Source organism: Triticum urartu, chromosome 7, assembly GCF_003073215.2.
Source record: "Triticum urartu cultivar G1812 chromosome 7, Tu2.1, whole genome shotgun sequence".
In the NCBI taxonomy this organism is placed as follows: Eukaryota; Viridiplantae; Streptophyta; class Magnoliopsida; order Poales; family Poaceae; genus Triticum; species Triticum urartu.
Genome location: NC_053028.1, coordinates 497,548,636 through 497,620,724, shown reverse-complemented (window position 1 = coordinate 497,620,724; position 72,089 = coordinate 497,548,636). Strand labels below are relative to the sequence as shown.

Below are 72,089 nucleotides of genomic sequence, written 5' to 3'. Positions count from 1 at the left end.
AAAGGTGCACTACAGGTATTTCCGAAAGTGTCTGTTGGGTTGACACGGATCGAGACTGGGATTTGTCACTCCATATAACGGAGAGGTATCACTGGGCCCACTCGGTAATGCATCATCATTATGAGCTCAAAGTGACCAAGTGGTTGATCACGGGATCAGGCATTACGGTACGAGTAAAGTGACTTGTTGGTAACGAGACTGAACAAGGTATTGGGATACCCGACGATCGAGTCTCGGGCAAGTAACATACCGATTGACAAAGGGAATTGTATACGGGGTTGTTTAATCCTCGACATCGTGGTTCATCCGATGAGATCATTGTGGAGGATGTGGGAGCCAACATGGGTATCCAGATCCCGCTGTTGGTTATTGACCGGAGAGTCGTCTCGGTCATGTCTGCTTGTCTCCCGAACCCGTAGGGTCTACACACTTAAGGTTCGGTGACGCTAGGGTTGTGAAGATATGTATATGCAGTAACCCGAATGTTGTTCGGAGTCCCGGATGAGATCCCGGACGTCACGAGGAGTTCCGGAATGGTCCGGAGGTAAAGAATTATATATAGGAAGTGCTGTTTCGGCCATCGGGACGAGTTTCGGGGTTACCGGTATTGTACCGGGACCACCGGAGGGGTCCCGGGGGCCCACCGGGTGGGGCCACCTGTCTCGGGGGGCCACATGGGCTGTAGGGGGTGCGCCTTGGCCTGCATGGGCCAAGGGCACCAGCCCCAAAAGCCCATGCGCCTAGGTTTCCACAAAAGGGAAGAGTCCCAATGGTGGAAGGCACCTCTAGGTGCCTTGGGGGGGGGGGGGGGGAAACCCCCCCTTGGCCGCCGGCCCTAGGAGATTGGATCTCCTAGGCTGGCGCACCCCCCCCCCTTGGCCCTCCTATATATAGTTGAGGAGAGGGAGGACTTCATACCTCAGCCTTTGGTGCTTCCCTCTCCCCTGTTACATCTCTCCCTCGTAGTACACGACGAAGCCCTGCTACTGTGACGCCCTGCATCCACCACCACGCCGTCGTGCTGCTGGATCTTCATCAACCCCTCCTCCCCCCTTGCTGGATCAAGAAAGGAGGAGACGTCATCCGTTCCGTACGTGTGTTGAACGCGGAGGTGCCGTCCGTTCGGCGCTTGGTCATCGGTGATTTGGATCACGTCGTGTTCGACTACATCAACCCCGTTCTTTGAACGCTTCCGCTCGCGATCTACAAAGGTATGTAGATGCATCCAATCACTCGCTGCTAGATGAACTCATAGGTGGATCTTGGTGAAACCGTAGGAAAATTTTTGTTTTCTGCTACGTTCCCCAACAGTGGTATCAGAGCTAGGTCTATGTGTAGTTCTCTTGCGCGAGTAGAACACAATTTGTTGTGGGCGTCGATGTTGTCAACTTTCTTGCCGCTACTAGTCTTATCTTGCTTCAACGGTATTGTGGGATGAAGCGGCCCGGACCAACCGTACACGTATGCTTACGTGAGACCGGTTCCACCGACTAACATGCACAAGTTGCATAAGGTGGCTGGCGGGTGTCTGTTTCTCCTACTTTAGTTGGAGCAGATTCGATGAACAGGGTCCTTATGAAGGGTAAATAGAAGTTGACAAATCACGTTGTGGCTTTCACGTAGGTAAGAAAACGTTCTTGTTAGAACCCTACTTCAGCCACGTAAAACCTGCAACAACAATTAGAGGACGTCTAACTTGTTTTTGCAGCAAGTGCTTTGTGATATGATATGGCCAAAGTTGTGATGAATGATGAATGATCTATATGTGATGTATGAGATGTTCATGCTATTGTACAAGGAATCACAACTTACATGTCGATGAGTATGACGGTGACAGGATGATCATGGAGCCCCAAGATGGAGATCAAAGGAGCTATGTGATATTGGCCATATCATGTCACTATTATTATTTGATTGCATGTGATGTTTATCATGTTTTGCATCTTGTTTACTTAGAACGACGGTAGTAAATAAGATGATCCCTTACAACAATTTCAAGAAGTGTTCTCCCCTAACTGTGCACCGTTGCTACAGTTCGTCGTTTCGAAGCACCACGTGTTAATCGGTTGTGATAGATCCTTACGTTCACATACAACGGGTGTAAGACAATTTTACACATGCAAAAACACTTAGGGTTAACTTGACGAGCCTAGCATGTACAGACATGGCCTCGGAACACAGAGACCGAAAGGTCGAACACGAGTCGTATGGAAGATACGATCAACATGAAGATGTTCACCGGCGATGACTAGTCCGTCTCACGTGTTAATCGGACACGGCCTAGTCGACTCGGATCGTGTAACACTTAGATGACTAGAGGTATGTCTAATCTGAGTGGGAGTTCATTAATAATTTGATTAGATGAACTTAATTATCATGAACTTAGTCTAAAATCTTTACAATATGTCTTGTAGATCAAATGGCCAACGTTGTATTCAATTTCAACGCGTTCCTAGAGAAAACCAAGCTGAAAGACGATGGCAGCAACTATACGGACTGGGTCCGAAACCTGAGGATCATCCTCATAGCTGCCAAGAAAGATTATGTCCTACAAGCACCGCTAGGTGATCCACCCGTCCCACAGAACCAAGACGCTATGAACGCTTGGCAGACACGTACTGATGACTACTCCCTCGTTCAGTGCGGCATGCTTTACAGCTTAGAGCCGGGGCTCCAAAAGCGTTTTGAGAGACATGGAGCATATGAGATGTTCGAAGAGCTAAAAATGGTTTTTCAAGCTCATGCCCGGATCGAGAGATATGAAGTCTCCGATAAGTTCTTCAGCTGTAAGATGGAGGAAAATAGTTCTGTCAGTGAGCACATACTCACTATGTCTGGGTTACATAACCGCTTGTCTCAGCTGGGAGTTAATCTCCCGGATGATGCGGTCATTGACAGAATCCTCCAGTCGCTTCCACCAAGCTACAAGAGCTTTGTGATGAACTTCAACATGCAGGGGATGCAAAAGACCATTCCTGAGTTGTTCTCAATGCTGAAATCAGCGGAGGTAGAAGTCAAGAAGGAACATCAAGTGTTGATGGTCAATAAAGCCACTAAGTTCAAGAAAGGCAAGGGTAAAAAGAACTTCAAGAAGGACGGCAAGGAGGTTGCTGCACCCGGCAAGCAAGCTGCCGGGAAGAAGCCAAAGAATGGACCCAAGCCCGAGACTGAGTGCTTTTATTGCAAGGGAAGCGGTCACTGGAAGCGGAACTGCCCTAAATACTTAGCAGACAAGAAGGCCGGCAAAACAAAAGGTATATGTGATATACATGTAATTGATGTGTACCTTACCAGTGCTCGCAGTAACTCCTGGGTATTTGATACCGGTGCCGTTGCTCATATTTGTAACTCACAGCAGGAGCTGCGGAATAAACGGAGACTGGTGAAGGACGAGGTGACGATGCGCGTTGGGAATGGTTCCAAGGTCGATGTGATCGCCGTCGGCATGCTACCTCTACATTTACCTACAGGATTAGTTATAAACCTCAATAATTGTTATTTAGTGCCATGTTTGAGCATGAACATTGTATCAAGATCTCGTTTAATACGAGATGGCTACTCATTTAAATCCGAGAATAATGGTTGTTCTATTTATATGAGAGATATGTTTTATGGTCATGCTTCGATAGTCAATGGTTTATTCTTAATGAATCTTGAGCGTATTACTACACATATTCATAGTGTGAGAACCAAAAGATGTAAGGTTGATAATGATAGTCCCACATACTTGTGGCACTGCCGCCTTGGTCACATAGGTGTCAAACGCATGAAGAAGCTCCATGCAGATGGACTTTTAGAGTCTCTTGATTATAAATCATTTGACACGTGCGAACCATGCCTCATGGAAAAAATGACCAAGACTCCGTTCTCAGGAACAATGGAGCGAGCAACCAACTTATTGGAAATCATACATACTGATGTGTGCGGTCCAATGAGTGTTGAGGCTCGCGGTGGCTATCGTTATGTTCTCACCCTCACTGATGACTTGAGTAGATATGGGTATGACTACTTAATGAAACACAAGTCTGAAACCTTTGAAAAGTTCAAGGAATTTCAGAGTGAGGTTGAGAATCAACGTGACAAGAAAATCAAGTTTCTACGATCAGATCGTGGAGGAGAATACTTGAGTCACGAATTTGGCACACACTTAAGAAAATGTGGAATAGTTTCACAACTCACGCCGCCTGGAACACCTCAGCGTAATGGTGTGTCCGAACGTCGTAATCGCACTCTATTAGATATGGTACGATCTATGATGTCTCTTACCAATTTACCGCTATCTTTTTGGGGCTATGCTTTAGAGACTGCCGCATTCACTTTAAATAGGGCTCCGTCGAAATCCGTTGAAACGACACCGTATGAATTATGGTTTGGGAAGAAACCTAAACTGTCGTTTCTAAAAGTTTGGGGATGCGATGCTTATGTCAAGAAACTTCAACCTAAAAAGCTCGAACCCAAGTCGGAAAAATGCGTCTTCATAGGATACCCTAAAGAAACTGCTGGGTATACCTTCTACCTCAGATCCGAAGGCAAGATCTTTATTGCCAGGAATGGATCCTTTCTAGAGAAAGAGTTTCTCTCGAAAGAAGTAAGTGGGAGGAAAGTAGAGCTTGATGAAGTATTACCTCTTGAACCGGAAAATGGCACAACTCAAGAAAATGTTCCTGAGGTGCCTGCACTGACTAGAGAGGAAGTTAATGATAATGATCAAGATACTTCTGATCAAGCTCCTACTGAAATTCGAAGGTCCACAAGAACACGTTCCGCACCAGAGTGATACGGCAACCTTGTCTTGGAAATCATGTTGTTAGACAACGGTGAACCTTCGAACTATGAAGAAGCAATGGCGGGACCGGATTCCGACAAATGGCTAGAAGCCATAAAATCCGAGATAGGATCCATGTATGAAAATGAAGTATGGACTTTGACTGACTTGCCCGTTGAACGGCGAGCCATAGAAAATAAATGGATCTTTAAGAAGAAGACAGACACGGATGGTAATGTGACCATCTATAAAGCTTGACTTGTCGCTAAGGGTTATCGACAAGTTCAAGGGGTTGACTACGATGATACTTTCTCACCGGTAGCGAAGCTAAAGTCCGTCCGAATCATGTTAGCAATTGCCGCATTCTACGATTATGAAATATGGCAAATGGACGTCAAAACGGCATTCCTTAATGGTTTCCTTAAGGAAGAATTGTATATGATGCAGCCAGAAGGTTTTGTCGATCCTAAGAATGCTGACAAGGTGTGCAAGCTCCAACGCTCGATTTATGGGCTGGTGCAAGCATCTCGGAGTTGGAACATTCGCTTTGATGAGATGATCAAAGCGTTTGGGTTTACGCAGACTTATGGAGAAGCCTGCGTTTACAAGAAAGTGAGTGGGAGCTCTGTAGCATTTCTCATATTATATGTAGATGACATACTTTTGATGGGAAATGATATAGAACTCTTGGACAGCATCAAGGCCTACTTGAATAAGAGTTTTTCAATGAAGGACCTTGGAGAAGCTGCTTATATATTAGGCATCAAAATCTATAGAGATAGATCGAGACGCCTCATAGGTCTTTCACAAAGCACATACCTTGATAAGATATTGAAGAAGTTCAATATGGATCAATCCAAGAAAGGGTTCTTGCCTGTTTTGCAAGGTGTGAGATTGAGCTCGGCTCAATGCCCGACCACGGCAGAAGAGATAGAAGAAATGAGTGTCATCCCCTATGCCTCAGCCATAGGTTCTATTATGTATGACATGCTATGTACCAGACCTGATGTAATCCTTGCCGTAAGTTTGGTAGGAAGGTACCAAAGTAATCCCGGCAAGGAACACTGGACAGCGGTCAAGAATCTCCTGAAGTACCTGAAAAGGACTAAGGAAATGTTTCTCATTTATGGAGGTGACGAAGAGCTCGTTGTAAAGGGTTACGTCGACGCTAGCTTCGACACAGATCTGGATGACTCTAAGTCACAAACCGGATACGTGTATATATTGAATGGTGGAGTAGTGACCTGGTGCAGCTGCAAGCAGAGCGTCGTGGCGGGATCTACATGTGAAGCGGAGTACATGGCAGCCTCGGAGGCAGCACATGAAGCAATATGGGTGAAGGAGTTCATCACCGACCTAGGAGTCATACCCAATGCGTCGGGGCCAATCAAACTCTTCTGTGATAACACTGGAGCTATTGCACTTGCCAAGGAGCCCAGGTTTCACAAGAAGACAAGGCACATCAAGCGTCGCTTCAACTCCATTCGTGAAAATGTTCAAGATGGAGACATGGAGATTTGTAAAGTACATACGGACCTGAATATAGCAGATCCGTTGACTAAACCTCTCCCTAGGGCAAAACATGATCAACACCAGAATTCCATGGGTGTTCGATTCATCACAATGTAACTAGATTATTGACTCTAGTGCAAGTGGGAGACTGTTGGAAATATGCCCTAGAGGCAATAATAAAAGTATTATTATTATATTTCTTTGTTCATGATAATTGTCTTTATTCATGCTATAACTGTATTATCCGGAAATCGTAATACACGTGTGAATACATAGACCATAATATGTCCCTAGTAAGCCTCTAGTTGACTAGCTCGTTGATCAACAGATAGTCATGGTTTCCTGGCTATGGACATTGGATGTCATTGATAACGGGATCACATCATTAGGAGAATGATGTGATGGACAAGACCTAATCCTAAGCATAGCACAAGATCGTGTAGTTCGTTTGCTAGAGCTTTTCCAATGTCAAGTATCTTTTCCTTTGACCATGAGATCGTGTAACTCCCGGATACCGTAAGAATGCTTTGGGTGTATCAAACGTCATAACGTAACTGGGTGACTATAAAGGTGCACTACAGGTATTTCCGAAAGTGTCTGTTGGGTTGACACGGATCGAGACTGGGATTTGTCACTCCATATAACGGAGAGGTATCACTGGGCCCACTCGGTAATGCATCATCATTATGAGCTCAAGGTGACCAAGTGGTTGATCACGGGATCATGCATTACGGTACGAGTAAAGTGACTTGCGGGTAACGAGACTGAACAAGGTATTGGGATACCGACGATCGAGTCTCGGGCAAGTAACATACCGATTGACAAAGGGAATTGTATACGGGGTTGTTTAATCCTCGACATCGTGGTTCATCCGATGAGATCATCGTGGAGCATGTGGGAGCCAACATGGGTATCCAGATCCCGTTTTTGGTTATTGACCGGAGAGTCGTCTCGGTCATGTCTGCTTGTCTCCCGAACCCGTAGGGTCTACACACTTAAGGTTCGGTGACGCTAGGGTTGTGAAGATATGTATATGCAGTAACCCGAATGTTGTTCGGAGTCCCGGATGAGATCCCGGACGTCACGAGGAGTTCCGGAATGGTCCGGAGGTAAAGAATTATATATAGGAAGTGCTGTTTCGGCCATCGGGACGAGTTTCGGGGTTATCGGTATTGTACCGGGACCACCGGAGGGGTCCCGGGGGCCCACCGGGTGGGGCCACCTGTCCCGGGGAGGCACATGGGCTGTAGGGGGTGCACCTTGGCCTGCATGGGCCAAGGGAACCAGCCCCAAAAGCCCATGCACCTAGGTTTCCACAAAAGGGAAGAGTCCCAATGGTGGAAGGCACCTCTAGGTGCCTTGGGGGGGAGGGAAACCTCCCCTTGGCCGCCGGCCCTAGGAGATTGGATCTCCTAGGCTGGCACACCCCCCCCCACTTGGCCCTCCTATATATAGTTGAGGAGAGGGAGGACTTCATACCTCAGCCTTTGGTGCTTCCCTCTCCCTTGTTACATCTCTCCCTCGTAGTACACGACGAAGCCCTGCTATTGTGACGCCCTGCATCCACCACCACGCCGTCGTGCTGCTGGATCTTCATCAACCTCTCCTCCCCCCTTGCTGGATCAACAAAGGAGGAGACGTCATCCGTTCCGTACGTGTGTTGAACGCGGAGGTGCCATCCGTTCGGCGCTTGGTCATCGGTGATTTGGATCACATCGTGTTCGACTACATCAACCCCGTTCTTTGAACGCTTCCGCTCGCGATCTACAAAGGTATGTAGATGCATCCAATCACTCGCTGCTAGATGAACTCATAGATCTTGGTGAAACCTTAGGAAAATTTTTGTTTTCTGCTACGTTCCCCAACACCTTATTCCATAGTCCATCGAATCCTTACCCAAAACTTGAAAACTTCACAACACAAAACTTAACAGAAAACTCGTAAGCTCCGTTAGTATAAGAAAGCAAAACACCACTTCAAGGTACTGTAATGAACTCATTCTTTATTTATATTGGTGTTAAACCTACTGTATTTCAACTTCTCTATGGTTTATAAACTATTTTGCTAGCCATAGATTCATCAAAATAAGTAAACAACACATGAAAAAAAGAATCTGTCAAAAACAGAACAGTCTGTAGTAATATGGATCAAACGTATACTTATGGAACTCATAAAATTCTAAAATACATTTCTGGACCTGAGGAATTTATCTATTAATCATCTGCAAAAATAATTAACTAAATATCACTCCCAAATAAAAATGGCAGCCATTCTCGTGAGCGCTAAAGTTTCTGTTTTTGACAGCATGATCAACAAGACTTTCCCCAAGTCTTCCCAAAGGTTCTACTTGGCACAAACACTAATTAAACATATAAAACCACATCTAAACAGAGTCTAGATGGATTATTTATTATTAAACAGGAAGAAAAATCAAGGAACTAAAATAAAATTGGGTTGCCTCCCAACAAGCGCTATCGTTTAACGCCCCTAGCTAGGCATGATGATTTCAATGATGCTCACATGAAGGATAAGAATTGTAACATAAAGAGAGCATAATGAAGAATATTGCTAGCACATTTAAGTCTAACAAGATTCCTATGCATAGGGATTTTGTGAGCAAACAATTTATGGGAACAATAATCAACTAGCACAGGAGAGCAAAACAAGCATAATTTCAAAATTTTAAGCACATAGAGAGGAAACTTAATATTATTGCAATTCCTACAAGCATATGTTCCTCCCTCATAATAATTTTCAGTAGCATCATGAATGAATTCAACAATATAACCAGCACCTAAAGCATTCTTTTCATGATCTACAAGCATAGAAATTTTATTACTCTCCATATAAGCAAAATTCTTCTCATTCGGGATAGTGGAAGTATCATAAGAGACTTGGATACTATAAATTGTTTCCACATTAAAAGAGTAATGTTCAGAGAAGGGGTAATCATAATCATAACAAGTTTTATAAATATAATCACTACTTTTTATAGCATATGTATCATCACAATAATTATCATAAGTAGGAGGCATGCTAACATCATTATAAATTTGCATATCAAAACTTGGGAGATTAAAAATATCATCTTCATTAATCATAGCTTCCCAAAGCTTGGGACAAACATTAATTGCAGCAAATATATTCTCAAAAACATCATCTTCATCAAACATAGCATCCCCAAGCTTGGGCCTTTTCATATTATAAGCATAATCACTCTCATCATTAATAGTATGGATAGCACCAATAGTATAGAAATTATCATATTCTTCCAAGCAAGTGCCAAAAAGATTTTCAAGATCATAACAAGTATCATTATCTTCCCAATCATAATCATCACAACAAGAAATAGGCATAACAAGACCATCATCAAGTGTATCATCTTCATTTTCATGAGGCACAACAATAATAGGAGCAACTTTATTTGGGAGAGATACATTTTTACCTCTCTTCCTTTTTATTTTCTTCTTTTTCACCACATCATGTGTGGATTCAATCCTATTTTTGGAGCTCCTTATTAATGAGATTGGTTGAATAGGAGGCTCCTCCTCATTACCTGATTCATCATAAGAAATAATAGGAGGGTATTGGGAAGTCTCTTCCCTTTCATTAGTATTCTCTTCATCTTCTATTTGTTTTCTTTTCTTTATGTAATTGGCAATATAAGGATTTTCAATGCAATTCACCGCACAATACATATAAATCTTCTCTAGATCAAAATGAAGAACTTTATCAAGATTAAACTTTGGAATACCCTCAGTTATACGTTTCATTTCTTCATAACCCAAAAGAAGGCTAAGCTCTTTATGATGCTCAAGGGTAATCAAATTATCACAATGTTTGAACACGACTTGATCATGAAACAAATAGCATTGGAGCTTTAAATGACCATGTTCATTGCAAAGTTCACAAGGGGCACGAAAAATATTGAATTTTTCAGCACATTCATCTAGCTCTTCTTGCAACAATTTGGTTTCTAAGTACTTATGCCTCTTGCAATATCTATCTTCCCTATTTGGTGTGTACTTGCAAACCCAGTCTACTCCACAAAAATTGACATGTTTATAGGAGGCATTTTCATCATAACTAGTGCAATCAACATTAGCATCATGGATATTCAAAGAATTCGTACTAACAACATTGCAATCATGCTCATCATTCAAATATTTAGTGCCAAACATTTTATAGATTTCTTCTTCTAGCACTTGAGCACAATTATCCTTTCCATCATACTTACGAAAGATATTAAAAAGGTGAAGCGTATGAGACAAACTTAATTCCGTTTTTTATAGTTTTCTTTTATAAACTAAACTAGTGATAAAACAAGAAACTAAAAGACTCGATTGCAAGATCTAAAGATATACCTTCAAGCGCTAACCTCCCCGGCAACGGCTCTAGAAAATAGCTGATGTCTACTACACAACCTTCTTCTTGTAGACGTTGTTGGGCCTCCAAGTGCAAAGATTTGTAGGACAGTAGCAAATTTCCCTCAAGTGGATGACCTAAGGTTTATCAATCCGTAGGAGGCGTAGGATGAAGATGGTCTCTCTCAAGCAACCCTGCAACCAAATAACAAAGAGTCTCTTGTGTCCCCAACACACCCAATACAATGATAAATTGTATAGGTGCACTAGTTCGGCGAAGAGATGGTGATACAAGTGCAATATGGATAGTAGATAATAGTTTTTGTAATCTGAAATAATAAAAACAGCAAGGTAGCAAGTGATAAAAGTGAGCGTAAACGGTATTGCAATGATAGTAAACAAGGCCTAGGGTTCATACTTTCACTAGTGCAAGTTACCTTAACAATACTAACATAATTGGATCACATAACTATCCCTCAACATGCAACAAAGAGTCACTCCAAAGTCACTAATAGCGGAGAACAAACGAAGATATTATGGTAGGGTACGAAACCACCTCAAAGTTATCTTTCCAATCAATCCGTTGGGCTATTCCTATAAGTGTCACAAACAGCCCTAGAGTTCGTACTAGAATAACACCTTAAGACACAAATCAACCAAAACCCTAATGTCACCTAGATACTCCAATGTCACATCAAGTATCCGTGGGTATGATTATACGATATGCATCACACAATCTCAGATTCATCTATTCAACCAACACAAAGGACCTCAAAGAGTGCCCCAAAGTTCCTACCGAAGAATCACGACGAAAACGTGTGCCAACCCCTATGCATAGGTTCATGGGCGGAACCCGCAAGTTGGTCTCCAAAACATACATCAAGTGGCACGTGGTATCCCATTGTCACCACATATATCCACGGCAAGACATACATCAAGTGTTCTCAAATCTTTAAAGACTCAATCCGATAAGATTACTTCAAAGGGGAAACTCAATTCATTACAAGAGAGTAGAGGGGGGAAGAAACATCATAGGATCCAAATATAATAGCAAAGCTCGCGATACATCAAGATTGTATCACCTCAAGAACACGAGAGAGAGATCAAACACATAGCTACTGGTACATACCCTCAGCCCTGAGGGAGAACTACTCCCTCCTCGTCATGGAGAGCGCCGGGATGATGAAGATGTCCACCGGAGAAGGATTGCCCCATCCGGCAGGGTGGTGGAACGGATCTAGATTGGTTTTTGGTGGCTACGGAGGCTTCTGGCGGCGGAACTCCTGATCTATTGTGCGTTCGGGAAGTTTTAGGTCATGTAGGTATATATGGGTGCAGGAGGTACGTCAGGGGAGCCACGAGGGCCCCACGAGACAGGGGGCGCGCCCTAGGGGGGCGCCCCCCACCCTCGTGAGCACCTCGTTCCTTCCTTGACGTAGGGTCCAAGTCCATCGGGTGTGTTTCCTTCCAAAAATAACTTCTCCAGTTGATTTCGTTCCGTTTCGACTCTGTCTAATATTCCTTTTCTTCAAAACACTGAAATAGGCATAAAACAACAAATTTGGGCTGGGCCTCCGGTTAATAGGTTAGTCCCAAAAGTAATATAAAAGTGGATAATAAAGCCCAATGTTGCCCAAAACAGTAGATAATATAGCATGGAGCAATCAAAAATTATAGATATGTTGGAGACGTAACAAAATGTACCCAACAAGACTTACATCAGAACTAGCTACATATGCATCGGTATCAACAAAGGGGGTGGTGGAGTTTAACTGCAGCAAGCCAACTTTGACTCAGTGGCTAACCTGAACTACTACTGCAAATAACTCTTTGAGGTGGCGCACACGAGTCCACATATTCACCATATCAATACACCACTATGGATCCGCTCCCGTCTCCCTACGAGAACGCCATCCATAGCACTCACGTTTATCTTGTGCATTTTAGAGTATCCACTTTCACTTGTCTATGAACGATGCAAGGGGTCCAAGTTTCCATATCCGAGGAATCCGGCTATTCGAATAGATAATGATAACCCTGCAGGGGTGTACTTATTCACACACGCTGTCGCCACTTACCACCATGTACACGTCGTGTACCTCGGCAACCTTCTAGCGGAAGCCTGGCGAGGGAGTCGGCCACGACCTGACTAACCACACAAGTCTCTCGTCCAGGTTTATCGCCTATTCGGGTTCCATCCGCAAGGAGATCCGGCCGGGGTGTCGCTCACGGCCCCAAACGATGTGTGAAGGGTTCCCAAGCCCACCATCCGGGTGCCACTTGGTACACCGTGCCACTGTGCCTAGTCTGTCCCAAGCCCACCTGTACTGGGTGCCACTTGGTAGACTACTAACACTACCTACAAACACCAGAAACTAGTTGCAACTCCTGGACAGAGATCGAGTTGATTAATAAGCCGAGAGGGGCCGAGTTACCGGAACCCAATGTGTGGTAGTAACTGTTCATGGATAACAAACACAGAACTCAGTTCCTGAGAACGACTGCAATGAGACAACCCACCATGTACTCCTACATGGCCTCTCACCACTGCCTTTACCAAATCATGTTCACACACTTAGCTCTCAACGGTAGGACATGTTCACCACGTTCCAATTCATTCCCGATGAATCAGACTTGACTCAACTCTAAGCAGTAGCAGGCATGACAACAAGCATGAATGAGTAGGCACATCAGGGCTCAAACAATTCCTACTCATGTTAGTGGGTTTCATCTATTTACTGTGGCAATGACACGTCATGCAGAGGAAAGGGGTTCAACTACCCTAGCATGTAATAGTTGAATCGTTGTTGTCCTAATGCAGTAAAAGAGAGCAGGAGCGGGAGAGTGGGATTGTAGTGGAATGGACAAGGGGGTTTTGCTTGCCTGGCACTTTTGAAGATAGCATTCGGTCTTCATCAGTGTCAACGATCACAGCGTCGGAACAACGTCTACCGAGGGGGAACAACACCGGCAAACAGAGAATAAACACAATCAATGCAATGCACAATATGATGCATGAACATGGCATGTATATGTGATGTTGTTTGTGCTAATGCAAACGGCAACAAGTTCAATGGAGCTCATTTGAATCAAGGATTCAAATGCAATTCCAAACTTTAAATGCCCTTTATGTGTTTTCATCTATACAGCAGGTTTAGGTTGGTTTGTCATGCATGAAACTAGTACAGATGGATAGATTGAATTTTTCTGAATATTTTTCATATATAACTTATTTCATTCTGAGTTACGGTTTAATTACTATGAAATTTCAAAGTTTTGGATATTTTCTGAATTAAACAAATCATTTAAGATTTATTTAAATTCCAGAGAAGGATTACTGCGTCAGCCTGACATCATCATGATGTCAGCAGGTCAATGGGGCACGGTCCAGGTCAAACCTGACCAGTGGGACCCACTTGTCAGTGACCCTGTGACATTTAGTGTCACAAACAGGTGGGTCCGGTCAACAGCCACGTCAGCAAGGTCAACGCCGACGCGTGGGGCCACTATGTTTAGATTAAACTTAAACTATTTTTGTTAGCTGGTTAGTTAGGTAGCGGGGCCCGCATGTCAGTGAGCCAGGGGGTTAGTTAGTGGGTCATTAGCCACTAATGACGATGCCACGTCAGCACGCCGGAGTTGAACGCCGGCGAGCACCCAACCGCGGAAGTGACGCTCGGGAACGCGCTACGGGCGACAGCTGGACGCGCGAAGACCACCAGAGGGTAGCCCGCGCTCTTCCGCATCCAGAGGAGCAGGTGGCTGGCTGCAGGGGCGTCGGAGCTCGCCTGAACGGAGCTCGCGGCGGTGGCCGGAGCATGGTTCCGTGCGGGTTCGCATTGTGGTGCACGGCAGGACGTGGGGGTGGTTGTGTTCGTCTCCTGTGGACGTGTTGAGCGCGTTGGCGGGCTCGGACGCGAGCGGCAGCAGCTGTGGCGGCGGTAGTGAGCTTTCGGCTCCGGTGAAACGACGGCTAGAGGTCGAATTAGAGCACGGGAGTAGGGGAAACAGAACAAGGGCTCACGGCGATCTCGAGGGCATGGTCGGAGTGCTCGGGGGAGGTCTGGTGCAGTCGGGACAACGACGGCGATCTCAGGTGGCCGACGATGAAGACGGCAGCGAGGACGACAATACGGGGCTTCCGGCATCGCGCGCGTCGACGTAGAGGACGAGGGCGTCAAGGCGGAGCCCATGGGCACGTCAGAGGGGCGAGGGAGAGGCGGTGTCTGCTACCTCTTGAGCACTGCGTTGGATTTCCCCGAAGACGAGAGGATGATGCAGCAAAGTAGCGTAAGTATTTCCCTCAGTTTTTTAGAACCAAGGTATCAATCCAGTAGGAGGCCACGCACAAGTCCCTTGTACCTACACCAAAACAATAGCTCAACACAACCAACGCGCTTAGGGGTTGTCAATCCCTTCACAGTCACTTACGAAAGTGAGATCTGATAGAGATGATAACTAATATTTTTGGTATTTTTGGTATAGAGATGCAAAGTAAAAAAGTAAAAGCAAAGTAACAGCAAAGCAATAATAAAGTGATGGAGATTGATATGATGAGAAAGAGACCCGGGGGCCATAGGTTTCACTAGTGGCTTCTCTCAAGAGCATAAATATTCTACGATGGGTGAACAAATTACTGTTGAGCAATTGACAGAATTGAGCATAGTTATGAGAATATCTTGGTATGATCATGTATATAGGCATCACGTCCGACACAAGTAGACCGAAACGATTCTGCATCTACTACTATTACTCCACTCATCGATCGCTATGCAGCATGCATCTAGAGTATTATGTTAAAAAACAGAGTAACGCCTTAAGCAAGATGACATGATGTAGAGGGATAGTTTCATGCAATATGATAAAAACCCCATCTTGTTATCCTCGATGGCAACGATACAATACGTGCCTTGCTGCCCCTTCTGTCACTGGGAAATGACACCGCAAGATCGAACCAAAAGCTAAGCACTTCTCCCATGGAAAGCACAACCAATCTAGTAGGCCAAACCAAACTGATAATTTGAAGAGACTTGCAAAGATAACCAGTCATACATAAAAGAATTCAAAGAAGATTCAAATATTATTCATAGATAGACTTGATCATAAACCCACAATTCATCAGTCTCAACAAACACACCGCAAAAAGAAGATTACATCGAATAGATCTCCATGAGAGAGGGGGAGAACATTGTATTGAGATCCAAAAAGAGAGAAAAGCCATCTAGCTACTAGCTATGGACCCGTAGGTCTGAAGTAAACTACTCACACTTCATCGGAGGGGCTTGGATGATGATGTAGAAGCCCTCCGTGATCGATGCCCCCTCCGGCGGAGCTCCGGAACAGGCCCCAAGATGGGATCTCGTGGATACAGAAAGTTGCGGCGGTGGAATTAGGTTTTAGGCTCCGTATCTGATCGTTTGGGGGTACGTGGATATATATAAGAGGATGAAGTACGTCGGTGGAGCTTCGAGGGGCCCACGAGGCAGGGGGCGCGCCCTAGGGGGGCGCCCTCCACCCTCGTGACTGCCTCGTGGCTTTCCGAAGGTTTCATTCCGTTTGGACTTCGTTTGATATTCCTTTTCTTCGAAACCCTAAAACAGGCAAAAAAACAGCAATTCTGGGCTGGGCCTCCGGTTAATAGTTTAGTCCCAAAAATAATATAAAAGTGAATAATAAAGCCCAATAATGTCCAAAACAGTAGATAATATAGTATGGAGAAATAAAAAAATTTAGATACGTTGGAGACGTATCAAGCACCCCCAAGCTTAATTCCTGCTCATCCTCGAGTAGGTAAATGATAAAAACAGAATTTTTGATGCGGAGTGCTACTTGGCATAATTTTAATGTAAATCTTCTTAATTGTGGTATGAATATTCAGATTCAAAAGATTCAAGACAAAAGTTCATGTTGACATAAAAATTATAATACTTCAAGCATACTAACAAAGCAATTATGTCTTCTCAAAATAACATGGCCAAAGAAAGCTATCCCTACAAAATCATATAGTCTGGCTATGCTCTATCTTCATCACACAAAGTATTTAAATCATGCACAACCCCGATGACAAGCCAAGCAATTGTTTCATACTTTTGGCATTTTCAAAACTTTTTCGATCTTCACGCAATACATGAGAGTGAGCCATGGATATAGCACTATATGAGGAATAGAATGGTGGTTGTGGAGAAGACAAAAAGGGAGAAGATAGTCTCACATCAACTAGGCCTTATCAACGGGCTATGGAGATGCCCATCAATAGATATCAATGTGAGTGAGTAGGGATTGCCATGCAATGGATGCACTAGAGCTATAAGTATATGAAAGCTCAACAAAAGAAACTTAGTGGGTGTGCATCCAAATCGCTTGCTCACGAAGACCTAGGGCATTTTGAGGAAGCCCATCATTGGAATATACAAGCCAAGTTCTATAATGAAAAATTCCCACTAGTATATGAAAGTGACATAATGAGAGACTCTCTATCATGAAGATCATGGTGCTACTTTGAAGCACAAGTGTGGTAAAAGGATAGTAACATTGTCTCTTCTCTCTTTTTCTCTCATTTTTTTGTTTGGGCCTTCTCCTTTTTTTATGGCCTCTTTTTTTTCGTCCGGAGTCTCATCCCGACTTGTGGGGGAATCATTGTCTCCATCATCCTTTCCTCACTTGGGACAATGCTCTAAAAATGATGATCATCACACTTTTATTTTTCTTACAACTCAACAATTACAACTCGATACTTAGAACAAAATATGACTCTATATGAATGCCTCCGGCGGTGTACCGGGATATGCAATGAATAAAGAGTGACATGTATGAAAGAATTTTGAATGATGGATTTGCCACAAATACGATGTCAACTACATGATCATGCTAGAAATATGACAATGATGGAGCGTGTCATAATGAACGGAATGGTGGAAAGTTGCATGGCAATATATCTCGGAATGGCTATGGAAATGCCATGATAGGTAGGTATGGTGGCTGTTTTGAGGAAGGTATTTGGTGGTTGTATGATACCGGCGAAAAGTGCGCGGTATTAGAGAGGCTAGCAAAGGTGGAAGGGTGAGAGTGCGTATAATCCATGGACTCAACATTAGTCATAAAGAAATCATATACTTATTGCAAAAATCTAGAAGTTATCAAAGCAAAGTATTACGCGCATGCTCCTAGGGGGATAGATTGGTAGGAAAAGACCATCGCTCGTCCCCGACCGCCACTCATAAGGAAGACAATCAATAAATAAATCATGCTCCGACTTCATCACATAACGGTTCACCATACATGCATGCTACGGGAATCACAAACTTCAACACAAGTATTTCTCAAATTCACAACTACTCAACTAGCATGACTCTAATATCACCATCCTCATATCTCAAAACGATTATCAAGCATCAATTTTTTCTTAGTATTCAACGCACTCAAAAGAAAGTTTTACAAATCCTGAATACCAAGCATATTATTATTAAGCAAATTACCATGCTATTAAGACTCTCAAAATAATCTAAGTGAAGCATGAGAGATCAATAGTTTCTATAAAACAAATCCACCACCGTGCTCTAAAAGATATAAGTGAAGCACTAGAGCAAAATTATATAACTCAAAAGATATAAGTGAAGCATATATAGTATTCTATCAAGTTCCAAATTATGTATGGCTCTCTCAAAAGATGTGTACAGAAAGGATGGTTGTGGTAAACTAATAAGCAAAGACTCAAATCATAAAAGACGCTCCAAGCAAAACACATACCATGTGGTAAATAAAAATATAGCTCCAAGTAAAGTTACCGATAGAAGTAGAAGAAAGAGGGGATGCCTTCCGGGACATCCCCAAACTTTGGATTTTAGGTGTCCTTAGACTATCTTGGGGGTTCCATGGGCATCCCCAAGCTTAGGCTCTTGCCACTCCTTGTTCCATAGTCCATCAAATCTTTACCCAAAATTTGAAAACTTCACAACACAAAACTTAAAGTAGAAAACTCGTGAGCTCCGTTAGCGAAAGAAAACAAAAGACCACTTAAAGGTACTGTAATGAACTCATTTTTTACTTATATGGGTGTTATACATAATGTATTCCAACTTATCTATGGATTATAAACTATTTTACTGGCCATAGATTCATCAAAATAAGCAAACAACACACGAAAAACAGAAACTGTCAAAAACAGAACAGTCTGTAGTAATCTGTAGCTAGCGCAAGATCTGGAACCCCAAAAATTCTAAAATAAATTTTTGGAAGTGAGGAATTTATCTATTAATCATATTCAAATAGAATTAACTAAATATCACTCTCTAAATAAAAATGACAGCATTTCTCGTGAGTGCTAAAGTTTCTGTTTTTTACAGCAAGTTCAACAAGACTTTCCCCAAGTCTTCCCAACGGTTCTACTTGGCACAAACACTAATTAAACAAAAAACACAACCAAAACATAGGCTAAATAATTTATTTATTACTAAATAGGAGCAAAAAGCAAGGAATAAAAATAAAATTGGGTTGCCTCCCAACAAGCGCTATCGTTTAACGCCCCTAGCTAGGCATAACAAGCAAGAATAGATCTAGGTATTGCCATCTTTGGTAGGCAATCCATAAGTGGATCTCATAATAGATTCCTAAGGTAATATAATTTTATTTCTAGGAAAGTGTTCAATGCCCTTTTTTAATGGAAATTGGAATCTAATATTCCCTTCCTTCATATCAATAATTGCACCAACCGTTCTAAGGAAAGGTCTACCGAGAATAATAGGGAAGAAGGATTGCAATCTATATTAAGAACGATAAAATCTATGGGCACATAATTCCTATTTATAACAATAAGAACATCATTAATTCTTCCCATAGGTTTCTTAATAGTGGAATCTGCAAGATGCAAGTTTAGAGAGCAATCTTCAAAATCACGGAAATCTAGTAAATCACACAAAGTTTTGGGAATAGTAGAGACACTAGCACCCAAATCACACAAAGCATAAAACTTAGAATTTTTAATTTTAATTTTAATAGTAGGTTCCCACTCATCATAAAGTTTTCTAGGGATAGAAACTTTCAATTCAAGTTTTTCTTCATAAGATTGCATCAAGGCATCAACGATATGTTTAGTAAACGCTTTATTTTGACTATAAGAGTGAGGAGATTTTAGCACGGATTGCAACAAGGAAATACAATCAATTAAAGAGAAATTTTCATAATTAAATTCCTTGAAATCCATAATAGTGGGTTTAGCAACATCTAGGGTTTTAATTTCTTCAATCCCACTTTTATCAAATTTAGCATCAAGATCAAAAGATTCAGAATTATTGGAACGCCTTCTAGGTAAAGGTGGATCATATTCAGTCCCATCATTATCAAGATTCATATCACAAAACAAAGATTTAATAGGGGACACATCAATAACTTTTAGATCTTCATCATTATTTTCATAGGAACTAGAAGAACACGCTTTTATAAAGGCATTTTTCTTAGCACGCATCCTAGCGGTTCTTTCTTTGCACTCGTCAATGGACATTCTCATGGCTTTGAGAGACTCATTGATATCATGCTTAGGTGGAATAGATCTAAGTTTCAAAGAATCAACATCTAGAGCAATTCTATCAACGTTCCTAGCCAAATCATCAATCTTAAGCAATTTTTCTTCAATCATAGCATTAAAATTCTTTTGCGCAGAAATAAATTCTTTAATATTAGATTCAAAATCAAAGGGCATATTATTATAATTTCCATAAGAATTGTTGTAGGAATTACCATAATTATTGGAGGGATTACTAGGATAAGGCCTAGGATTAAAATGTCCTCTATACGCATTGTTACCAAAATTGTTCCTACCAACTAAATTCACATCAATAGATTCATTATTATTCTCAATCAAAGTAGACAAGGGCACATCATTAGGATCAGAAGAAACACTCTTATTAGCAAATAATTTCACAAGTTCATCCATCTTTCCACTCAAAACATTAATTTCTTCTATCGCATGAACCTTTTTAGTAGATCTTTCAGTGTGCCATTGAGAATAATTAACCATAATATTATCTAGGAGTTTAGTAGCTTCTCCTAAAGTGATTTCCATAAAAGTGCCTCCCGCGTTCGAATCTAAAAGATTTCGAGAAGCAAAATTCAATCCGGCATAAATTTTTTGTATAATCATCCACAAGTTCAAACCATGAGTAGGGCAATTACGTATCATTAATTTAATTCTCTCACAAGCTTGTGCAACATGTTCATGATCAAGTTGCTTAAAATTCATAATATCGTTTCTAAGAGAGATGATCTTAGCGGGAGGAAAATACTTAGAGATAAAAGCATCTTTGCACTTGTTCCATGAATCAATACTATTTTTAGGCAAAGATGAAAACCAAGCTTTAGCACGATCTCTATGCGAAAAAGGAAATAGCTTCAATTTAACAATAACATTATCGACACCTTTATTCTTTGTATGTCACACAAATCAACGAAACTATTAAGATGGGTAACGGCATCTTCACTAGGAAGGCCGGAGAACGGATCTTTCATGACAAGATTCAGCAAAGCAGTATTAATTTCACAAGATTCAGCATCAGTAAGAGGAGCAATCGGAGTGCTAAGGAAATCATTGTTGTTGGTATTGGTGAAGTCACACAATTTAGTATTATCTTGAGCCATCGCGAGAAGCAAGCAAACTAACACACAAGCAAAAGAGGCAAATAGAGAAAGAGAGGGGAGATAGAGAGAGAGGGCGCATAAAACGGCAAGGGTGAATTGGGGGGAGAGGAAAACGAGAGGCAAATGGAAAATAATGTAATGCGGGAGATAGGGATTGTGATGGGTACTTGGTATGTTGACTTTTGCATAGACCTCCCCGGCAACGGCGCCAGAAATTCTTCTTGCTACCTCTTGAGCACTGCGTTGGATTTCCCCGAAGAGGAGAGGATGATGAAGCAAAGTAGCGTAAGTATTTCCCTCAGTTTTTGAGTACCAAGGTATCAACCCAGTAGGGGCCACGCACAAGTCCCTTGTACCTACACAAAAACAATAGCTCAACGCAACCAACGCGCTTAGGGGTTGTCAATCCCTTCACGGTCACTTACGAAAGTGAGATCTGATAGAGATGATAAATAATATTTTGGTATTTTTGGTATAGAGATGCAAAGTAAAAAGTAAAAGCAAAGTAAACGCAAAGCAATAATAAAGTGATGGAGATTGATATGATGAGAAAGAGACTCGGGGGCCATAGGTTTCACTAGTGGCTTCTCTCAACAGCATAAATATTCTACGGTGGGTGAACAAATTACTGTTGAGCAATTGACAGAATTGAGCATAGTTATGAGAATATCTTGGTATGATCATGTATATAGGCATCACGTCCGAGACAAGTAGACCGAAACGATTCTGCATCTACTACTATTACTCCACTCATTGACCGCTATCAAGCATGCATATAGAGTATTAAATTAAAAACAGAGTAACGCCTTAAGCAAGATGACATGATGTAGAGGGATAGTTTCATGCAATATGATAAAAAAAACCATCTTGTTATCCTCGATGGGAACGATACAATATGTGCCTTGCTGCCCCTTCTGTCACTGGGAAAGGACACCGCCAGATCGAACCCAAAGCTAAGCACTTCTCCCATGGCAAGAACAACCAATCTAGTAGGCCAAACCAAACTGATAATTCGAAGAGACTTGCAAAGATAACCAATCATACATAAAAGAATTCAGAGAAGATTCAAATATTATTCATAGATAGACTTGATCATAAACCCACAATTCATCGGTCTCAACAAACACACCGCAAAAAGAAGATTACATCGAATAGATCTCCACGAGAGAGGGGAGAACATTGTATTGAGATCCAAAAAGAGAGAAAAGCCATCTAGCTACTAGCTATGGACCCATAGGTATGAAGTAAACTACTCACACTTCATCGGAGGGGCTTGGATGATGATGTAGAAGCCCTCCGTGATCGATGCCCCCTCCGGCGGAGCTCCGGAACAGGCCCCAAGATGGGATCTCGTGGATACAGAAAGTTGCGGCGGTGGAATTAGGTTTTTTGCTCCGTATCTGATCGTTTGGGGGTACATGGATATATATAGGAGGAAGAAGTACGTCGGTGGAGCTTCGAGGGGCCCACGAGGCAGGGGGCGCGCCCTAGGGGGGCGCCCTCCACCCTCGTGACCGCCTCATGGCGTTCTTGACGGAGGATCCAAGTCTCCTGGATCTTTCTGATGAGAAAATCACGTTTCCGAAGGTTTCATTCCATTTGGACTCCGTTTGATATTCCTTTTCTTTGAAACCCTAAAACAGGCAAAAAAAACAGCAATTCTGGGCTGGGCCTCCGGTTAATAGGTTAGTCCCAAAAATAATATAAAAGTGAATAATAAAGCCCAATAATGTCCAAAACAGTAGATAATATAGCATGGAGCAATCAAAAATTATAGATATGTTGGAGACGTATTAGTGTCGGCGGTGGTGCTCGTCGGCGGCGGTGGGTGTGTTCGGTGGTGCCTTGTGGAGAGGACAGAGGGAGGGGGAAGGGGTCCAGAGAGAGGGGAGAGGTACAGGGGGCGAGGGGGAGTGCGTGGCACTCGGGGCTGGCTCTAGAAGCGGCGGAAGCAGGAGGTGGCTCGGGCGCGTGCCAGCGCGCGGTGGCCACACGCCTCGTGTCCTTCTGGCGCGAGGTTGGAGACGGTGGCGGCGCTGGTAGGCTGGGCCGCCTGGGCTGGACAGGTAAGTGGGCTGGCATGTACAGTGCCCTCTCTCTGCCTTTTGTATTTCTGCTTTGTTTTATTTCTGTAATTTGTTTTGATTTGATTAAAATATCAAATCATTTCTTAAAACTTCTGGAAATTTATATGTGGACTGAGTGGACTTGTCCAAAGCCACATACTAATTTTCAAAATTGTTGGGTATATATTTATATTATTTAACAGTATAAACCCAAACCAAATAGTTATCAGTTTAATTCAAAGGCCCAAAATAAATATTTTTAAGCCTCCAAAAATATTGGTTTGAATTTTATTCCTGCCAATATTTTTCAAGGTTTAGCAGGAACATTTTCTGGGGCTCCTTTGATGAGATTTAAATGTTGGTTATTTTTAGAGGTCTTCTGAGGCTTTTGAAAATTCCTCAATTCAAATTTCATTTGAAGTTAAACATGATGCTCACATGAAGGGCTAGCCTAGTGCATACCAGAACTAGGTATGTGACAGCATATGTCCCGGTTCGTGAGCCCAGGGGCCGGCCAGGGCCTCGTGGGCATTGGTCCAGGTTCGTCTGGACACATTTGTCCCGGTTCCTGGCACGAACCGGGACCAATGGGCCTCGCTCCTGGCCCACATACATTGGTCCCAGTTCGTGTCTCGAACCAGGACAGAAGGGGGAGCTTTATACCCGGTTCCAGCCACGAACCGGGACAAATGAGTTGCCTATATATACCCCATCACCGCCGCAGAGCACTCCACAGTGCTCTGTTTTTTCTGGCCGGCGAGGCGAGGGCATTTGGGTGCTCTAGCTCACCTCCTATGCACATGAGGTGTTTAATGAAATGCCCAAGCCACACTAGTTAAGATTTCTCCTCTTGAAGCTCAACCTCCAAGCTCCATTTTCCCCGATATTTGCATAGGTTTAGCAGTCCATCACGTCCCGTCCCCATCTTCACCGCCATCGATCGCCTACTCTGATCTCATTCCCGGCACCACCGTGGTGAGCCTCTTGTTCTTATCTTCTTTCTAAAAGAAAAGAATTCTTACTTTAGATAGATACTTGTCTAATTTTCTTACTTTAATTATTGCTTTTTATTATATAGTGCGATGGTTTTGGTATTCACCCCTGTCGGCCCTCGTCCTGTCTATGATTCAGATGTGGTATATATTATCTTTTTATAACTATTTGGTTCATTTATTGTTTATGACAATTATGTCGACCAATGTGACATAGATTTTATTTATGTAGGAGGTAGTTGAACCGGAAATTCCAATCGACCCTATTGTCGAGAGGTTAAATTTAGTTGAAGAAGAAAACAATTACTTGAAGGAAAAAATAAAAAAATTGAGGAGGAGAAGATGATATTGGAGTTGCATGTTGCGGATGTCATCGATGATCACAAGATCAAGATGGATGCAATGCGGTCGAAGATTAGAAAGAGTGGAAAATATGCCATTCATACCGAGGCTTGGTATCATTATGCCATTCATAAAAAGGGATTATGATCGCATTTGTTGTTGCATTGAAAGGTTTTACATAGTTTCAATGTATGGTTTAACTAGATGCTCTGGAGACCTATATGTTGTTCAATGAGAACTATGTATGTACTTTGTTTTTAATGTGATGATGAACTTCTATTAATTTGGTCACTTATCTATCCATGTGAATCTGTAATGGTTTTTAACACACATAATTATATATAATGCACGCAGTGCATCCAGTTTTTCCCGTAACCCTTTCAAATTTTTAGCACATGCTATGTGGGTGAAATGATGATACCATGCCAACTTTCAACCTTTTCAGAGTTCATCTGTAGTGCTTTTCAATTTCAGGGTCATTTAGCTCAAAAAAATCAGTAAATGCATGAAAAATAACAAATGAAGTCAGAAAGGGTTGAAAATTGATGATGTGGCTTTGAATGGTGCATTTTGAACACACAAAAAGTATGGAGTTCAAATAAGTTCAAAAAAATGAAATCCCTTTGTAACATATGAGTTTTCGTCCGAAACCTTGATACTTCGAAAGAGATAGTCCATTTTGTACACGAAGTGCATCCAGTTTTTTCCGTAACCATCTCAACTTTTTAGCACATTTTATGTGGGTGAAATGATGATAACATGCCAACTTTCAACCTTTTCAGAGTTCATTTGTAGTGCTTTTCAATTTCAGGGTCATTTAGCTCAAAAAAAATCAGTAAATGCATGAAAAATAACAAATGAAGTCAGAAAGGGTTGAAAATTGATGATGTGGCTTTGAATGGTGCATTTTGAACACACAAAAAGTCTGGAGTTCAAATAAGTTCAAAAAATGAAATCCCTTTGGAAAAGATGAGTTTTCGTCCGAAAGCCTGATACTTTGAAAGAGATTGTCCATTTTCTACACGAAGTGCATCCAGTTTTTCTCGTAACCCTCTCAACTTTTTAGCACATGCTATGTGGGTGAAATGATGATACCATGCCAACTTTCTACGTTTTCAGAGTTCATTTGTAGTGCTTTTCAATTTCAGGGTCATTTAGCTCAAAAAATCAGTAAATGCATGAAAAATAACAAATGAAGTCAGAAAGGGTTGAAAATTGATGATGTGGCTTTGAATGGTGCATTTTGAACACGCAAAAAGTCTGGAGTTCAAATAAGTTCAAAAAATGAAATCCCTTTGTAATAGATGAGTTTTCGTCCGAAACCCTGATACTTCGAAAGAAATTGTCCATTTTGTACACGAAGTGCATCTAGTTTTTCCCTAACCCTCTCAACTTTTTAGCACATGCTATGTGGGTGAAATGATGATACCATGCCAACTTTCAACCTTTTCAGAGTTTATTTGTAGTGCTTTTCACTTTCAGGGTCATTTAGCTCAAAAAGAATCAGTAAATGCATGAAAAATAACAAATGAAGTCACAAAGGGTTGAAAAGTGATGATGTGGCTTTGAATGGTGCATTTTGAACACACAAAAAGTCTGGAGTTCAAATAATTTCAAAAATATGAAATCCCTTTGTAACATATGAGTTTTTGTCTGAAACCTACTTCGAAAGAGATTGCCCGTTTTGTACATGAAGTGCATCTAGTTTTCGCCGTAACCCAATCAACTTTTTAGCACATGCTATGTGGGTGAAATGATGATACCATGATCAACTAAAATAAAAAAAATATTCTTCAATAGCAAAAACAATCAACTAATTTTTTTATAAAACTCTAATAGCAAAAGGAATCAACTAAAAATCTTTTGTAAACCTTTAGTATTTTTTAAGCTAAAATTATATAAAATTTATGCAACTAAAAGCATGAAAGAATTATCAAAACTTGAAACGCAAAAAAGAATTATCATAAAGAATTTTTTTTGTTAGAAACTTTAGTAGAAAAAAGAATTTTCATAAAGAATTTTTTTGATAGAAACTAAAATAACAAAATCTGTTTTTTAATATAATGATAAAGCGCAGTAATATTAAATAGCAGGAAAAAGAATCACTCAAAATATATTTTTATAGTGAAGTTATTTACAAACTAGTGATTCACACAAATTTCAAAGAATTCAAATTTGGAAACTAATGGCACTAACAGAAAGTTTATAATTATTCTGACCTAAAAGAAAAAAGAATAAAAATAAATAAAGCAAAAATCAAAAGAAAATAAATAATTCAAAAAAAATACAGGAAAAAATAAAAAAAAATGCCGCCTACTGGCCACACGGCCTGCATACGACTAGAAACCCATATGTACATGGGCCAGGATGCACGCTCGCAGGCCCAATAGGCCCAACATGGCGGTGACAAGGGTAGGCAAGTACTTCCTACATATTAGAGAGGAGCTCAGCACCTGAGCCGCAACGCAGCTTATAAACATGTGTTGAGCTCTCTCAGCTAGCAGGTGAGGCTAAACTCCCACCACACCACCGCTGTGCCACCCTTTGGTCCCGGTTGGTGGGACGAACCGGTACGAATACCCCCCTTCGGTCCCGGTTGGTGGGACGAACCGGTACGAATACCCCCCTTCGGTCCCGGTTGGTGGGACGAACCGGTACGAATACTCTCCTTTGGTCCCGGTTCGTGCCACCAACCGGGACCAAAGGTCTCTTTTCAGGGAAACAGAGACCTTTGGTCCCGGTTGGTGCCACGAACCGGGACCAAAGGGGGGTATTGGTCCCGGTTGGTGCTACGAACCGGGAACAAAGGTGTGACTATCACTACTAAGGAAAACCCTAGTAGTAGCGCGGGTTTTGAAGCTAGCAGCAGCGCGGGTGGCCGCGCTACTAATAAGGTGCTACAGCTAACTTATAGTAGTAGCGCGGTCCTTACCCGCGCTATTACTGTTGACGATATCAGCAGCGCTTTTTATGAACGCGCTACTATTACGTAGCTGTAGCGATTTCGCAGTCCCTCGCTACTGCTATATCTTTCATCATTTTCCCCCCTACCCCTTTCCCTTTCAGTTTCCCTTTCAAATACTAGATAGTAGGTACTGCTAGTAGATATCAAATTCATAAACCATTACTGGGTAGTACTCCCTTCTTTCCAAATTACTGGTCGTGGTTTTAGTTCAAACCACGACGAGTAATTTGGAACGAAGGGAGTACTAGATAACAATTTAATGCATAGTCAACATGCATCCTCAAGCAGTACAAGGTCATATCAACAGCGATCATCATATGTAGTTCTAGATGATATCGACGACGATCATCATATGTAGTTCTAGATGATATGGCCACACACACATATGTAGTTCTAGATGATATAGGCACACACACATATGTAGTTCTAGATGATATCAAAGACAATCATCATCCTCAAGCCTGGGCGGTTGGTGTTCCTGATAGTAATTAGGATGGCCTGTCCAACATGAAGATTCTTGCCATCGAGGAATTTCTTCCACCCAACCAAGTTTAAGTGTGTGCGACCGTCCGTGTCCACGCGGTAAGTACAGGTTGTGACGGAGCCCCTTGCAGTAAGGTGTAGTCCAGCTGAGCCTTCTTCATCAGGCTCGATACCATAACTCACAAATATGCTCTTTGCCAATTTCTGAATAAGAAAAACATTTCAATTAATAAATAGCCTCACAAATAAGTACATATGGATTATCTACACTATTAATAGTTTCCTTATATTCTACACTAATAAGCATGTGATCGAACTCTACACTTAAACATATCGACTAGATTCCACACAACATACCATATCATTGGACCGTACACTAAGTATTTCATCGGATAATTTGCATTTGTAAGTACAACATACCATATCATGTCGATCAACCATGGTATTTGTCAGGCGGGTCATGAATGGCACCCCGACAAAGTCAGCACGTGGCGGAATTATGTCCCACAGGTTGGACACCTCCTCCTCGCTCAGCCTTGTTTTTTGAGCTACGATGGCTTCATGAAGTGGGTCCTCATCATCTTCATCGAATGGGTCCTCATTATCTTCATCATCTTCTTCATCTTCATCATCTTCCACCAGGTTGAGATAAATGATAGCCAGCTTGGGTCTTTCTGCTCTGAAGGAGAAGCTGATCAACTCACCACCAGTAAGACACATGCGAGCGATGAAACGGGCCCATCCATCTCCTCCAATCTGCGACATATTGCGTCCTTTCTCGACCTCCATAGTGTATGGCCCCCTAGGAGCCTCAAATGTCACAGTGTCTCCTGTCAGCTTGTTGAATTTCAACCTCACATTGCATGGGACGATCTATGTAAAATAAGCAAAATGACACAATGCAGTAATGCCAACACTAAAAATAAAATAGTTATTACATTTCATCTAATTTCTTACCGCCGCATGACGAAAACCCGGCTGGAAGTAGATGCCGAACAGCTTGCCAGTCGCAAGGCTGCTGGCGCACCTTGACTTGCACAGTCGACATAGTGGTGGTGGTGGTGGCGCCATTTTTCCTAAAGCAATATGAGCAAAGGATTAACGATCCACTTCACAGGAAAGAAAAAAAGTAGCATGAGATATTTTTGGTTCTTCCGCGAGAAGCAATTTGATGGACAATTATAATCCTAAGATCTAGTAACATATTAGATGACAAGGTACCACCTACATTTTGCCAAAAAGTAACTAAATCAACTAAATGGAAATGTCCTAAATCAACCTAAATGAAAATGTTCTAAATCAACTAAATTAAAATGGTGCATACTAAATCAACTAAATGAACTAGCCTACTAAATCAACTAAATCAAAATGTTCTAAATCAACTAAATGAACTAGCCTACTAAATCAACTAAATCAAAATGTTTTAAATCAACTAGCCTACTAAATCAACTAAATCAAAATGTTCTAAATCAACTAGCCTACTAAATCAACTAAATAAAAATGTAGGGAGGACAGAGGAGGAGGCCGGTGCCGAGTCCAGCAAGGAGGAGGAGGGGCCGGCCGGCGGCTAGTGGAGGGAGGACGGAGGAGGAAGGCGGAGCGAGGAGGGGCCGGCCAGCGGCGAGTGGAGAGGGAGGACGAAGGAGGAGGCCGGTACCGAGTCCAGCAAGGAGGAGGAGGTGACGGCGGCGCAGAGGGAGGAGGGGCGACGGGGGAGGACCGGCGCGGGGGATAGAGAGGGATCCAGTGAGTGTGTGACTGTGAGTGGATCGGATAGAGGAGATGGGAAGGGAGATGGAATGGCTTAGCAGTAGTGCGCTATAGATAAAGACGCTACTGCTAAACTACCTAGCAACATCGCCTTTCATAAACAAGCGCTACTACTATGTGTCAGCATGTAAAAATAGACTTATAGTTCATTGTATCAAAAAATACATTGATCATCAACGATCTTTTTGTGTACAATATGATTTGTCAATATGAGTCCTCACCGGTTTAGGAACAAGTGAAGACTCATATTGCAACCACAAATTCTACACATAGAGTTCAATGAAGACCAAGTGCTTGTCAAAGTTTGAGAAGTAACATATTTAAGGTGGTAGAAACTATCTTCACGGAGCGAGGTGAGACTAATTTTTTGTAGTAAACTTATTAGTAGCGCTTATTGGCGAAATGCGCTGCTACTATGCTACGTAGCAGTAGCGCCCCTTCGTTATAACGCGTTGCTGCTATAGCTAGCCTCGCGATGGCCTCGTGGGAATTATAGCAGTAGCGTGTCTTTCAGCTGGCGCGCTACTGCTATATTTATTTCAGCAGCGAGTTATTCTTGAGCTCGCTACGGCTAATTAGCAGCAGCGCCTTATTTTAAAGCGCGTTGCTGATAAGATTCTGTGTATAGGCTTTTCCCTAGTAGTGTATATAAGCCAACACTTAGAAAAATTTTCCCAACTACTCCCATTCTCCCCCGACGCCGCCAGGCCGCTCCTCGTCGCCGTCGGCGATGCCGCGCCCTGCCCCGACGCCGCCCGCCGCCCGCCGCCCACCCCGACGCCGCCCAACTTCGCCACAGCCGACGCCCTCGACGCCAATTGCCTGGCCCGACGCTGGCGCCGCTCCTCGCGCCCCTGCGCATGCCCGCCCCAACGCCTCCAGCAGTGCCCCGCCACCCCCTGTGAGCACCTGCCTCGCGCCCCTGCCCTGCCTCGCGCACTTGCGCCCCTGCCCTGCCCCGCCGGTGCCGCCGCCGCCATGATCCTCTGTCTGGCCGGCCCCTAGGTTTCCTTTATTTTTTTGTTATATATATGCTATTTGTTTAGATGTTTTTAGATGTTCTTATATGTTGTTTTCAGATGTTTTTAGTTGTTCATAAAAGAAATTTAGATGCAGGTATGTATGTGTGATGGATCATATATGTATTTTTTTAGATGTTCTTATATGTTGTTTTCATATGTTTTTTGTATGTATATATGTATGAGGGATCATATATGTATTTTTGTATGTATGTATGTATGTATGAGGGATCATAGATGTATTTTTTCACAATTTTCTATCGTGCATAGACCGATTTTAGACCACGGGAGCACCCCCCCTATCGTTGCAAAAGTGCTAAGTGATATTAAGAAGGAAGAAGAAGAAAAAAAGGAGAGGAAAAATGATGAAGAAGCAGGCTACGGTGATCGAACAATGGAGGAGGAAAGACATGATTATGATGGCTCCGGTGACTGAATGCCGGTGCAAGAAGGATACCGTGATGACGGCTCCGGTCACCGAACAGCAATCGCACGCGATGGCCAACCGATTTAACCCATCCGGACAAAGGAAGCATTTGCTGCTCAGTGCGGGGTTCTTGTTAGGGACAAGATCCCGATCAGCATCTAGCAATGGTTGAAGCCTAAGAAGGAAGACCCTGAGGTCTCTTATGTCAAGGATATGCAAAAAGATGATCTTTGGACTGCGCTGAAGGCAAATTTCACCCTACCGCCAGAGGACGATCTGGAGAAGCCAGTTAAAGAGCAATTGATCAAGTCTCAAAATATTAAGAAGATGGCAGAACTATTCAGGAGGTGGAAGAATGAGCTGAAAACAACGTTTGTCGACAAAGAAGAGACACCAGAATTCACCGGCCGGTATGAGAAGATCAAAGATCACTGGGACGCATTTGTGGCCCACAAGACATCGAAGAAGAGTAAGAGATGTCAGCGAGAAACAAGATAAATGCTGCGAAGAAGGAGCATCACCATGCACGGGGTCAGGCGGCTACCTCAAAGCCCGACCATTGTGGGCCAAGGCTGAGAATGACCTGCTTGATAAAGGGGTCAAACCAGAGACATTGAACTGGCCAAACCGTTGCCGGACTTGGTTCTTCGGGGTTGGCGAAAGCTTGGACCTTGTAACATGGAAGTGCGTTTGGACGAAAGAGCAAATGCGAATACCCGTCATGAAGCTTAAGTACTATATCACCGCAGCGCAGGACATGATGTTCGTTCCAGACAGAGAGAATGACGAGCTCACAATGGCCCTCAGGAATCCTGAGCACCCTGGACGGACACGAGGCACGCTAGGCTCCGTTCCGTGGAAGGCTGGGTTTCCGGACGCATGCGGTTACAAATGCCAAGAGAGGAGGAAGAAAGTGGAGCAGACTCAACTGCAGGCGCTGCACGCAAGGGTACAAGCAATAGACGAACGAGAAGCAGTTCGCAGCAAGCGACCTGCCGAAGCTACCCCCGAAGCTACCCCGCCATCTCAGCGGAGAAGAAGCGTGGCTTCCACCGAGCTGCTTTAGCTGGAGCCTGTCTTCACGGATCCTGGTAGCTACCCCGTGGATGCTATCACGGAGTCTCAACATTGCCACCTTATGACACAATGGCAGAACTTCAAAGTCAAGGCGGTTGTCGGCTCTGTTCGACCTCTTGAACCCAACACAACTTTTCACTGCCGTCCAATTCCAGAAGGATATGCTAGGGTGATGGTGGACGAAATAACGGAGGGATTTGAGGACCTCGAGCTTGACCTCCCTACCGATGAAGGGGAGACTCGGCTGGGTTCAGCTCTGAAGACTCCATGCCTATGGCGGAAGGAGCTCATCAACCTTCCGAACTGGACGCCTCCGCCTCCTCCTCCTCCTCCTCCGGAGAGTCAGGGCACTCCGCCTCCTCCTCCGCCTCCTCCTCCTCCTCTGGCGAGTCAGGGCACTCCCCCTCCTCCTCCGCCTCCTCCTCTGGTGAGTGATCAGGGCACTCTGCCTCCTTCTCCGGCGCATGGCGGCACTCCGCCTCCTTCTCCGCCTGCGCCGGCGCGCCCAAGCAGCCAGCATCTGCCTTCTCCGCCTCGTCAGCAAGGGCGGAAGAGACCCGTTGCCGCTCCGGCTGCTCCGGCGCATCGTACTCGTTCTCCTACGCCTCATAAGCAAGCAAAGAAGACAGCCGCAGCCGCTCCATCTTCTCCGGCATCTAGCAATACAACCAGAGGTGGGAGGCAATTAAGATTCGGTCCATCTCTAAAGCCTCTAGAGAAAGAAATTACCATACGAGAGGTCCGTGGAGGAAAACGCGAAGATCGTGGAAGCCAAAGTGAGGGACTTCTTTGAAGCGGTGAAAGCAAAGAAACATCCACCTCCAGAGGAGAAGGTAGATTCGGTGAAAGCAAAGCGCACACTCGATGCCCTGAAGAAACCACCACCATCTCCACCAAAAACCAACTACGAGTGCATTATTGGAAAGTCATTTATCGAAACGGAGCGGTCGGAAAGTACTATCAGTGATTGAAGGTTAGCAGAACGACGAGCTGGGAAAAAAATTGCCCAGCTCGGCGAACAAGAGAACCAATCGTGCCCCCCGCTCAAGGTGTCTAGTGATATCGTCGCTAATGGTTCGAGGATGGTGCCCGGTTATACCAATCTTGGAGATTACCTGCCCGATGATGCAAATTTTGATATAATGGAGGTGGACGAACACAAATACCAGTACGGGAAGCCTCTCATCAGAGATGGAACTATTCTGACAGCAATGATGCGAAGATTCCATGATTGGTACATGAAAACATGCAGCGAGTCTGGGGGGAAGAATACTTTGGCGCTGAGAGTTAAAGAGGAGCACGACCTCATTGGAATTGAACTGTTGTTTGTTCCATTTGAGGAGTTCTTCCAGTGGTTCAATCAAAATGCCCTCGATAAATTAACGGTCACTTGCTACTGTCTGTAAGTACTACTTCCATCATTAAGTCTCTATATATATAGCTCAGCTCTTTCATTGCATGTATATATAATTATCATCACTATATTATGCAGATTGAAGATCGCCGAATGCAGAAAAGCGGAAATCTATGATATTGGGTTCACTAACACAAATCTCATAGATGAATATATGGTTAAATTTTATGCCAAAGCAACCGAGGCCAACTTGCTCCAATCGTTGGTTATAAATCAAAACAAAGATAAAATACACTTTCCTTACAACTTCAAGTGAGTGTTACTGTCTTGTGCATATTCGGTTTGCCTTATTACTCGAGGTTATAGTAATGTAATTGATGAGTCATGCATGCGTGCGCAGCTACCACTATATTCTCCTGGAGATTAAGCTTGAGCAGGGACTAGTAACCGTCTTAGACTCAAGACGAAAATCTCCCGAGACCTATGCGGACATGGCTAAAATGCTCGAGAAGTAAGTTCAATCGATCATTATCGCACCATATCGGCAACATTTTGTTCATTTCCTGATATCAAGTAATTGTTTTCTTTGTCTCGTAGGGTTTGGAAAGTATTCATCGCACAATCTCAGGGACTGCCGAGGGAGCTGCGATGGACATAGCCGAAAGTAAGTAGTACTAGCTAGCTAGTTCCGCGCATCTCGATCCTGTTGATTCTAGATACTTTCATCAATGCCATTTATAATGCTTCATTATCAGTTTGATTGACCTCTATTTCTTGTAAAGTGCTTGTGGCTTGAACAAGGGAATGATTACTGTGGATACTACGTTTGTGAGTTCATCTACACTGCGACTTACAAAAAAACAGGGCTACTCTAAAATACAATTTGATATGCGTAAGCAATAATATTCACAATTTCATTATATTACCATCATTTGTGTTAAATTTCATTCATATATATGTATTGACTACCTTCTTCAAATTTGATGTGGCAGATGCGGGATGAACTCCTACCACAAGATCGCATCAAAGCAATTCAAGAGGAATTGGCGGGATTCTTTCTTGACCACGTCATCAATAAAGCCGGAGAATACCATCTGGAAGCTGAGTTCATATATAATTAGGGGATTATATTGTAAGAGATCTTAATATTGTATATATGTAGCCAGTAGCGCCGGATAGATATACGGAAACTTGTTGTTCGACCAATCCCTCGGAGAAGGAGAGGTCTATATCACTTCTCTCTGTATGAATATGTTCATGACGAACTTCTGTACTTAATGGTTTCCTTCATTTGCTTACCAGCTAGCGTGTCGAGGGCCTCTCTATATGTATAGTACGTAGCGTCGACCAAGCACGGAGATAAGAGAGGACACTTCTCTCTATTAATTTACCTACCTAACACAATATATGAAAGCCCCCAAAATAAACCATACAACCCCCCCAAACCCCACCCCCCCCCCCCTTCAGAAAAAAACAAAAACCCTAGCCCCTGAAATGCTGACGCATGGTAGCTTATTGGTCCCAGTTGGTGCCCCAACCGGGACAAAAGGCCCCCCTGTCAGGGCAAGCCGCAACGGCCACGTCGAGCCCCATCTGTCTCAGTTGGTGTAAGAACCGGGACTAAAGGTGTAGGGATTTAGTACCGACCCTTTAGTCCCGGTTCCCCAACCGGGACAAATGGGCCTTACGAACCGGGACAAATGGCCCTTTTTCTACTAGTGCCCAATCCATCACCAAAAATTAACCAACAAAGAATGCAAGTGCACTGAAGATCGATTTGAGAAAAAACTAAGTTGTTGAAAGGGAAAGCTTATGTATTATGAGGGTCGGTTAATTCTTATTAATTACGTGCTTACAAGCATGCCGATTTTCATGTTATCCTTGTTTAAGATACCCGTAGGGGTACGAAAAAGGTTGGATTTTTATCGATCAAGATTTTTTTGGCACAGTGATGAGAATAAATCTAAGTACAGACTGGCTAAGTGGAACATACTGTCGTATTTCGGGTTCTGGCAGACCCTTTAGGTTCGAACACTGGGGTGCGCGCGGAGATTTCGCTTCCTACCTTCCTGCACCCCTCCGCCTCGCTAAGATCTAAGCTATGGAAAGAACAACACAAGAGACACAGGGTTTATACTGGTTCGGGCCACCGTTGTGGTGTAATACCCTACTCCAGTGTGTGGCATGGGGGATTGCCTCTTGGGCTGATGATAATGAATGATACAAGGAAGAACAGCCTCGCGAGGGTCTGTTCTTGGCTGGGGCGATGAACTGCTGGGAGGAGTTCAGCCACCCTTCTCTCTCTCTCTCTGATCGAACCCCCCTCCTCTGTGGGTGGCTGGTCCTATTTATAGAGGCCCTGGTCCTCTTCCCAAATATCGAGCGGGAAGGGAGCCAACAATGGCGGGCTAATTTGAAGGGGGACAGCTAGTACTAGCTACCCTGACAAAAGAAGTCTTCGCCTGCACAAAGCTCTGGTGGTGACGCCGTCTTGGGCTCCACGATGACCTCCGTCTTGCAGTCTTCCTGGTCTTGGTCTCGTTGCACCGAAATGGCAACCTTTGCCTGATGCCTCGGTACTCCGCGGCTGCGCTTGCCCCCTTTGCACCAAAGAGGAAAGGAGGACACTGCGCAGGCTGGCACCCGCCTGGCGCCCTTGGTCGTCATGGCTTGCGTCACGGGCACCTCGTGAGGTACCCCGCCTTGATCTCTCCGCCTCCTCGCGAGCCAGCCTAATGAGGCCGTGCCTGAGGAAGCTCCGTGTCGTCCACCCCGCGAGGCTTGGCCCCTCGCGAGGGTCTTGGGTCTGTGTTGATGAAGATGGGCCGTGCTGGCCCCCCCTTAAGCCACGCCGCAGGCCGCAGGCAGGCAAGTCTGGGGACCCCCGTTCCCAGAACGCCGGCACATACTTTGTAGACCGAAAGACCAATAGGGTTTGGGTATTGAGAACCTCAAACTAAAGAACAAGTGCCTACTTAGAAAATGGGTATATCGGCTATTTGTAGAAAAGGATGGGCGTGGATACAGTTATTGCATAACAAGTATCTGCATTCCAAAACTGTAGCACAAGTTACAGCGCAACCGAATGACTCTCCTTTTTGAAAGGGATTAATTAGGACAAATGTCGTTTTCTTTAATAGGACAAAATTGGAATGGTCGCATTACTAAGATTTTGAAAATATACTTGGCTAGGGGAGATGCCTATAGCCTTGTAGTCACTAGTAGAAAAAGGGTCAAATGTGAAGCACATTAGTGCCGGTTTGAATTTGAGCCGGCACTAATGTGACCATTAGTGCCGGTTCCAACGGCTAGGCGGGCGGGCATCATTAGTACCTGTTCGTGGGCAACCTTTAGTACCGGTTCATGCCACGAACCGGTACTAATGAGTCCAGTGCGTCTGTGGTCAGGCTGGGGCCCCCACGAAGACCTTTAGTACCGGTTCATGGCATGAATCGGTACTAGAGTTTCTTAGTAAGCTGATTTGTAGTCCCACCTCGCCAAGAGAGAGGCAGTATGAGCGGTTTATAAGCCGTGAGTGCAGAGACAATGACGAAGAGGCGCAATGCTCACCTGCACGTTGATTAGCTTCAAGCCTTTCGGAATAGCATAGATTGCACTGAGCTATGTGCAGTGCAGTCTACACTATTCCGAAAGGCTTGAAGCAAATTAACCAGCATTGCACCTCTTTTTTATTTTTAATAACTTATTTGAACTCCGGACTTCTTTTGTGTTCAGTATGCAGCATTCAAAGCGACGTCATCAATTTCCAACATGTTCTGACATCATTTGTTGTTTTTCGGTCAATTACCTAATTGTTTAGAGAGCTAAATGACCGTGAAATTGAAAATCACTACAAAATGAACTCTGAAAATGTTGAAACTTGGCATGGTATCATCATTTCACCCGCATAGCATGTGCGAAAGAGTAGAGAGGGTCAAGGCAAAAACTGGACGCACTTCGTGTACAAACTAGACAAACTCTTTCGGAGTATCAGGGTTTCGGGTGAGAACTCATCTGTTACACGGGCACTTCAATGTTTTTTAAACATATTTGAACTTCGGACTTCTTTTGTGTTCAGTATGCAGCATTCAAAGCGATGTCATCAATTTCCAACATGTTCTGACATCATTTGTTGTTTTTCGGTCATTTACCTAATTGTTTAGAGAGCTAAATGACCGTGAAATTGAAAATCACTACAAAATGAACTCTGAAAATGTTGAAACTTGGCATGGTATCATCATTTCACCCGCATAGCATGTGCAAAAGAGTAGAGAGGGTCACGGCAAAAACTGGACGCACTTTGTGTACAAACTGGACAAACTCTTTTAGAGTATCAGGGTTTCGGGCGAGAACTCATCTGTTACACGGGCACTTCAATGTTTTTTAAACTTATTTGAACTTCGGACTTCTTTTGTGTTCAGTATGCAGCATTCAAAGCGACGTCATCAATTTCCAACATGTTCCAACATCATTTGTTGTTTTTAGGTCATTTACCTAATTGTTTAGAGAGCTAAATGACCGTGAAATTGAAAATCACTACAAAATGAACTCTGAAAATGTTGAAACTTGGCATGGTATCATCATTTCACCCGCATAGCATGTGCGAAAGAGTAGAGAGGGTCACGGCAAAAACTGGACGCACTTTGTGTACAAACTGGACAAACTCTTTCAGAGTATTAGGGTTTCGGACGAGAACTCATCTGTTACACGGGCACTTCAATATTTTTTAAACTTATTTGAACTCCGGACTTCTTTTGTGTTCAGTATGCAGCATTCAAAGCGACGTCATCAATTTCCAACATGTTCTGACATCATTTGTTGTTTTTCGGTCATTTACCTAATTGTTTAGAGAGCTAAATGACCGTGAAATTGAAAATCACTACAAAATAAACTCTGAAAATGTTGAAACTTGGCATGGTATCATCATTTCACCCGCATGGCATGTGCGAAAGAGTAGAGAGGGTCACGGCAAAAACTGAACGCACTTCGTGTACAAACTGGACAAACTCTTTCGGAGTATGAGGGTTTCGGACGAGAACTCATCCGTTACACGGGCACCTCAATGTTTTTTAAACTTATTTGAACTCCGGACTTCTTTTGTGTTCAGTATGCAGCATTCAAAGCGGCGTCATCAATTTCCAACATGTTATGACATCATTTGTTGTTTTTCGGTCATTTACCTAATTGTTTAGAGAGCTAAATGACCGTGAAATTGAAAATCACTACAAAATAAACTCTGAAAATGTTGAAACTTGGCATGGTATCATCATTTCACCCGCATAGCATGTGCGAAAGAGTAGAGAGGGTCACGGCAAAAACTGGACGCACTTCATGTACAAACTGGACAAACTCTTTCGGAGTATCAGGTTTCGGACGAGAACTCATCTGTTACACGGGCACTTCAATGTTTTTTAAACTTATTTGAACTCCGGACTTCTTTTGTGTTCAGTATGCAGCATGTGACGTCATCAATTTCCAACATGTTCTGACATCATTTGTTGTTTTTCGGTCATTTACCTAATTGTTTAGAGAGCTAAATGACCGTGAAACTGAAAATCACTACAAAATGAACTCTGAAAATGTTGAAACTTGGCATGGTATCATCATTTCACCCGCATAGCATGTGCGAAAGAGTAGAGAGGGTCACGGTAAAAACTGGACGCACTTCGTGTACAAACTGGACAAACTCTTTCGGAGTATCAGGGTTTCAGACGAGAACTCATCTGTTACACGGGCACTTCAATGTTTTTTAAAATTATTTGAACTCCAGACTTCTTTTGTGTTCAGTATGCAGCATTCAAAGCGACGTCATCAATTTCCAACATGTTCTGACATCATTTGTTGTTTTTTGGTCATTTGCCTAATTATTTAGATAGCTAAATGACCGCGAAATTGAAAATCACTATAAAATGAATTCTAAAAATGTTGAAACTTGCAATGGTATTATCATTTCGGAGTATCAGAGTAGAGAGGGTCACAAAAAAACTACTCAGAAATAAATAGAAGAAAATAGATAAAGCGGAAAAGAAAAAAACTATATAAAAAATTACTCAAAAATAAATAAAAGAAAATAAATAATGCAGAAAAGAAAAAAACTATATGAAAAATTACTCAAAAATAAGTAAAAGAAAATAAATAATGCAGAAAAGAAAAAACTATATAAAAAATTTGTTAGGGCGCTGCCCAGTGGGCCTGCCAGACCTAGGGTGTGCAAATGCAGGCCCAGAAGGGCCAGCAGACTCACAGGGCAGCGTGCCCTAGTTAGGCCCCGCAAATGCAGTTAAGAGCCGCCGCCGCCTCGCCCGCCGCCCGTCCCCGTCGCATCGCCCGCCGCCGCCCCCTGCTCGTACACACACACACACATACACACACATACACACACATTGTTTTTACTTATTTTCTATTTTCTATTGTTTAGATTAATGTTAGATAAATTACGTAGATAATAATGTTAGAATGTTAATGTTAGCTAGATGAATTATATGGAAAAGATGTTAAATATTAATGTCAATTTTAGATGAATTAGCTAGATATTAATTAGGTATATATATGAGATTTGAACTAGTTGAATTAATATAACTAGTTTATTTTTAGTATGAAAATTAATAGAACAAGTTTATTTTTAGTAAGAAAATTTAGGTATATGAGATTTGATGATCTAATCAAAATATTACTATATAGAACTACCTACTTTATTTTAGTAAGAAATTAATAGAAGTAGTTTATTTTTAGTAAATGCTCAGTTGAATTAATAGAACTAGTTTATTTAGTTGAATTAATAGAACTAGTAAGAGTTTAATGTTTCACCTATATATGAACATATGTTAGATATTAATGTCAAATGTTAGATTAATTAGATATAAATTATATGTTACATATATATTTAATTTAGTTATATGATATTTCATTATCTAATTAACATTTTATTATATAGAACTAGCTACCTTATTTTTAGTAAGAAAATTAATAGAACTAGTTTAGTTGAATTAGTTGAATTAATTAGTTGAACTAGTTAGTTGAATTAGTTCAATTAATTAGGTATATTTTTCGTAAGTGCTTAGTTGAATTAGTTCAATTAATTAGTTGAACTAGTTGAATTAATAGAACCAATAAGTGTTTAATGTTTCACCTATGAACATAGGAATGTCGTCTGACGACGAACACGATTTCATTATGTGTGAATACTGCGAAGACCAGCGTGGCCTGTGCGGCAGAAATTCTCTAGTTGATGATAGACGCTTCAGCATCAAGCTGGATGAGAACTTCGAAGTGGATACAGTAAGTCACAACGACAAGTCTTTTTTCGTAATTAAGCATGACTTATGCTTCATTTGCTTCAACTTTTAATTTTAATTTTTCACTATTCTACTAGCGTATCCCCTGCCATGCAAGAATTTTTGTCTTGGATAAGATAGGTTTCAGTCCTAACGAAACTATGTAGGTAAAAAGAGTTTACTTGAAGACCGAGCATGGTTATACCTTCAACGTCAAATTATACAATGCAGACACATACACCTATTTTGAATGCAAAACTTGGCAAGCATTATGCAAGGCTTATGCATTTGAGCCTGATATGTTAACACCTTTGATATTCGTGCGGAAGATGATATTGAAGGTAATAGAGACATCTGGGTCGATGTGCAGACGCCTCCAGTTCTACCACTATGTGAGTTTCTCAACCATATTTATGTCTTCGATATGAGATTATTTGAACCAGTTGAATAATTAATAGATCTCAATTTATATTGACAGCTTACTTCCAATCAAGCAAACATGTCCGGCGCTTGATAGACAGGACCGTCCACTGTCTTGGGGCTGAACTAAACTGCGAGGAGACAAGTCATTATGTTTCATGGCTTGAGGATCTTGATGTTGTCAAGACAAATTTCTTTCCTGCACTTAGAAATGTTAGTACTCAAAACGTGCGACCAATAGTATTCGTACTGAACTATGATCACATATATTTAGGAAAGATGGTAAGATTTCTACTATTTGTCCTTAGTGCATCTTTTGCATACATTATTTTTTTAAGCTAAACTTGATTGCTAAGTATGTTACTATACAATGTTCTTCAACAGGGACTCCCGATGAATGTTGTGCCTGATTGGATCGAGACTAGAGGTACCATGAATATTGTTAGCTTACGGCCAAGATATCCTACAATGCACTTTAGTGCATTCAGGATTTCTAATAGCGAGGAATGCTTAATAGTAAAAGACTGGAGCAAAATTGTGAACGATCACAGAGATGTACTAGGGGGCAGCAATCAGAAGCGCAACCCACGATTAGGAGACATGTTCATCTGCATGCTCCAATATGATGAATCAGCAAAGCTATACATGTTCTATGCTATTTTACCTGAGAGAGAGCAGCAGGAGTGATTAAGTAGCTAGTTCATACTCTTAGTGCTTGTCCTCTCATGTTCGTGTTCTTCGTCCTGAACTTAATCTCAAAGAGTGATTTGCTTTTGTGGTGTTATGAACGCTTATAATATCATTACCATGTTGAACTCGATGATATCTTTTCTATGAAAGCTGTTGGTGATGATATATATGATGCAAGAGTTTTTATATTAATATGATGATGATGATGATGATGAGTTATTATATCATTTATGAAAGAAACTGCATATTAGTTTCAACTGGATGGATTTTAGCTAAGTGATCAAGTATATGCCATATCCATATTACTTCGATCACTTAAGTAGGTGATCAAGTATATATAATATGGATATGACATATACTTGATGACTTAGGTAGGATCTACGCATCCAGTCAAACTAATCTGCGGTACATTCATCTAATGATTTAACAACTCATTATAATGTAAAACAATCACTAAATTGAATTGAAAACATAAAATTAAAGTAAAAATAAAAAATAAAACTAAAACACACCCAAACATTTAGTACCGGTTGGTGTTACCAACCGGTACTAATGTCCTACGCGCCCACGGAGCTGGCTCGTGCCACGTGGTTGCCCTTTAGCACCGGTTCGTGCTGAACCGGTACTAAAGGGGGGGGCTTTAGTGCCTACACTTTAGCGCCGGTTACCGAACCGGCACTAAAGGCCCTTACGAACCGGTGCTATTGCCCGGTTCTGCACTAGTGAGTATACAACACTATATAATAGTATTATACAACATAAAGACGCCTTCGTAAGTACAATACTAGGTTCCGTTCTCTTAAACATAAAGTTCATGCGGGTACGTACTAGTGGGGAACGTTGGGATAGATGGTTACATTTAGTGCGTGGATTGGTAGAGGTCAACCTGTCTAATGTGCCAGATACACTCCATTGTAAACTTTCGCTTTCAGGCATGTTCTCAGTCAAATCTATATATGTCGACTTGATTAACATTGGATCAATCCCAAGGTCGCTTCATATTTGGAAAATTAAGGTGCCACTAAAAATAAAGGTCTTTATGTGATTTCTGCACAAGGGAGTGAGTTTGATTAAGGACAACTTGGCGAAATGTAGATGGAAAGATAGTAAACCATGTTTTTGTGGTCAAGAGAAAACGACCCAACATCTTTTTTTCTCCAATGCACGCTAGTCAGGTTATTGTGGCATACATTACATATATCCTTTAATATTTGTCCACCCAATAACATCCATAGGTGGTCATTACTCAGCCGTGCGGAAGTCAGAGAGGATATGGCTTTTGGGTGTAACCGCTGGGAGATGGTAGAACGGGCTACATACAACCGTTAAATGATGATTAAATAATACGATAGGTGCTTAGGCATCGTGTTTTATTTTTGCCAGTTGTGGCATTCTATTCTTTTGTATTGTTTTTGCTTGCGTATCTGAAATGGATTTGGTGCTTAGCTACCTTATTTAGTAAAATGTCCATGTGCATCGTTTGATGCAGAGTCCGAAGGCAATGCTATTTTTTTTAAAAGCATAGCTACATCAAATGGTAGCAAATTATATATCGCATGATGCGCTGAAACATGATAACTCTCGTCCATCGGTAGGAGCCGAGCTATGGCTGTGCCGTCGTTGGAATTTCTTGGCAAGGTTTGGGGACGATCCCGTCGATGCCCTAGCTAGGCCGGCCGGGGGCGCCATGCATGCACACAGTACACAACCTGAAACGGTCAAGCGAGCTACACATAGCCATACAGCACCGCTGCAACTGCAGCGGCGGCATGCATGCATGACCGGTCGACCGCAACATTCTGTTGCGCACTGCAGCCGCTGTGCGTTGGTCAGAGGCTGTCATCTCGCCGTCCCTTCGGTGGTTAACGCTTCCTTGTCCTCGTCTACCTCTCCTATCTGGACAGAGCTAGCTACCCTACGCAAATGGCTAACAGTCACCTTCGCCACTTTGGTGTTTTTCCGAAGCTCTCACAGGTGACTGGCCTGTACACTGGGCCTCCAGAGCCTGCTGCAAACGCAGAAATCAAGGGAATAGGGTAGGCACGTACGTACTGTCAAACAAAATATCAACTGTTAAGGTAGTCTGTACGCTGTGCATTCAGTTTTACGTATCCCCTTCACCAAAGCTTATAGCCGGGGATTGCCCACCGTCCCAAAGATTCTGCCATATACGTACATAATAAGACTGGGTGCTTGCTGCCAACCGAACATAAGCAAGGCATTTTATTCAAAGAAGTGTTACTATGATTCTTCAGTTCTCATGTAGACTAGATTAACAAGAACACATAGGACGAGATCAATCACTCGACGACGCATTGTAAATCACATGCATGTAAAATCTCCTCGTATGGTGAAAGATTGAAGTCATGAGCCCGTCATGCCCTTTATCGAGAAAATGAGCCTGTTGATTTTTCTTGGCAAGTGTTTTTCATGGAAATATCTGTGTATTTGTTTATTTATCTCATTTGTTGATTTCTAAAAATATTTCATTCATACGCTTGTCTAATAATATTGTTATTGGCTTACTCCATTGATAAATTACAGTGAACTCAAATAGTTAGTTAGCCTTTAATATTTTGTGTCTCATGTTCTTCTGCTACCTTTAATATTATACGAGTAATGGGAGTTTATAGGAGTTGCACACGTACATAAAAAAAATATGTTTTTCTTTTGGTAAGGAACGCATCCGAGTTGCCCCCAAAAAGTTGAAGCGAGCTGGGTAGAAAAGGTCCTCCCAGAGATGCATGGAATTAAGATAATATTGTGATATTTCCTAATTTTCCACTAAATCATCTGTATAATATAAACTACATCACGGTGCTTGAAAAAAGAAGTTTTCAGGCTTGCAGTTCAACCGACGTACGGAAAATTTTCAGCAGAAGCAAAAAACTTGCATATTTTCTATCAATACATATGACATATGAGCAAACGTATGTATCGCAATATATGGTATAGTAAAATATGCAATATTATAATACGCTTTTTACAGTACTTAATACCATGTTAATGGAACATGCATGCTGCAATTAATCACCTTGAACTCATGTTGAACAAAACAGATATTTGCAACTTTTCATCTAGAAGAGTTATAAGAATACAGGAACATAATATGATAAAGATATGCCATGCCATTGTACATGCTGGATTATAATGTCATGTTCCCCGCTATATATCATCAATGAAGTGCAAACATCAAAGTTGTTATTCTCCAGGTTTACCTCATATAGTACATATGTGGACATTAAATTTTAGATCAAAACTAAATGACATTCTATTATTAAATATTTTCATCCAAATTTTTGCTATATATTCTTGCAAATTGAATTTTATTATGGAAACTAAGTAAGTACGCTTGCTGGTGTTACAACACTACATTTATATTTTTCTATCCGATATATGATAATAATATTCATCATATATGCATATTATAGAGGAAAGCAAACATAAAAACTAAGCAACACAATCATTATTAGTTAAGTGATTGTTGGACTGCTAATGTTTCCAATTTTCGAACAAGTACTTGACTAGATCTGGTGGATAATTCTAGATATGATTATACTTCAGAAATTTATATTCTAGCTAAAACGAAAAATATACAATCTTGAATACTCTTTTTCTAGAATACAAAATCTTGAATACTGGCCAGTGTACACTCAAAGGCTCGGCCCTAAATATGTTTTGTATAAGATGGATATAAACATATTTTAAAGGTTCCATTATTAGCAAGAACTGGACGCAGTATATTCAATTGGTCGTGAAAGATTAATACTATCAATATCATCTAAAATTAATATGATATATATAACCACTTTACTTACAAGTGTAACTTGTCATCAACAAATGCTTAAGCATGCATAATATTTTCATATTGTTAGTCTTAGTCCTTTTATGCTGTTTCTTGGTGAAAATAAATAGATATGTATGTATGATTTTACGTTTCTCATGAAATCAAAACTGCAACTGTGAAACATAGCAAATACAACTTAGTGGGTCACTTATCATTTCTATTACTCTACGATGATATAATTAATTTTATTTAGTTGAGCTGAGTTGTATACATGATTATAAAAAGTATGGAAGTGGAAGGTGAACCTAGCAACTTCTTACAATGTCCAGACTAACCTGTGCTGCGCTTAAATTACACCGTGTAACAAGTACTGCCCATCCTAATCTAGTATAGAAATTCATGTATTTGAGCAAGTGCACCAGAACAAATTAAATCAGTTTATTCATCATAAAAAAAGAGTTTATATGCATATAGGTAAAAATGCTTCCATCTTAAGCATGGTTTCCTACGTACAAGTTTGATGTGGCCCCCTATTGAATGAGAAAATAAGAGAAAACACCCCTATCTTCATCTAGATATAGATCTTAGCACCAAATCCAAAACATCTCATAACTCTTCTTTCACAAAGACACTAATTAAATAAGGGTTTTATTTCAGATACATATAACACTAGCAGGACGATATAGTGCACTGGGACTTTTTAATAATGTCATTATTTACTTTTGCAAATGTTTATAATGCCATTAGATATAGTGCACTATATATCTAATAGATGTTTAGATATATAAGTGCAATGGGTCTGCCCTGATGTACCCAAAAAAAAAAACTCTTACGGCGAAAGAAATTGTAATTATGATTAAGCGTTTGATCAATAAGTGTGCATTTTGTTTCATTTCATATACAGATATATATGATTCAGAAGCCCAATGATACCATGCCTGACAAATATTGTTCTGCTCATGCATGTGACATATATGTATATATGTGGAGGAACACAGTCATCCTAGCTACTACATGTCACTCAAGATAAGAAATATATATTTAATTATATATTTGTCTGGAAGCATGGTTAAATTAGATCAACAATCTTATTAATTAATCTCATGGTGCAGTGTGCAAGTTTTGGAAGGCCTTGGGACAAGTACTTGAAAGATCTCACTCCAATGCCTTGATCGACATGGTCAGATCCAAAGTACTCAGCCCCAGAGCGGCCTTCTTGCTGCTGCTACCTGTCGCTACGTCTAACCTCCTGCCATCCCGGCCACCACCGTCGTCGTCGACGACGCCACCATGTAATGACAGCGAGAGAGAGAGTGGCACCTTGTCGCTGCTCACCTCCTGCCCAGCGCTGTTCCTCTTCTTGCCCCTTCCTGCAGTGTCTGCCACCGCGTTGGGGCTCAGGCTTAGCTGCAACTCCGGCGCCCAACCTTTCTCCTCCGCCGTAGCCGATGTCTTCGTCCTCCTCGCCTCTGCTCCGATGCTCGTCTCCTCGGCAGGAGCCCTCGGCATTCCCTGCTTCGGCAGCTGCATGCACAGAAGCAACCATTAATTGTTGATATTTTGTGAGAAGTTACGATTTATTTACAAGTGAATGTATCAATTCCAAGCAAGATATGTAAACAATGATGCGTACCAACAGTGGGGAACCAGCTTCACGGGTCACCACCGGATCTGAAGGTGACGTTGTTCTGCCAGGGTTGCCGTTCGGGTGGCAGCCATTGCTGCCGGCGGCACCTCGCCACCTAAACGGGAGCTGAGCGTGGCCGCCCTGCTCCAAACCAGTAGCCGACATTGCCTTCGAGAGCGGCCGGGAGCTGCTGCCGATCCAGTTGATGCTTCCAATCTTCGCGCCATCTGACCTACGGTCGGCCGGGCTCGTGCTTGTTGACGGCGACGACGTCCCGTTGGAGGCGACGGCGTCCCTCACGTCGAACAAATGCGACGTCGGCTTGCCGTCCTTCCTGAAGATCATCTCGCGGATAAGCCCTTTCCCCAGACCATTGTCGTTAACTGCGCGTGCCCTCGCCGCTACCGCGTGCTGGGTGAACGCCCATTCTTGATTCCTAGACGCAAGCATGTACCGATTAGGGTTTCGGCATGATCGTCACATGCATGTAAGACGCCATGGCCTGCTTAATTTTAGTACCTAAGGCTCGTGCTGTTCTTGAAGTCGAAGGTTTGTAATGGAGGCTGCCGGCGCTGGAGGAGGCCATAAATCCGGCTAGCATCCGGCAAGCCGGCGTTTCTCGGCGCGAAGACCCCGCCGTTATCGTTGAACCTGGAGGAGAGAGTCGAGCCGGCCGCAGCTCGCTGGAAGAACATGTCGTGAAACGGATGGTCCCCTCTCGTCATGTGAAAATTCATGGGCGAAAATACTGTGGAAATTAAGAGGAAACCAAATCATGGAACTGAATTCCTAGTGGGAAAATAGTGAGATGTCCAGCATCAGCGATTGTATAGACAATTACCTGAGGACATTGCTGCCCTCTCGTGGCTGGACTCGTGCTCTATCTTTTTGCTTCTGTACATCTGAAAAGTCGAAAGGGATGAACAAGAAAAGGGTTAGGTCCAACGCTTGTCGTGTGAAGGAAAGAAACAAGTAGCTAGCTATAGAAGAACAGCTACCAAGCAGTCATGAGAAGTAGGCTGTTCCTCTTTTCTGCCTTTACCTGCAAGTGACTTTTTACATGAGCAATGCTGAGCCCCCTCACATTCATCATCTGAAGCACCAGCTTTGGCGTTGCTCCTGTCGAAAAATCAACACAAATAAAAGTTTAGATCACGAATCGATGGGGAAAACATTAATTACGACGACAAAAATGCACAACCAAAAAAAATATGGGGGTGGGTTACTTACTCTCTTGGCCGCCCAGCCGCTCGACGGCATGGAGGAACGCCATGTGGAGGTCCGGCGTCCAGCGGAGCCGGGGGTGCTTGGACCGGTTATACTGCCGCACCGTGGGAACCCTCTCGCCGCTGCCCTCCGCCTTGTCACGATGGCCCCTGCTGCTTTCGGATTCATGGTTGGCGCTGTTGTTGTTGCTTGAGCTCCTGCCTCCTCCAGCAACCTCGCTTGTGCTACCGCCATCGTCGTCGTAGTTCTCCTCGCCGTCTTCCCCATCGTCGCTTGCCTCGCTGAAGCCTTCGTTGAGGTCCAGCCCCGCGGGTGGTGGGGAGTCGTCATCGGAAGATCCCTTCCGATGGTCCTCAAGGACCTTCGCCAGCGCCTCCTTCTCCTTCACCTCCCCCATGCCCGGGCCTCCTGGCCTCCACCTCTTGTCCTTGACCTCGTCTGCCTCTCTACATGCAGTCCATGTCACGCACCATGTTAGGATTGGAATGATATGGGGGTAGGAAGAAGAGGGGACTGTGATGGGAATAATTAGTAGGGAGATGGGAGGAAGCAGCTAGCATAAGCAAGCGAGTGATGTATAGTAGCTAGGAATTAAAATAGGGGACGGGGGAATGGACAAGTAGTAATTTCACCACATTGACTAGTTTTCAGGACTGGTATTCCGTCCCATCCCTTTTTCTATAGTCTCATGGAATTGGGAAGTATACTACACTCTTGTTATTTAATTTTGTGATGGCCGTTGGGGTTTATATAATTGGGGTGGGGAGGGGGGGCTGATTATCAATACATTGGCTCATGACTGGGTTGTGTGGGAAATGACGCAAAAGGGGAACGTTGACACTTGCAACTAGACTCTTGTAGTGACAACAACCGCTGCTCCCCATTTTTTGTTCGTCACATTAGTTGTGTGCCTAGTACATGGTATAAGCGTGGCAATTCTTTCCAAGTACATATAGCCCCGGAAATAACTATACCTAATGTTTTTTTAGCACAGTACAGACGCAAGCGCTCATATACACGCGCATACACTCATCTCTATGAACACACACACACACATGCACACCCTACCCCTATGAGCACCTCCGAAAGAGTGAGTCGGCATATCATCTTAAAAACTTACGAAGTCACCGTAGGCACCTTCGTCGTCGACGGGAACGTCTCCTCCCACTGAATGTGCATCGCCGGAAATCCTGAAATAAATCCAAGAATAAATGCGAGCACCAGGATTTGAACCCTGGTGGGCTGGGGATACCGCAGTCCCTCTAACCATCCAACCATAGGTTGGTTCGCAACTGGCTCCTTAACCATGCAGGTCTTTTCTGAATTGTAAAAAAAATTATCCCGATACCCCATGCATGCCTCATCAGTCCATTTGGTTGGAGATTCCCATGCATGCATGCTCTTTGTCAAAGAACTGCATGCTCCACCCACCACATCTACGTTTCATTTCATCTTTAAATTTGGATCTATTATATGTTTTGAAACAAAAGTACAAATTAAGTTTCGTTTGCATATTTGTGTTCGTTGCGATGAAAACTTTTGAACAAAGCCACCTTTAAATATATTTTGGCAACTTTCAAAACTTTACGAAGTTCCAAATATTTAAACTTGGTAGTCATAATATTATGTTTTCACACCAAGTTTTATTAGTTTTAGGGTTTAGGGCTTATTAGGTCTTAGGTTTAGGGCTTAGGGCTTAGGGTTTTAAGTTTTAGTCTTTAAAACTTGGTGATTTTATCCTTCATCGTATCAAGTTTTAATGGATGAAACTTGATAAAGTTTTTAAAACCTGTCAATACATATTCAAGAGTGATCTTGTTTGAAAGCCCTCATCTCAAGGAACACAAATACGCAAACAAAACATAAATTGGCCTTATGGTTCAATATGTACAATAGATTTTAATTCGAAAGCTAAAATAAAAACCACATGATATTAGATGGGTGGAGCATGGAATCTCTGCCGAAAGCTGCATGTAGGGGCCCACCCAAAGTAGTCGAATGGCCAATCCATGCACGGGACCTCCCGTGCACAGTAGAAGATCCATTCTCCAAAATGTCCCACAAAATTACACCTGTTGTGTTTGCCTTGTGTTGTGAAGGGGCAATACCTATTGTACCTGGAGTGAAATACCTTGTTCTTCAAAACATACACTATTATTTAATGGCTTGTGCATCCAACACAAGTTATCATAGATGGTACATCAATTCAATCTTTAGTAAGACCGAGGGCTGGATGTGTGCACCTATTTATCACACATTTCTCTCCAAGGGAATCATCTGACTATTTCTTCTTTGGAGCCATTGACTTTTACCAAAACAAAGCAACTAACTTTTATCAAGGCATACCTTTTGTGAACGCAAACGATCTTTTTTTTCGCTCAACCTATATCCACTAGAACCCCATAACTTGTGTGGATTGAAAATTGAACTGAAGTCACTTTCCTCCTTCCCCTTCTCTCCTCTACCCTAACCCACCCCCTCCATCCCAACGGTGTCCCATATTCCTCACTAGCTTTGTCTCAGCACCTTCGTGCAAGGAGATCCAAGGACAAAACTACCACAAACCGCATCACAAATTAGATGGAAGACTGTCATCACTATGTTAGGGGATGGTGAGTGTGTCGCCACCTTCACTGTCACTCCGAGGAGGAGAAAACCACCAACACTACTGCTGCCACCTCTATAGCAAAGGGGGTCAACGGTGTCCATTGTTTCACCTATATATGGAGAGGAGTTGGACGCCACCACCTTTTCTATGGTCACCTCGAGGATGGCGGACTCCATCATATCATTCACCCACATGAAGGTAGGAAAATCTTGCCGCTGCCTGCTCTGCCGTCATCGCCCGAGGGAGGATAATGCTGCCACTGTTGGGTCGAGGAGGAAGAGAAGGCTGCCACCACCTACTTCTACTTGAAATGTTTCTCTACCCCGACCTCTGCCATCATACCATGAAAAGAACTCACATCTTCTTGTGCAAGGCCGTTCAGAAGGGTTGGTGGAACCAAGTAATCAAACATGGTTTGATTGTTGACTCTATAGCTTATTAGCTTGCTGACTTGGACGTACTAGGGGTAGAAAGTCAGACCAAACAAAGTGTAATCAAGCAACAAACATCCTATCATATATACTTAAGAGAGTGACCACCCGTAGTTTTATTTATCTCAAAACATGCAACTATGCTTCCTCAACTTGCATTCATGCATGGGGAAAGGGCCACCTCAGCATGCTACCATGCATGGGAAGAGATCCTCAACATGCAACCATGCATGTGAAAACTATTACACTACTTATATTCCCTAAATATTTTACATAATACAATAATCAAATATTCATGTTCCAACTTCATCAAAATATAGAGCAACGAATTCCCGCAATAATGTGTGGGGTATCATCTAGTATACTTTAGGGAATGAGCTCAACTGCATTTTGCATCCCTTCAGTTCCAGTAATAAACATTCATTTATTTATCTCCTCGTGTTTCTCATATCTTTGCCACACTCTTTGGCCATTTTATTTTACTTATAGCCTGTAGAGAATTTTGTAAATTACTGATTGTACTAATTTATACATAGCATAAGATGGTAAAAGAAATATTTTCACTGGATATATTTTTATATCAGGTTTGAATCGTGCATTTCTCCATTACATTACCATTGGTGTATGTGGTGAGGACTAACATGTTTACTCCCTCCGTCCGTGAATAAGTGTACATCTAGTTTTTGTCCTAAGTCAAGGTTTTAAAACTTTGACCAACTTTATAGGAAAAAGTAACAACATTTATGGCATTAAATTAGAATCACTAGATTCATTTTGAAATGTAGTTTCATAAAGTACCAATTTGATGTCATATATGCTACTACTATTTTCTACAAAGTTGGTCAAAATTGTAGAACTTTGACTTAAGACAAAACCTAGATGTACACTTATTTGCGGACGGAGGGAGTATATCTCTAGTAACGTGTTTGAAAAACATCATATCTGAGATTTCTTTGAGTGCAACTATAATGATCTATTGGTAAGTTTATACAGATATTTATCAGTTATAAATTGTTTAACATATGTGATTTGTTTATGTATGGGTATGTAGATCTAAAGGTTGCGATTCATTTTAGATGTGCTAAGTATGGTTATGTAGATGTAATGGCTATGATCTGTTTAAATGCAATTATGATGATATAATAGATGTGATATGCTTAGGTACATAAATCTCAAGGGTATGGTATGGAGCCAACACTGAGCATAACAAACAAACACATGTGTTTCTTTGAGCTATATTTGTTTTCATATTTCATTCACAGAAAAAAAGAATTTGTTGCATATTTACATATTTAGGTGACACCGGCCGGAACTTCACAAGTCAATTTTTCTCGGCAAGGTACAGATTATGCGATAGCACAAGTAGCAGTAGTATTTTAAGTACGACCGGTTCAGCAAAAAGATCTGGACCGATCAAATCGAATGAAATGGGAGTTTGACTGAGGTCGATCTGAAGACTTTATTAGTACAAGTTGATTGCTTAGGTACGTACTGCGGCCCCATGATGTTGAGCTGATGGGCTCTGTTGACTGATGCCGAAAGTTGCAAAAATTTCTACGTACGTATATACTTGGTCTCTCTCTTGGTCATTCGTAGGACACGTCAGTGTTGAAGGTGTGTGAATGGTACGTTTCTGCTGACGCTCGTTATTCCATATAGCTTGTTTGTTAACTAAACACTAGTACAACATGTTCCTTTCAGTAGGTAGAATCTTTATAGCTTGCCGCCCAGAAATTTCCCCAATCTTTAGGACATTTGCACATGTTGACTTCATATGTCTTTCACAAAAATACTTACTGATGAAGTGCAGAATGTAGACTTTAATAACTAATTCAGAGAGCATTAATTTACATATATATTAGATCTAGTGCAAGTTCAGGAGCATAAGCAAGAAAAAAAATCTTGCATACATGGGCGCCTAGCGTGTTGTCGGTAGGAAAATTACCTATGTTATGATTGGGCCTCCACTAGTGTGTTTTTATAGGGTTGGGCCTCCACTAGTGTGTTTTTGGTGGAGTAACTACCCTCCCTCCCTTGTTGTCCCCACGACCAATAAACAAGGCGAAACCCTAGATTGGTGCCAGCCTACCCCCCCCCCCCCTGGCCGCCACCGGTTCACACCACGAGCGAAGCCCCGGACAGGGTTGGGGGGGGGGGGGGGGGGGGGGGGGGGCTTCCTCTCTTCCCTGCTCGGGTGGTGGGGGGTTGGGACTTCACAAGTAGGTGATACTAGTAGGATCTATGTACCACTTGACGCTTGTTGTTATGATATTTTATACAATGATACCCTAAGAAATAATGAACTTTTTTTCTTCTAAAATTAAGTTGCGTGTATTATTAAATTCAAAGCTGGGATGTTCCTTCCTGAAAAAAATACACCTGCAAAGCATTTGAGCACCTATTTTCTCAAGAGAAATAAGACCGTAAGCCTTGTTGCCACAATCGAAGACGATGCTCGCTCCTGGGTCACTGGCGGATCCAAAGGACTTAGCGAATTTATCCCTGTAACCTGAACTTATGTCAGAGGCTGAGCATCCTCATTGCTTTCTTCTCGTACGATCACCACAGACACACCATTTTGTGTATGTGAATGTGGTGTGGACCTATTTTTTTCTTTCTCTCTGTGAATGCAAAGATACGCTCTCAAGTGCATTACCAAGAAAAGGAATCTAAGCCTTGTTGCAATTCATTATGGTTCTGTTAATACCCATTCATATATTAAAAACACTTGCAGTTGTAATGACTGTACCTATTAGTACACATATAATTGGGGTTATTTTTTTCGATAAAGCGTGAATTTTATCAGCTCAAAATAAAGCATCAAGAGGATAAGAACACTATAAGCACACATCCGACCTCTGTATAGTTAGCATTTACAGCCAACACCAATACACCCAAAACACACGCCGACTACTAGCAAAGTCATAGTGTAAGACCAAGGCTATGCGTAGGCAAGGGAAAAAACAAAGCGATGAAATCCGATTGACAAACTATAGCAAGGATCATATCCGCACAAACCATCTCAAGACACACACGGACGGCAAAATTCTTCAACAACAATGCCTTCAGGAAGGAAGCGACACTCACGTGCCGTCGTCACCAGATCCAACCATCCAGGCCAGAATCTAGATTTTCACCCTGAACATAGTTGGGGTTATTAATCGTTTTGTTTGGCTAGGGAGGACTAAATTGTTGATTAAAATAAAGTATTGAAAAACCCGCGTGCCTTCATTTTTGAGATAGTTGATGTATATGTAAAAAAAGGGGTTTGCTTTAAGAAGTTTATATATCCGAAGTTTAAAAATATCATGCATATGTATTAATCCGATGGCTGCAAACAAGTTTATATATCCATCAATCAAATAATTCAACTTTAAAACCATAGATTTACAACAAACATTAGACATGTGCACCCAAATTATTTTTAGGAGTATTTCAGATATAAGATCTACAGGGATCAACTTCAACGTTTTTGCATTTTGTTCGAGAGTTTCTATGTGGCGTATCAAAGCACTTACAAGCAGTGGCTTATTTTTGAAGAGTATAGGAACATATCCATACAAGACAAAGTACAGCTTGCGGATTCCCATGTGAAATCTTTAGTTTTTTGAGTACATATTAGAGCGGACAAGAAGAGAATATGTGATGAGCACTTCACAAAAACAATCACAAGAAGCACCAAATCATTTTCCGAGAGAAAAAACTCGAATAGCTCTTTTAGCACGAGCATGAGCTACTTTGTTAATGATGTGATCTCTGATACTCCACTGTTTTGATTATCTCAAAATAGAAGGAGGCCAAGTAAGTTCGACACTATGTAATTACATCTCTATTTGTGTTTGGTTCAGTGTGGCATGGTACGCCTGAGCCCCTCAAGCCCGGCTCCGCGCAACACCAAAGTACCTATCTCGGATCTTGCCGAGACTGATGAATAAAGACACAACACTTCCATCTCCAGAAAGAAGTAGTGATGAGTCCACAAACCTCATAGTTAGAGGGAATAGAAAGGGATTGGTTGAATTATTTGTTTATTGCTTGAGCCTCGTGGGCATATATATAGGAGTACATGATCTACTTGAACTACAAGACAAACTAGAATACTTCTTAGTCCATCCTATGTTTCCAATCTAATCATGATACCTAACACTCGTAAACTCGCAGAGGCACACCGCGATGGGAGCACAGATGCTTGCATCCATTGGATTGCTTTAAAATTTGTAGACTTGTTTGGTTTTAAGGCCTTTGATTACTATAGGGAGGGATTTATCCATGGCTCCACGCATGCTTTTGACAGCTTTTGTCAGAGTCGCATGCACCATCCAACCATTTTTTTGGAAATAGAGGTAAAACCTCCGGCCTCTGCATCATGATGATGCATGCGGCCCTTTTATTAAAAATCCAGAAAGTATCCTCAAAAGGTCTTACAGCTCGCAAACGGAGCAAAATCGAAGCATATAAATCTGAAAAAATAGAAATGGCCTAACAACAACCGATACGGTGATAATAAGGACAAGCTCTCTAGCCATCTATCCTGTTATGCGAACGCCATCCGAACCGGTTGAATATAGCCCGAGCCACCATCTCCCATTGGTTGCACCCAGTAACCAAAGGCTCCCTGGAGTCCATAGAAGTGAGTAAGGACCACGTACGGATCCAAGCTGTAGCTCTGAAGATAACCTGCAAAAAAGTTAAGTTGTGTTGTCTGTTAAAAATCATATCATTTCTGCAGTTCCATATAGCCCATAGTAACGCACATATTCCAATCCGAATACGCGCTGCCGTAATCTGTTCAACCCCAGCTAACCACGTCCCAAACAAAGACGCAATATCTACTGGGGGATTAATATTAAAAGTTATATGAATCGTTCTCCAAAGTAACTTGGCAAGTGGGCATTCAATGAATAAATGTTGTATTGTCTCATCCTGAGCACAAAAACAATACCGCGAGTTGCCTACCCATCACCTCTTAAGTAAGTTGTCCTTTGTGAGTATTACTTGTTTGTGGACAAACCACATAAAAATTTTAATCCGCAAAGGAACCTTAACCTTCCATATATGAAGTGACCTTGAGAGGGGGCCAGAATTAATCAAATCCGTATAAAAGGATTTCACCGTAAATATCCCATTTTTAGTTAACTTCCATTGTGTAGAGTCCGGCATGTCGGAGAGTCGAACTTGAATCAACCTCCGAACTAAGATGCACCATCCAACCTACGTCCTATGCTATTTCATTTCATCTTCAAATTTGAATCTACTATATCTTTTGAACCGAAAGTTAATCATTATGTTTCATTTGCATATTTGTGTTCGTTGCGCGAGGACTTTCGAACAAGGTCAATCTTAAATACATTTCAACAACTTAAAATTTTGCAAGTTTCAAACATTCAAGCTTCATAGTCGTAATATTAAGTTTTTATCAAGTTTCCTCAAATTTTACCAAGTTTCATTTGTTTTTAGGATTTTAGGGTTAGAGCTTAGGTTTGAAATTTAGGGTTTAGAGTTTGTGTTTAGGTTTCAGTTTTCATACTTGGTGAATTTATCATTTGTTCTTATCAAGTTTAAGTAGTTGAAACTTGGTGAAGTTTGTAAAACCTATCCAAACGTGTTCATGAGTCGTGTTGTTTCAAAACCCTCATCACTACGAACACGAATGTGCAAACAATTGGACTGTAGGGTCAAAAGATACAATAGATTTGGATGCTTGGTGGTTTGCTTTATAATATAAAGCGGGGGGAAACTCTTTTTCTCAAAGATACAATAGATTGAAATTTTGAAGTCAAAAGAAAAAGTATGAGAGGTGTGATTTGTGGACCGTGTTGTCTCTGCCAAAAGCTGCCTCATGCAGGAATTCGCAGGAGATTAAGCCCTAAACACATGCGAGGGGCCGATCCACTTTATGGATAATAATTCAATCATGTGGCCAGAAATTCGTGTACCCGCCCCTTGTGTGCCACAAATCGTTGTCCAACCTCAGTAATAACTCGCAATGCAAGAATTAATTCATCTTCTCCGATTGCACAAAAATACTACCAAGAGATGCCATCAGATTAGTAATTTGTGTCATAAATGCACAACTAGGAGGTAAAGAAGGGAATAAGCTTTTTTGGCAATTAAAACTTTTGTTTCAACTTTAAGGAGATGTCACTAACATCAGTGGGCAAGATAGCACATTAAGAGAGCCGAGAACAGCTTTTCACATGGCATTTAGATGTCATGCCGCACACCTAAGCAAGTATAAAGGCAGGTATCAACGTTGAAGTGATTATAAGAGCATCTACAGCCCGTACCTATGAATTTGAGCCCTCAAACGTCCGCTGATGCGCCTGTGGACAATGACCGGACGGGCCTCAAATTTTACCATTTGCAGCCATATACCTTATTTTTTTTTCTTTTTTTGCGGGGTCACGTACCTTATTTTCAAAATAACTATTACATGCAGGGCCATGCATGACAATCATCACGTCCGTCCTCGGCCGGCGGGGCTGTCAAAACACACCAAAAATTGCTCATATTAAGATTTTTACATCCGTATTAGTCCCAGCTCGCCGCATGACGAGCTAGTCGACCGGCTTAAATAGCTGGATCATCCAGAAGCGATAAGGTTCTGACATCATTACATCCTTTCTTAAGAAGAAAGACTATCACTATGAACCTTCTATGCTTATCACATAGAATATTCATAATCAGGGTCTATCTCCTTGGCGAGGGAAACTTCCATGTGAGTATTGCTTTTTTTGAATCATAATTTGTCGATACAACTCGATGAACAAAATAAAATTCTACTATCACTGTAGTAGGGGTATCAATGTATATGAACGAGGCGAATTTGACACTCGATGAACAATCATCAGTTGATGAAATGTAATATAGTGTCAAGTTAACTCATTCACACGGCAAGAAGTGATTGACCTACGCAACAACAGAGAAGCTTACCGCCATCCGCCGGTGTGGCTATTTAAGCCGGTTGGCGTCGGCGGACGCACCCGGGCACCGTCATATTCATCTTATATTTGGGCTGAATATGAGACCGGCCAACCCGAACCTTTGAGGCCCGTCTGGGTCGAATTTTTGTGACCGGTCAATGACCAGGCTGTCCGCCCGAACGTTTAAGGCAGGTTTGGAGCGCCCAGTTGTAGATGCTCTAAGCATCCCGAGCCTGTCTGTGAGTAATCCTGTTGTTCTCTTTGTTTATCTCGAAGATTCTTGCCTCATTTTCATGAGTGAACTGAACAAACCGGCGAAGATGAGGTCTTATCGTCCAATGCTGTATGAACTTTACTGGGTTTCTTTTTGCAGCCGCGTCAGCGAGGACTTGGCAATCTGTGTAGAAATTTGGCTCTTGAACTTTCACTGCTTGCGTTACCTGTGTTGCCAGTTGCGACGCTTGCGGCTCAGCCCTGCAACGAATGACTTTAATCATGTGGCGGGCTATCACAAGGTTAATGTGAAGTACATTACTTTACACTGCACTTTCAGTTCAATATCGCGCGGGTGCACGATCGGGTTGGAGCCAGTGCTAGCTAGCTGCTAGCTCATGTGACCCAAACGGCCAGTCTGGCTCAAATCCAAAAGCAATTTGATTTTTCAAACTGTTCTGATTGGGTCGCTGGCTGACCCCCTTGTCGTGTGGATCTGAGCGTCCTCTCCGTGATAAAAACAAGCTTTTGTTAGTTGACCTATGTATGCACGAAGCCCGCACATATTGTCCCTTTCTAGCACAAGATGATTCTTCTTTTAGCCAGCTACTTGTCATGCGATGCATGGCCAAATTTTATTGTTTCAGAAATGCACGTCTACATCTCTGGGGCAGATTCTCTCTGCTTGTAGAGAATGAGTCCACTTGGACATTCTGATCCAGAATTTCGACTAGCTTTGATGAGTGCCATTTTATCCCTCTCAGGCTCAGACTAGAATAGGGAAAGATTATCGAATCAGATTGGACTTTATAAATTACCAAAAGGAAGCTATTCGAGCCAATTAAGCCAGTTAAACAGCAAAAAATTAGCATGCAAATTCTTAGAACCTATTCTCATCACTTTTTATGAAAAAACACTCACATCTATTAAAAACAACTAGTAATATTAACACCCCTAGAAAATAAAGAAATTACATTGAAGTTCCTAGGGTCTAGCCATCTTCTTCCACCTGAATGGGCCGATGGCCTGCCACCTCATGTCATGCCATCGCCGGAGCCAGCCTATCATTGTTGGCCGCAGGCAGCAAGTCATCAAGACCACAGTCATACTAGACCAATGCCTTGGAGAGGAAGTCATCATCAGCAGAAGAGCTGCAAATGAATATCTAACATTGTGGACGAGGACTATGGGGGTGGAGCTTGATCGGGACGAGCTGGACTAGTTGACTTGGTCCTCGGAAAAAAATGGTGAGTTCTCAACGAAGTCCACATATGAGGTCAAGTTGTGGGGAAGAGAAGTTATACCAACGGTGGAGTTCACTTGGAAGTTAAAGGCACCACTGCAATGCCGTTTCTTTGTGTGGCTTGCCATACAAAATAGGTGTTGGACGTCTGACCATCTAGCAAGACATGGATTGGACCATCAAGACAGATGCCCCTTGTGCGACCAAGAGGAGGAGACCATAAATCACATTTTGCTCGATTGCGTGTTTGCATGAGAGGTGTGGATGGCGATCCTTCACTCTTTGGGCAAGCAGGAATGGATGCCGACGGCCGGACAGTGCCTCTCATATTGGTGCATGGATAAGGGAGACACAGGGCAGCACAAGAAGACTTTTAGGTCAATATTCATCCTAGTCATGTGGGATTTATGAAAACATCGCAATGGCATAGTCTTCGACGGAGCAATGCCGTCCAAGAACTATGTTATCCTTTAGATAGGGTGAAAGTGGTGTTTGTGTACATGTAATTTGCAACACTAGCGTGGAGGTTCTCTTTACCCCCATCCTCTTCTTTATAATATAGTACACACACTCGTGCGTATTCGAGAAAAAAAGAGCTGCAAATTAAGAGCCAAACCCTACATCCTTCATGTGCATAATTGAGGACAATGCATATAATTATGGAGCAAATTGACACGAATTATTCAAAGGGGTTTATAAGTAGCTAGAGCACACAAGTTTTTGTTATTTTTTTGATCAAAAAAGTTTTTAATTCAAAGGGATTTAAAAGTTTTTATTATGGATGGAAAGGAAAAGGGTTGGTACCAAGTTGGCGTGTCCTTTAGCGGGTATGGAGTATAAATGGGAAGAAGATGTAAGTTCAGGGTCTCATGATCAGCGCTGCTTCTAAAAAGGGAGGCGTTTCACACACGTGCATGCTGGTCCATATAGTACATGGTTATGTCCTCACGGATTCTATGCATGATCCCACTGTACTACATGGCGGGTTCGCTGGGCAGCAAAGTAGAATTAGCCGGCTGGCCATATCCTTGTAGCGTGACAAACTGACAATGACGGCTGGGCGTCCGCCAATAATTATGGCTGCGCGATGTCCTGTGAGCTGAACCAGATAAAGGTGCCATCATGCATATTGACATGGTTAAGTTCTTTCTGTTTCTCGTTTGTTTTCCTTTTCGTGACAACGAAAAGTGTGTTGGTTCTAGATCAGTCCTGAGGTTAACTGCATGAAAAAGGTTTGCTCTTGTAGTTTCTGGCTACTAAAAGAAGAAAACGTCGATGAGGATCCTGTTATTCCACTTTGGCATCCATTTTCCTTTTTTGAGAGAATACTTTTGCACCAGCTCCACATAAGAAACATCGACGATAGCAAACAAAACATATGTTAAAGGTTAAGGTTTCTTGTGGTGAAATCAGCATACCCAGGATTTATTTTAGACCTATCCATGATATTCTCTCGTTGGTACGACGTGTCAATGGCTATGAGTTGCCCATGGTGACAACCAACACAGTCTCTCCGATGTTCTCATGGGGTAGGGTGTGCGTCCGCGCGGTCATAGGTGTAAGTGTGTGTGCTTTTGCTTATGCATTGTGTTTCTCAAAAACAAACGTCGACGAGGCTCACAACCTCATGTCGTCCCCTCTCGGGCAACTCGACAAGTAGAGTTTCCTTTGCCACCGCCGCCAACCTCCCCCAACACCCTTCCTCCGACTGCCGCTGGTGGCCACCGGCCCGCAGCGGTGGCTGGGCCTCTCCTGTAGCATTTTCGTCCTTACCGAGCCTTGATCTCTTGTCCTCATGTCCGTCCACGGCGAACCACGCCGGATTGGATCTCCCCCCAGGGTACCACGCTAGAGGTTAGTCTGGGTTGTGGCGGTTCTGCTGCCTTCACCGTTATGGGCGTCGGGTGGGGAGATAAGATATCCTAGACATTGATATATATGCACAATGCAACTCCCATCGGACGGTGGGTTGTTGCCGACAAGAGCATGAGGTGTGTGCGGTGGTGGAGTCATGGTGTGGCAGTGGGGTATCCCGGTGGGTAAGGTGGTTCTCTTGAGTCCACGGTGGTGACTCCATGTGATGGGAGCGGCAGCGACATTGGTTCTGTTGTGTTGATGTTGGGTTGCTGTCTTGGCTATGAGCGCGCCGAGGTGGCAATCGTGGGAGGCATTTGTGGTTCAGTGGTGTTATGGTGGCACTCTGGTCCAGATCTAGGCCTCATCTTCATCGATCCCTTTTGACATGTTACAGGGGGAGGGGGATGTGCATGTGGTAGGTGCTCAGGAAGTGGATTAATGCCATCTAGACAGTGTCGATGTCGGTGATGGCGACACTCCCCAGCTTTGTTCTCCTTGGAGGCATCACTGTTGCGCCTCTCCACCTTTTGCTCTGGGTAAAAACCCTTGGTTCAACCTTTCGGACCAGGAGGCAACGACATTTTGGCATCGTGCCATTCTTGGAGGCGTTGTTCTGGAAGCAAGGTCCTTATAAGCGGATCATCATTGGTGTGGTTCATGGATAGAAGCGGTGGTATTGTTGGTGCGGGGTGGCTTGTGTCGGTGATCGCGCTTCGAGTGTCTTCTTCCTTAGTGGCATGGATTCATGTTGTCATTCATGATGGTGAGCTATCTGTAGCACTCCCTCCATTCACTTATACAAGGCCACTATGAAAAAATACAATTTGCATCTATACAAGGCCACTAACAGTAATCGAGGCAAAAATTAATGATGTTTCCTTGTACTACCAACTTGTTTAATACTTGCATGCATGTAGTCATAATGATACTATGCTACTTCTTTCCATTCCTTCTTTGCATGCATGTGGGTGTATTAATGATCCCGGTTAACGAAAAGAATAATTGACTTGCAAAGCAATCATTAAATTTTACCTTGATACCTGTAATTTGAGTTTGTGGCCTTGTATAAGGGAATGGAGGGAGTATGAAGGATCAACACTCTTTGTGCTATTGTGAGGGGGCAGGTGCCACCACTTTGTTGATGGGTGAATGGTACTATGACGACGTTCACCCTTCTTGAAGTAGGTGAAGCCCTCCCCCTACATTGACTGCCTCTTGCATGTTGGCATTGCCTTGTCTCTACCTTGGTGGACGAGCGTTTCAGCTGACGAGGGCTTCGGTAGTGTCAGGAGGCCGTTTTCTACACTTTGTATGCTTGTTTTGTTCGCAACCTTTATTAGTTGTTCTCCTCAGCACTTTGTATCTGGTTCTGCCATCTCATTTTCTTCCTTAGCTGCTACTATGCATTGTGGAGTTTGGCTTTATCCATAAAGTGGGATGAAATACTATTTTATGAAGCACAGTATGGACTTCTCATTCTACTAAGCTATTTGATGTCATTTCATTGTTGGAGGTGTCGCCTTGCAACTTTTGTCACATGTAGGTGTGCTCGTTTTCTCTAGTACGCAATTGTGGTTATAGATGGGATGGTGTTCAAGTTCGGTAGAGATGCCTCCATGCATTTAGAAAGTTGCAATCTACTCCCCCATGAACTAGTTGTATTATTCCTTTCATATTAGCTCTTTGTTTTGTTACCCAAGCTTGACTACATTCGGTGGTGATGGTCACGAGTAATGTGGTGAGTTTGTGTCCACGATGCAGTCTTGGTTGATCATGGCTCTTCAATGGCACAGGTGGCCAACCTCACATCACAAAGTGATCTGGGTTGTTGGTTGCTGCAACACCTATTGCTGGTAGCATAATGTTGATCCCCTAGGTGTAATGTATTGTAGCAAAATTGGCAATCATTTTGTTAAGTGAGTGACCTATGATTATAAAGCCACCAAAGATAATGGCAAGGAATCTTCTCCCTCGAACAACACTGAAATAAATATATGATAACTTCCTGTGCAACAACAACTTTAGTGTGCTTGTCAGTAATACTAGTATTCTTAGTTGTGACAAGATATTATTAGTAGATACCGATACATAAGATATTATTCTATTTTTGAAATAAATATTAAATGATTCTCAAACAGTAAGTAAAGTATTTTTAGATTATTTTCTTAAGCAAAAACTGGATAGAAGTTTATAGGTTCACTAGTAACATCTCTTATAAACATGGTGACACATAAAGATAAACACAGGCATGAGATTCAATCAATTCCATAATACACTATTTGCACTAGATCAAGATCAACTACATTAAATCGGTCATGGATCCTTTGAATGTTCCCCAATAGACATTACAATAGTTGGTCACTGATTTAGGATGTCACGTTGGATCCTTCCATTTACATACTTGGGGTTCCTCTAAGATCTTGCAGACTAAAAGACCTAGATTTCATGCCAAACAGCCAGAGAATTGTGAGGAGACTTGTAGGGTGCTCCGCCATGCTCTTATATAATAGCAAATTGCAGTTGATAAGATTTGTCTTATCCTCTTCCCATTTTCTTAATGTGAACATCAGCCCTACTTGTGTCTACATTGATCAAATCAACAAATACTTGAGGCGTTGTTTCTGGAGAAATTTTGGTTCAGATGAAAGAGGTTTTGCTCTCATTGCACGGGATAAAGTTTGCAAGCCTAAAACACAAGGTGGGTTGGGTGTTTTGGATGTTTAGCTTTCCACGACGAAGCAAAAATCATCACAAGTTCTTTAACCAGCACCAACTACCCTGGGTTATGCTCATTTGTGACACCTATTACCAAAGTAGTCAACCCATTGGAAAAATAGAGTGATTTCACTGGCGGATGACTCGTCTTAATTTGGTTGACACATTTAAATAAGATGTTGTTTGCCATCCTGGCAATGGAAATTCTCTGCTTTTCTGGTAGGACAATTAGATGGGCATTTCCCATGAAGTAAAATTCTAAGAGCTTCATTCTTTTGTAGTTAATTGTCTGGTCTTTGTTGCTCAACTGGCCTCTTCTGATCGTTTGGCTGATAATTTCCAAACTCCTCTATTAGCCCTAGATTTTGACCATTTTGTTGATATTCAAATTGGTAGAATTACAATCCTGACACTATTAATAAATGGAGTTACATTTTAAACAATGTTTTTCCTTGATGCAATTCTATAAATGCCCGACTAGGGAATTTTAAGCTCGCCATCTCTTCCAGAAACATTGAAAGGGTAACAGCAGGATCAAACACAACCAACACCAAAAAACCTTCTGGAAATGAAGTTATTTCACTTACACTCCTATAGCTTGGTTCTATACAACAAAAATATGGAGGAAACTGCACTTCACTTGTTCTAGGATTGCACATAACTCAAGCTTGTTGGAATTCCACCATTCCAAATAAAAAAAAGAGGAATATCATTCTTTGGTAAAGAATGTATTGATACTGTCCCTTTCCTCAAGCAAATGTCCATATACATCATCATTTCAAGCTCCTAAAATATAGGATGTAGAGGAATGGGTATTTTTAAAAACAAGAAAACCCAAGCATTATCTTTCTAGACACACTCCTTCAAACATGATCTCTCATAGCTTCATCACAAGGTGAAAAGGAAAAAATGGAGATTTCCTACAAAGATGGATTGGCACTCATACATGATGTAGTTGTCTTAGTATAGATCATTCAACATGTTCCCTAATGTTGCCTAGAGCTAGTATTGGATAGACTAGATTGGTTTCTCTTTGGCTCTGTAAATATCCCACCATGTATTTACTTACCATTATAATGAAAATTACCATAGAACATTCGTTCTATGGTTTAGGCTTAACTTTTCCCCATAATACACATAATCATAATGATAGTTGCATATATAAATTTAGATATGCAATCCGCCCAATACATGCAGAACTCAACACAATAAGTCACTTGTTTAATACTCAACTTCTAATGCCAATAACCATGCAACAATAAATTATTAAAAAAACTATCAAGAATTACATAAAAAACTAAAATACCGTTAAGGGCTTACTTAATTTAGGCCACATTTTGCCCTTAGTGAGGCATGAAAAGAACTCACCAATGGGTACACATGATTTTACCTTTTCTGCTACTGGACCGACTACACCCCTCGGTATACTACAACTAATGCACACCATTTTGTTAGTTTCCTCTCCTCTAAACTAACGAAGATTATACTAATAGACTAGATAACCGATATGCATCTACATAATCAACCTTACAACCGAGATAACAAAAATATTGTCTTTAGCCAATTAAGAAAAATATATGGAATTATTAAACTTATGAGAAAGTTCCATCACAAGAATTACATAGATCATATACACCAGCTCATATGATCTAAACAATGAACCACATACAGAGAAAGACTATGTACCTATTACTACAAATCCATATTCTAGGGGTGGACCGCTCCCACCTCTTCGAAGAATAGTGTGGTAATGATCTTTATGATGTTCGACGGTAATTTCCCCTCCGGCGAGATGTTGGGGAAGCGACCAATCACCTACTCCAGTTTTGTTCCACTGATATTTCTGTGTGATGGCCACAAAACATTTTATGAAAATTAGAAGGGTTTCGGGGCAGACCCTTGTGTGCCCAAACACCCATAGCATGTGGTGCTCCATCCTTTGGTGGTCCCCACTAGCGACCTTTCGTAGTTCGTCATGATTTTCCTTAAAACATCTCTTGGATTATTTTATTAAAAAGTACTTAAAATATGCTATTGCAAAAAGTCTTTTGGTGAATATTAGTACATTAGTACTCAAAATCATAACTAATTTGACGAAAACAGGAAAAATACGTCATTAAACTTCAAAATGAATAGGTATGCTTGCGTCGTAGTAGTTATCCCTATGGCCGAGCTCCTCGTCAAGGTAAATGTTTCTTCGTGGAATCCTGATTTTGCAATGCCCTTTGATGGCATTGCCCTAACACCTCGCAGTAATGGCACACAATCAGATGACGATATATGTGCTTGCAATGTTGTCTGGTCGGAGCCAGTCCTTTCAAAAATGCCGACAAAACTTGTTGACTTTCACCTAGTCGTGGTTGCTAGCTAGTGGATTGTTGCCAATCAACCAAACGATATCACTGCAATTTGTATAGTCTGTTTCATTATGCCTTTAAATGGTGTCAGTGCCACTTCTTAGTGAAGTACTTCCATTTGGAACTTCGTGTAGAACAGGAGCTCAAAGAGAATAAGACACACCTCACAAACATGTTGGGGAACATAGTAATTTCAAAAAAATTCGTACGCACAAGCAAGATCATGGTGATGAATAGCAACGAGAGGGAGAGTGTTGTCTACGTACCCTCGTAGACCGACAGCGGAAGCGTTATGACAACGCGGTTGATGTAGTCATACGTCTTCACGGCCTGACCGATCAAGCACCGAAACTACGGCACCTCCGAGTTCTAGCACACGTTCAGCTCGATGACGATCCCCGGACTCCGATCCAGCAAAGTGTCGGGGAAGAGTTCCGTCAGCACGACGGTGTAGTGACGATCTTGATGTTCTACCGTCGGAGGGCTTCGCCTAAGCACCGCTACAATATTATCGAGGAGTATGGTGGAGGGGGGCACCGCACACGGCTAAGAGAACGATCACGAAGATCAACTTGTGTGTCTATGGGGTGCCCCTGCCCCCGTATATAAAGGAGTGGAGGAGGGAAGGGCCGGCCCTCTCTGTGGCGCGCCCTAGGGGAGTCCTACTCCCACCGGGAGTAGGATTCCCCCTTTCCTAGTCCAACTAGGAGTCCTTCCATGTAGTAGGAGTAGGAGACAAGGAAGGGGAAGAGGGAAGAGAAGGAAGGAGGGGGCGCCGCCCCTCCCCCTAGTCCAATTCGGACTAGTCAATGGGGGGGGGGCGCGGCCTGCCTCTCCCTCTCCCCTAAAGCCCAATAAGGCCCATATACTTCTTCCCCCATATTCCCGTAACTCCCCGGTACTCCGAAAAATACCCGAACCACTCGGAACCTTTCCGATGTTCGAATATAGTCGTCCAATATATCGATCTTTACGTCTCGACCATTTCGAGACTCCTTGTCATGTCCCCGATCTCATCCGGGACTCCGAACTCCTTCGGTACATCAAAACTCATAATATAACTTTCATCGAAACCTTAAGCGTGCGGACCCTACGGGTTCGAGAACAATGTAGACATGACCGAGACACGTCTCCGGTCAATAACCAATAGCGGAACCTGGATGCTCATATTGGCTCCTACATATTCTACGAAGATCTTTATCGGCCAGACCGCATAACAACATACGTTGTTCCCTTTGTCATCGGTATGTTACTTGCCCGAGATTCGATCGTCGGTATCTCAATACCTAGTTCAATCTCGTTACCGGCAAGTCTCTTTACTCGTTTCGTAATACATCATCTCGCAACTAACTCATTAGTTGCAATGCTTGCAAGGCTTATGTGATGTGCATTGCCGAGAGGGCCCAGAGATACCTCTCAGACAATCGGAGTGACAAATCCTAATCTCGAAATACGCCAACCCAACATGTACCTTTGGAGACACCTGTAGAGCTCCTTTATAATCACCCAGTTACGTTGTGACGTTTGGTAACACACAAAGTGTTCCTCCGGTAAACGGGAGTTGCATAATCTCATAGTCATAGGAACATGTATAAGTCATGAAGAAAGCAATAGCAACATACTAAACGATCGAGTGCTAAGCTAACGGAATGGGTCAAGTCAATCACATCATTCTCCTAATGATGTGATCCCGTTAATCAAATAACAACTCTTTGTCTATGGTTAGGAAACATAACCATCTTTGATTAATGAGCTAGTCAAGTAGAGGCATACTAGTGACACTCTGTTTGTCTATGTATTCACACATGTATTATGTTTCCGGTTAATACAATTCTAGCATGAATAATAAACATTTATCATGAAATAAGGAAATAAATAATAACTTTATTATTTCCTTTAGGGCATATTTCCTTCAGAACATTATTACCCCTAGAGTAAAAATAAGAGGAAGAAAAGGCTATACATTGTTATGTACATCCTTAGCCTAATTGAATTTCAATAAATTCTATGGGGACCATGCTTATCTTCGTACTCATACTAAAAATGTTGTGTGTATCCCTAGTTGGTGCAGAGGCCAGGAAGTGAAACTCTCTCCCAACATTTAGTAGTTACGCACCCTCGTCCTTGTACCCCCTTGTCTCGACCCCTCCAGGGAGATCAGGGGGGAACCCTAGCCCCCCAACCGTCGCCCCCCTGATACGTCAATTTTGCATCATGTTTTCTTACTATTATTTATGATGTTTTTATGCATAATAATGCTTTTTTCGAGTAATTCTAATGCCTTTTCTCTCATAATATGCAAAGGTATACACAAAGAGGAAGAATTCCGGCAGCTGGAAACATGGACCTGGAAAAGCTACGTCAGGCTACCTATTCTGCACAACTCCAAACAAGATGAAACTTTATGGAGAATTTTTATGGAATCTATGAAGAATATTGGAGCAAATAAGTACCAGAGGGGGCCACCCCGGTGTGCACAAGACACCAGGGCATGCTTGGGCCCCCAGGAGCGCCCTAGTGGATTGTGCTCACCCAGGCCCACCTTCGGTGCCCATCTTCTGGTATATAAGTCATTTTGACCTAGAAAAAAATAAGGAGAGGAATTTCAGGATGGAGCGCCGCCGTCTCGAGGCGGAACTTGGGCAGGAGCACTTTTGCCCTCCGGCAGAGCGATTCCGCCGGGGAACTTCCCTCCCGAAGGGGGAAATCATCGTCATCATCATCACCAACAACTCTCCCATCTTGGGGAGGGCAATCTCCATAAACATCTTCAACAACACCATCTCATCTCAAACCCTAGTTCATCTCTTGTGTTCAATCTTGTTATCGGAACTGTACATTGGTGCTTGTGGGTGACTAGTAGTGTTGATTACATCTTGTAGTTGATTACTATATGGTTTACTTGGTGGAAGATTACATGTTCATATCCAATATGCTATTTAATACCCATCTGATCTTGAGCATGATTATCATTTGTGAGTAGGTACTTTTGTTCTTGAGGTCACAGGAGAAATCATGTTGCAAGCAATCATGTGAACTTGATGTGTGTTCGATATTTTGGTAGTATGTATGTTCTGATTCCCTTAGTGGTGTCATGTGAACATCGACTACATGACACTTCACCATATTTGGGCCTAAGGGAATGCATTACGGAGTAGTTATTAGACGATGGGTTGCGAGAGTGACAGAAGCTTAAACCCTAGTTTATGCGCTATTCCGTAAGGGACTGATTGGATCCAGAAGTTTAATGCTATGGTTAGAATTTATTCTTAATACTTTTCTCGTAGTTGCGGATGCTTGCGAGGGGGTTAATCATAAGTAGGAGGTTTGTTCAAGTAAAAACAACACCTAAGCACCTGTCCACCCACATATCAAATTATCAAAGTAGCGAACACAAATCGAATCAACATGATGAAAGTGACTAGATGAAATTCCCGTGTACCCTCAAGAACGCTTTGCCGATTATAAGAGACCATTTGGCATGTCCTTTGCCTCAAAAGGATTAGGCTACCTTGCTGCACTTTTGCTACTATTATCGTTACTTGCTCGTTACAAATTATCTTGCTATCAAACTACTCTGTTATTTACAATTTCAACACTTGCAGACATTATCTTGCTGAAAACCACTTGTTATTTCCTTCTGCTCCTCGTTGGGTTCGACACTCTTACTTATCGAAAAGAGCTAAAATTGATCCCCTATACTTGTGGGTCATCACCCCCTCCCCCCTCTCTCCCCCCTCGTCGTCTCCAGGGACGTGTGCTACTAGTGATGGGGACGGTGGGAATCTTAGCTATAACCCGACTCTCTGGAGGGACAGGTGGCGCGAGATCGTCCTCTAGCAATCGTCCATCCCGGTGGTGTGGTGTTGCTCCACTAGCTTTGTGGGGAGGGTAGATCGGGAGGGGATCTGGCCTATCGATGGTGCATGATCCCTGGAGTAGCGGCTCCAATCATGGAAGTGATGGTGTCCCATCCGTGGAGGATGACGGGCTAGGTGGTGGCTCCTTGTGGTGGATATCGGGATCTTCCTCCCGGAGTGTCATAGAACATGCGTGGCGGCCTAAGCTTCCTCTAGGGTCGACAATGTTTTATGTGTGATCACGGTGGCGGTTGCTGTTGTATGGGCGATGACAACAGCTGGTGTGACGGTGGGTGCTCCCTGTAGCATCCGGAATCGGCGTGTGGTGGCCCCTCTTCTTCGATGGCTACAGACTCTGTGGTCGTGTGGGCGACTCGAAGTCTAGATCTCGAGGTGGTGGCAGCCTTTCTGAGGCTGGCGACGGTATGGGACATCATGTCCATCAACAAATTATGTTAGATGCGGCTCGGCAGGTGACATGTGCATCTCTTTCAAAGTCATCGGGTAGTGCCTGTCGTCGATAGGTTAAGACTCCATTGGATGTGTCGCTGGCGGATGCATGCTACACACGATGTCTCATGCGGATGCGTCAAGTCATGCCTGCTACCGGCACGTCCAATATGGTGGCTCTGGCGATGGTTTTATGTCTAGACTGTTGCCGTTGGATCGAAGGTGGTGCGACAGTGGTGGGAGACAGACGGTATGCGATATCTGTCTTTTGGTGTCTTCTCCATAGTTATCCGAGGCGTTGGTAGCCGGATAAGGGTATTATGGTACATACGGCTTCAACGACAACTTTATCCAATCCGGTGGAAACACGAGATCTCTGATCAGGCTATGTCAGCACGCATCTGCGTCAGATTGAAGCTTGGCTTCGGGGATGAGAATCGAGAGTTCAACCTTATGTTGGAATCGCCATCATCGGAGCACATGCGATGATTCTTTCTTGAAGGCGTAGCCTAGAAGTTGTGTATTTTTCATTTTGATTTCTTTTTGTATCATAGGGTTAGTGGCTATCTGGTGGAGTTACTGTCGCGAGGCATGCGGCCTTGAGTTTCCTTTTCGCTTTTTCTTGGGTTGATATTGTTTTGT

The 72,089-nt window shown here is 42.5% G+C and overlaps 1 protein-coding gene across 1 annotated transcript; it reads right to left on the bottom strand.

Moving 5' to 3' along the window:
• Positions 1-47,002: 47,002 nt before the first annotated feature.
• Positions 47,003-49,520, bottom strand: LOC125524772. The gene is made up of 7 exons (XM_048689800.1): positions 49,423-49,520; positions 48,794-49,236; positions 48,606-48,682; positions 48,405-48,465; positions 48,083-48,311; positions 47,570-47,999; positions 47,003-47,460 (listed from the first exon to the last, which is right to left on the bottom strand). The coding sequence occupies exons 2-7, from the start codon at positions 49,185-49,187 to the stop codon at positions 47,092-47,094; spliced, it is 1,560 nt and encodes a 519-aa protein (XP_048545757.1). The 5' UTR covers positions 49,188-49,236; positions 49,423-49,520; the 3' UTR covers positions 47,003-47,091.
• Positions 49,521-72,089: the final 22,569 nt, after the last annotated feature.

Excerpts from the sequence above, each read along its gene's own strand:
- LOC125524772 (XM_048689800.1), bottom strand. The coding sequence starts at position 49,187 with ATGGGGGAGGTGAAGGAGAAGGAGGCGCTGGCGAAGGTCCTTGAGGAC. Across the intron at positions 48,000-48,082 it reads AAGAACAGCACGAGCCTTAG|GAATCAAGAATGGGCGTTCA; the intron begins GTACTAAAATTA and ends GCTTGCGTCTAG. Across the intron at positions 47,461-47,569 it reads AAGCTGGTTCCCCACTGTTG|CTGCCGAAGCAGGGAATGCC; the intron begins GTACGCATCATT and ends CTGTGCATGCAG.